The sequence below is a fragment of the Pongo pygmaeus genome, chromosome 4 (genome assembly GCF_028885625.2).
Source record: "Pongo pygmaeus isolate AG05252 chromosome 4, NHGRI_mPonPyg2-v2.0_pri, whole genome shotgun sequence".
Lineage (NCBI taxonomy): Eukaryota > Metazoa > Chordata > Mammalia > Primates > Hominidae > Pongo > Pongo pygmaeus.
Genome location: NC_072377.2, coordinates 1,215,057 through 1,284,407, shown reverse-complemented (window position 1 = coordinate 1,284,407; position 69,351 = coordinate 1,215,057). Strand labels below are relative to the sequence as shown.

Below are 69,351 nucleotides of genomic sequence, written 5' to 3'. Positions count from 1 at the left end.
GCACCTGCTCTTCCATTTGGGCTGGCGTGCTGAGCAAAGGTGGGTGCAGGAGCCTCATCAGCCTGACAGCAGAGTCAGCTTAACCTGAGTTTTCAGGAAGCACCGTGGCAGGGCCCCCAAAAGGGGCAGATGTCCACCGTGCACTGCGTCTGCTTCTGCAGTCGGCCCTCCAGTGCTGTTTTCTTTCACCTGCAAAGGGCATTGTGCATGAACCAGCTGCTGGCGACTGTTAGTCTTGCTCTGTTTAAACAGTAGCAAGTTGCAGATTGTTCCTTTGAAGACACCGCAAGTCACGTGTGTCAGTTACTCCTGAGAGGTTGCTGGGGCGCCTGCCTCTCCATTTTTTAAGACGAGCAGAGATTTAAAAAAAAAAAATGAGTTTGGGGAATGAGGCCTTGAAAGTCCTTCCAGCTTCAGGACAAGCACTTGCTCTGACAGTCTTGACTTCTGCCCTGTGGGTCCTGCAAACTGGCAGTGTTTCAAGAGAGGACTGAACCTCGTGCAGATCCATCTCATGGGAACCCTGAAGCTTCACTGACCAACAGAGGCTCCAGCTGGGCGACTTGAAACGCACTTAAAGTGTTTATCCATCATTTATCCCGATGAGTTTAGTTCTGTTTTCCTCTTGGATTTCATTGATATTTCTTCATAACATCAAGGCCCTGTCTCATGATCGATCATGAGGTGGGACTTAAAAATGCTCTAAGTACCTGTTGATTTTAGAATGTGTCAAAGCCCTCAAAGCTGAAACAGAGGACTGACATGGCGAGGGTCCAGGGTCCCCCACGGTGGAACTGTAGTGTCCTGATCGCAGCTGCTGGGCTCCGTACCTGGGCAGGACGGGCTGTACTGGAGCAGCCAGTGTCCAGAAGGAGCTTCTGTCTCTACCCCTTGGCACTGGCCACTCGTTTTATAGAAGAGATTTTCTTTAGACCAGAGTTTATTAGAAAGTCCAGGAAAATGAGAACACATCCCCCTGTGAAGTACCTGCCACACATAGCCCTATTGAAGCCAGTTTGGTGGCTGTCGGGTCTTTGGCATCGAGATCAGTCTGTTGGCCTAGGCCCCGGTCCAGGGGTCTGGAGGAAGGATGGGGTGCAGCCCGCGATAGGTGAGGCTACGGAACCCTGACAAAGCAGGGGCTGTGTTCGAGGAGTGATCCATGCGGAGGAGGGAAGCCAGGAGGAGGTCTTGGTGTATACCACACTGCTTACCCCTTTCCTGAAGCAGGCACAGGACCCAAGGGGGCATGGTGCCCTGTGGCCCACCGTGCTTTCAGAGCAGCAGCCTCTGCAGAGACGCTGGTCCCGGAAAAGCCACTGCCTGAGTGTCCCCCAGCCACAGCCACAGTCCCCACAGCTTCCATGCTTCAAGCAGCATATTTGTTCTCTGATGGTTCTGGAGGCCAGAGTCCAGACGAGACCTCCCTGGGTGGCCGCTGGGGTGTGGGCAGGCCGTGCCCTCCAGAGGCTCCAGGTGCTCCGTTCCTCGTGCTCACCACCTCGAGAGCTGTGCTCCTTGCATTCCTGGCCTCGTGGCCTTCTTCACCTCACCCTAACCTTTGCCTCCATGGTCATATCCCTGATTCTCACCCCGACCCTCCGTGGTTCCATCAGTCCCAGATGATTACCCAGCATCATCTCCCATCCAAGATCCAAGTGTGATGGTGGCCACCGAGTCCACTCCGGCGCGTGGGGTCACATCCGCGGTTCTGGGGCTGGACCGGGATGTCTGGGGGGACATGCCCACCTCCCCCTCATCCTGCCATTTCCCTTGTTGAACCTTCAGTTGTGATGTACCAGTGGCTTCTGTCCTGCTGGCTGGACTCAGCTGGCGCACTGAGAGGCAGACACTTTTTTTTTTTTTTTTTTGAGACGGAGTCTCGCTCTGTCACCCAGGCTGGTACTGCAACCTCTGCCGCCCGGGTTCAAGCGATTCTCCTGCCTCAGCCCCTTGAGTAGCTGGGGTTACAGACATCTGCCACCACGCCCGGCTCATTTTTGTATTTTTAGTAGAGATGGGGTTTCACTATGTTGCCAGGCTAGTATTGAACTCCTGACCTCAGGTGATCTGCCCGCCTTGGCCTCCCAATGTGCTGGGATTACAGGCATGAGTTACTGCACCCGGCCGGCAGGCACTTTTTAAAAACTTGTTGCTATGCAGTTTCCACACAGTGTCGTGGCAGATGCACCCTGTGCAGCTCAGCAAGCCCTGCACGCTTCCAGACTCCAGGACCAAGCACCTGAGTCAGGCTACAGACGGACCCCGGCCCCACGGGGCCCTCTCAGTGGAAACCAGGCGGGTGAACCCAGCCCATGGGTCACCGGGTCCAAGTCCCACACATGAACAGTCACGCTGGGAGCTCTGGTACCCAGGTTCTTGGGCTGGGCTCTGTCTGGCGTCCATCTGTGTTGTTGCAAGCGGTGCTCATTGTGACTTTCTTCCACGTGGCATTCCGTGGCATGAACCGGGGCCACTGTGGATCAAATCACGCACGTGGCTGTGCCTGCCTTTGGGCGCAGACCCAGGGGGACATGGTTGTCGTGGTGCATGTGTGCTGAGCTCCAGTACATGTCACCCATGTTCTAAGGGGGCTGTGCCACTCTGGCTGTGCATCGTGACACGTGAGCCCCATGGCATCACCCCTTCTCCAGCACACAACGCTACTGTCTTTAATTTTAGCCACTCTGGTGGGTGTGTAGTGGAGTCTTTTTGCGGTTTAAATGTGCATTTCCCTGCTGACTAGCAGCGTTGAAAACCTTTTTGTATCCTCACCGGCCATCTGGGTGGCTTCTCTTTGTGTTTTCTGTTTCCTGTTTCCTCCAATCACACCTTGCAGAGCCGACTGTGCAGGGCTGGCTCACTGAAGCTGCCGTGGCCACGGACGGTGAGGCTGAGACCATTTCCTCCTGTCTGTTGTATAAAATCATCCCCTAAGGCACTTGTGGATGCAACTGATGAAACCGCCTGTCTGTGGTTTCCTTTGTGGGATATTTTTTTCACTACTGTTTTAATTTTTGTAACTTCTGTGATAATAATACCATGCAGATTTTCTATTTCCCCTTGACATTTTATTATATTTTGTTTAAAGGATTTGTCCGTTTGACCTAAAATGACAACTGTCTTTTTTTTTTTTTTTTCGAGACAAGGTCTAACTCTGTTGTCCAGGCTGGAGTGCAGTGGTGCAATCTCGGCTCACTGCAGTCTCAACCTCCCTGGGCACAGGTGATCCTCCCACCTCAGCCTCCTGAGTAGCTGGGACTACAGGCACACCCGGCTAATTTTTGTATTTTTAGTAGAGGCGGTTTCACCATATTGGCCAGGGTGGTCTTGAACTCCTGACCTCAATTGATCTGTCTACCTCAGCTCCCCAAATTGCTGGGATTACAGGCCTGAGCCACCATGCCCAGCTAATTTTTGTATTTTTTTTGTAGCAATGGGGTCTTGCCATGTTGCTTAGGCTAATCTCGAACTCCTGGGCTCAAGCAATCCACCACCCACCTTGGCCTCCCAAAGTGCTAGGACTACAGGTGTGCACCACTGCGCCTGGCCCAAATATCAACTGCCTTGGCATGACGTTGGCATAGCACTGTCTTGATTTACGTGACACCTGTGGCAACGTCTGCTTCTCCACCCCTGTGTGAGCTTGTGGAGGCGGCCACAACAAAGCACTGCGGCTGGCAGCTTCAATAGCAGACATTGGCCAACTCAGTTCTGGAGGCCACGGTCCCAGATCAGGTGTGGGCAGGACTGGCTCCCTCTGAGGCTGCGAGGGATGCTCTGTGTCAGCCTCTCCTTGGCTTGCACACGGCCGTCTTCTCCCTGTGTCCTCACATCATCTTCCCTTGATGCCCGTCTGTCTCTGTGTCCAGATTTCTCCTTCTTATAAGGACACCAGTCACTGGCTTAGGGCCACCCTAATGACCCCATCTTAACTAATCACACGTGCAAAGATCCTATTTCCAAATAAGGGAACATTCTGAAGTCCTGGGGCTTAGGACTTTAACACGTAGATTTTGGGGAGGACACAGTACAATCCGTAACAACTTCTTATGAGACCAGAGGTGGGGCTTGGACCCCGGACCCAGTTGAGGACTAGCTGAAACAGGGCCAGGGCGGAAGCGGCTTTCCATAAGACACGCCCACCAGTGTTCACCATTGCCGCGGCAACCCCCAGGCATTACCACCTGCTTCCATGGCAATGACCCCACTACCCGACGGTCACTACCCCTTCCCTAGAAATTTCTGCATAAACCACCCCTTAGTCTACATGTAATTAAAAGTGGGTACAAACCTGACTACAGACATGCCCTGAGCTGCTGTTCTCAGCACACCACCTATGAGGAGCCCCGCCTGGCAGGAGCAGCCCCGGGGCTGTCACACCGCCTGTGGGGAGCCCTGCCCTGGGTGCACTGACTTCGGGAGCCCTGCCCTCGGCGTGCCGCCTGTGGGGAGCCCTGCCCTCGGCGTGCCGCCTGTGGGGAGCCCTGCCTTCGGCGTGCCGCCTGTGGGGAGCCCTGCCCTCATTGCCCCGCCTGTGGGGAGCCCTGCCCTGGGCGCACCGACTTCAGGAGCCCTGCCCTCGGCGCACCGCCTGTGGGGAGCCCTGCCCCACGGGAGCAGTCCTGGGGCTGTCACACTGCCTGGCCTGTAACCCTGCTGCTTCCATACAGCTGTTTCCTTCCACCCTACTGAGGCAGGAGAATAGGATCTGGAGGCAGGGAACCTAAGGCTGATTCACGCTGACTTCCTAGAACTAAATCAAAAGGAAAACCCCAACTTTCCATGTCCAAGTAACCAAAGAACCAGAAGCTATTCCCTTTGCAACACCTCCCCCTTTTTTCTGAGTGGCAGATGAAAAATTGAAAGTACCTCTGATGAGTCCCCTCCTGCAACCAATCAGACTGGTCGTGGGCCAAGTCTTCATTTGTATGGGAGTACAATGCTGTAACTTCACTTCACCCTCTGATTGTTCGCTTCCCACAACCAAGCCAACCAACTGTGGGTCACTGCTTCATTTACATAGGGCATACACCAAGTAACCAATGGGAAACCTCTAGAGGATATTTAAACCCCCAAAATTCTGTACCTGGGCTCTTGAGCCACTTGCTTGAGCCCACTCCCACTCTGTGGAGTGTACTTTTGTTTTAATAAATCTGTGCTTTTTTTTTCATTGCTTTGTGGATTTTGTCCAATTCTTAGTTCAAAACACCAAGAACCTGGACACCCTCCACCAGTAACACTACCACTGGCTCATCCTTGAGTGAAGCCAAGAACCCTCACCTGCTAAGCCCCACTTTGGGGCTTGCCTGTCCTGCATCACTTACATAGTTACTTGTATCTTTATTTTTCTTGAATGACCTGTTTTTGTCATTTTCATTATTATTAGTCTTTCTTAGAAGAGTAAATGTTAAATGTTTAGCTTTGTTGATTCTTGATATTTTCTTTTCTCCTTCACTAATTTCTGCTCAGATCCATTACTTGTTTCTTTGTACGTTCATTGGTCTATTTTCATATTTCATTTCGTACCTTTAGAGCTGGTTAATGAGCTCATTAATCTTCAGCCTTGTTCTAGGAACTTTCACTTCTGGACAAAATGAAACAACAGGAACGGGATTCATCCTCCCATTTGACATGATAACACCACCAACAATAGACTAGACAAAACATATGAAATCACAGCCCTAAAGATCCTGAAGCTCGGCCAAGGAAAGAAGGTGAACCTCAAAAGGCAGGAGCCAGATGCGGCAAGCCTACAATCGCTTACCTGGGAAGACTGTCCGGGCAATGGTGTCCACCTGAGGCTGGACCTGGTCGTCTCCCTGGGGCGAGGAGATGGAGCTGGAGACCAGGGAGGCCAAGGTGGCTGAGGTCCGAGAAAGCACTGGAGGAGTGAACTGTGTGGAAACTGGGCTTCGGGATATGTGGCTGATGGCTGGTCAGCACGTGTGTCAGAAAAAGGACTGGATTACAGGAAAAGGTCCAAATAAGAACCATCCAGTAGAACTGGAAGGAACGGTGTTCGCACAGGAATAGTGCCGGTTCTAATCAGCCAGAGTAGAAAATCTTCTAATTCACCAGGTTTTTTTGTTGTTGTTTGTTTTGTTTTTTTGTTTTTGTTTGTTTTTGAGACAAGGTCTTACTCTGTTGCTAAGGCTGGAGTACAGTGGCTCGATCTTGACTCACTGCAACGTCTTCCTCCTGGGTTCAAGCAATTCTCCTGCCTCAACCTCCTGAGTAGCTGGGAGTACAGGTGCATGCTATTATGCCTGGCTAATTTTTGTATTTTTAGTAGAGACAGGGTTTCACCATGTTGGCCAGGCTGGTCTCAAACTCCTGGCCTCAAGTGATCCACCCATCTCGGCCTCCTAAAGTGCTGGGATTACAGGCATGAGCCACCACACCCAGCCCTAATTCACCAGGTATTGACTGGAGTACTCAGTAGAGCCTGGCCTCAGAGACAGGGTCTCACTGTCACCAAGGCTGGAGTACAGGGGTGCAACCTTGGCTTACTGTAGCTATGACCTCCCCAGGCACAGGTGATCCTCTCACCTCAGCCTCCCAAGTAGCTGGGACCACAGGCACATGCCACCACATGTGGCTAATTTTTATATTTTTTGTAGAGACGGAGTTGCACCATGTTGCCCAGGCTGGTCTCAAACTCCTGGGCTCAAGTGATCCTGATCCACCTACCTCAGCCTCCCAAAGTGATGGGACTACAGGCGTGAGCCACCACGCCCAGCCCAAATGTCAATTATCTTGGCATGATGACTCTTCGGAGTACTCCAGTCAATACCTTGTGAGTTAGAAAAGCTCAATTCACAAGGTATTGATCAGCGTATTCAGAAGAGTCTGGCCTCAGTAGCGGAGAAAAAACCTTCCTCATGATCAACCCCTGCCCTGGTCCCACTTACTGGAGCCCAAGCACAGGATTCAGAAGGATCGAGTTTTTCCAAGGAATGTAACTGTTTCCCAGGAAAAAACTAAACAATATTTTTAGGAACACAAAAATATACATCACCAAACAAGATGAAACTCACACTGTGTATTCCTGCAATAGGGAGAAAACCACCCAGAGCTGACCCGGGAGCGACAGACATGACAGGATTAGTAGAAAACGACATTAAACCCGTTATTCACCTTTATTCCGTGTGTTCAAGTCGCTAGAGGAAAGATTAAGATGTTAAGCAGAGACATGGAAAATAGCAAAAGATCCTTGTCAAATGTCTACAGATAAAAAGTGTAATGTCTGAGAAGAAAAATACATTAGATTAGATCAATGGAAGATGAGGCATTGCAGAAGAAAAGATTAATGGATTTGAACACACAGCAACAAAAACTACGTGAAGTGAAACACAGGAAAAAAAAGATAAAGAAACGAAAAGAAAATGGCATCAGTGAGCTTCAGCAGAAGTTCCATCGGCCTTATATATGTGTAAGCAGAGGCCCTGTAGGAGCAGAGGCAGGGGAAAATACTTTAAGAAATAATGTCTAAAAGTTTTTCAAATATGAGGAAAAACATAAAACCACAGATCCAAGAAGCTCAACAAAACAAAGCACAAGAAACAGGAAGAAATTAAAAGTTATATCACAGTCAAATTGCTGAAAACCAGCAACAAAGAGAGTATCTTAAGAGTATCAGAGGAAAAGAGATTAATGACAGACCAAGAAACAATGAAAACAATACAGATTTCTTGTAGGAAACAACACAAGATAAAACACATTTTTTAAAACCAAAAGGAAAAAAATGCTACATTAAAATGTTTTTTACCCACTGAAAGTATATTTCAAAACATATTTTAGGCCAGTCTTGGTGGCTCACACCTGTAATCCCAGCACTTTGGGAGGCCAAGGTGGGTGGATCGCTTAAGGTCAGGAATTTGAGACCAGCCTGGCCAATACAGCGAAACCCCATCTCTACCAAAAACACACAAATTAGCTGGGTGTGGTCACACATGCCTGTAATCCCAGGTTCTCAGGAGGCTAAGGCAGGAGAATCGCTTGAACTGGGAGGCAGAGGTTGCGGTGAGCCAAGATTGCACCAGTGCACTCCAGCCTTGGGGACAGAGTGAAACTCCATCTCAAAAACAAACAAACAAACAAAATACATATATATATATATATGAAAAAAGAACTTTTGGCTGGGCACCTTTGCAAATCTCATGGTACATATAAGTCTCATGGTAACTTCAAATCAAAAAACATATAACAGATACACCAAAAATAAAAACCAATAAATTAAATCATACCACCAGAAGAAATCACCTTCACTAAAAGGAACACAGGAAGCAAAGAAAGAAGGAAGAGAAGACCAGGAAACAACCAGAAAACAAACAACAAAATAGCAAGAGTAATTCCTGACTTATCAATAATAACGCTGGGTGTAAATGGACTAAACGCTCCAATCAAAAGACATAGGGTGGCTGAATGGATGAAAAAAACAAGACTCAATAATCTGTTGCCTACAAGAATATACTTCACCTATAAAGGTACACATAGACTGAAAATAAAAGGAAGGAAAAATATTCTATGCAAATGGAAACCAAAAAAAAAAAAACAGGAATAGCTATACTTAGACAAAATAGATTTCAAGACAAAAAGTATAAAAAGAGACAAAGTAATTATATAATAATAAAGCAAAAAGATATAACAATTGTGAATTTATATGCACCCAACACTGAGACACCCAGATATATAAATCAAATATTATCAGAACTAAAGAGAGAGAGAGATCCCCATACAATAATAGCTGGAGACTTCAACACCCCACTATTGGACAGATCATCCTGACAGAAAATCAACCAAAAAATTGGACTTAATCTATAATATAGACCAAATGTGCCTAATTGATATTTACAAGACATTTCATCCAGTAGTTGCAGAATACGCATTTTTTCCTCAGCACATGGATCATTCTCAAGGATAGACCATATATTAGGCCACGGAACAAGCCATTAAAAATTCAAAAACATTGAGCTAGGTATGATGGCTTATGCTTGTAATCCCAGCACTTTGGGAGGCTGAGGTGGGAGGATCACTTGAGCGCAGGAGTTTGAGACCAGCCTGGGCAAAATAGTGAGACCCTGTCTCTACAAATTTTTTTTTTTAATTAGCCAGGCATAGTGGTGTGTGCCTGTAGTCCCAGCTACTTAGGAGGCTGAAGTGGGAGGATCACTTGAGTCCAAGAGTTCAAGGCTACAGTGAGTCATGATTGCAGCACCGCAGGCCAGCCTTGGTGACAGAATGAGATCCTGTCTCAAAAAAAAAAAAAAAAAAAAATTCAAAAAAATTGAAATAATATAAAGCATCTTCTCTGGCCACAATGGAATAAAACCAGAAATCAACAATGAGGAATTTTGAAAACTATACAAACACACGAAAATTAAACAATATACTCCTGAATGACCAGTGAGTCAATGAAGAAATTAAAAAGGAAATGGAAAAATTTATTTAAACAAATGATAATAGAAACATAACATCCCAAAACCCATGGTATACAGCAAAAGCAGTACTAAGAAGGGAGTTTATAGCTATAAGCAGCTATATCAAAAAAGTAGAAAAGCCGGGCGCAGTGGCTCATGCCTGTAATCCCAGCACTTTGGGAGGCCAAGGCAGGCAGATCACCTGAGGTCAGGAGTTCGAGACCAGCCTGACCAACACAGAGAAACCCTGTCGCTACTAAAAATACAGAATTAGCTGGGCATGGTGGCACATGCCTGTAATCCCAGCTACTCAGGAGGCTGAGGCAGGATAACCACTTGAACCCAGGAGGCGGAGGTTGCAGTGAGCCGAGATCATGCCATTGGACTCCAGCCTGGATAACAAGAGTGAAATCCTGTCTCAAGAAAAAAAAAAAAAAGTAGAAAAACTTAAAAATACAACCTAATGATGTATCTTAAAGAACTAGAAAAGCAAGAGCAAACTAAACCTAAAATTGGTAAAAGAAAAGAAATAATAAAGATCAGAGCAGAAATAAATGAAACTGAAACAAAGATAACAATACAAAAGACCAACAAAATTAAAAGTTGGTTTTTTGAAAAGATAAACAAAATTGACAAACCTTTGCCCAGACTAAGAAAAAAGGAAAGAAGACCTAAATAAAGTCAGAGATGAAAAAAGAGACATTACAACTGATACCACAGAAATTCAAAGGATCACTAGACGCCACTATGAGCAACTGTACACTAATTAATTGAAAAACCTAGAAGCAATAGGTAAATTCCTAGATGCATACAACCCACCAAGATTGAACCATGAAGAAATCCAAAGCCCAAACAGACCAATAACAATAATGGGATTAAAGCCATAATAAAAAGTCTCCCAGCAAAGAGAAGCCCAGGACCCAATGGCTTCCCTGCTGGATTTTACCAATCATTTAAAGAAGAATGAATTCCAATCCTACTCAAACTATTCTGAAAAATAGAGGAAAGAATACTTCCAAACTCATTCTGCATGGCCAGTATTACCCTGATTCCAAAACCAGACAAAAACACAACAAAAACAAACAAACAGAAAAACAGAAAGAAAACTACAGGCCAATATCCCTGATGAATACTGATACAAAAATCCTCAACAAAACACTAGGAAACCAAATTAAACAACACATTCGAAAGATCATTCATTGTGACCAAGTGGGATTTATTCCAGGGATGGAAGGATGGTTCAACATATGCAAATCAATCAATGTGATGCATCATCCCAACAAAATGAAGGACAAAAACTATATGATTATTTCACTTTATGCAGAAAAAGCATTTGATATAATTCAGCACCCTTCATGATAAAAACCCTCAAAAATCCAGGTATACAAGAAACACACAGGCCAGGCACAGTGGCTCACACCTGCGATCCCAGCACTCTGGGAGGCCAAAGTGGGATGATTGCTTGAGCCCAGGAGTTTGAGACTAGCCTGGGCAACAAAATGAGACCTGGTCTACAAAAAACTTTTTTTTAAAAATTAGCCAGGCGTGATGGCACATGCCTGTAGTCCCAGCTAGTCTGGAGGCTGAGGTGGGAGAATCACTTAAGCCTGGGAGGTCGAGGCTGCAGTGAGCCATGAACATGTCACTGTACTCCAGCCTGGACAACAGAACAAGACCCCATTGAATAAGAAGAAGGAGAAGAGAGAAGGGAGGGAGAAGGGAGGAGGAGGAGAAGGAGGAGGTGGAGGAGAAGTGGAAGGGGAAGGGGAAGGAAAAGAGGAAGAAGAAGAAACATATTTCAACATAATAAAAGCCCTATATGACAGACCCAGGTCGTATTATGAGGAAAAACTGAAAGCCTTTCCTCTAAGATCTGGAAAATGACAAGGATGCCCACTTTCACCACTGTGATTCAACATAGTACTAGAAGTCTTAGCTAGAGCAATCAGATAAGAGAAAGAAATAAAAGGCATGCAAACTGGAAAGGAAGAAGTCAAATTATCCTGTTTGCAGATGATATGATCTTATATCTGGAAAAGACTTAAGACACCACTAAAAAACTATTAGAGCTGAACTTTGGTACAGCAGGATACAAAATCAATGTACAAAAATCAGTAGTATTTCTATATTCCAACAGCAAACAATCTGAAAAAGAAACCAAAAAAGCAGCTACAAATAAAATTAAACAGCTAGGAATTAACCAAAGAAGTGAAAGATCTCTACAATGAAAACTATAAAACATTGATAAAAGAAATTGAAGAGGGCACAAAAAAAAAGGAAAAGATATTCCATGTTCATGGATTGGAAGAATAAATACTGTTAAAATGTCCATACTACCCAAAGCAATTTACAAATTCAATGCAATCCCTATTAAAATACTAATGATGTTCTTCACAGAAATAGAAGAAACAATTCTAAGATTTGCATAGAATCACAAAAGACCCAGAATAGCCAAAGCTATCCTGAGCAAAATGAACAAAACTGGAAGCATCACATTACCTGACTTCAAATTATACTACAAAGCTACAGTAACCAAAACCACATAGTACTGGCATAAAAACAGACGACACATGGACCAGAGGAACAGAATAGAGAATCCAGAAACAAATCCATGCATCTACAGTGAACTCATTTTTGACAAAGGTGCCAAGAACATACTTTAGGGAAAAGATAATCTTTTCAATAAATGGTGCTGGAGGAACTGGATATCCATATGCAAAATAACAATACTAGAACTCTATCTTTTACCATATACAAAAGCAAATCAAAATGGATTAAAGGCTTAAATCTAAGACCTCAAACTTTGCAACTACTAAAAGAAAACACTGGAGAAACTCTCCAGGACATTGGAGTGGGCAAAGACTTCTTGAGTAATTCCCTGCAGGCACAGGCAACCAAGCAAAAACAGACAAATGGGATCACATCAAGTTAAAAAGCTTCTGCCCAGCAAAGGAAACAATCAACAAAGAGAAAAGACAACCCACAGAATGGGAGAAAATATTTGCAAACTGTTCATCTAACAAGGAATTAATAACCAGTATATATAAGGAGCTCAAACTACTCTATAGGAAAAACACCTAATAAGCTGATTTTTAAAAATAAGCAAAAGATCTGGGTAGACATTTCTCAAAATAAGTCATACAAATGGCAAACAGGCATCTGAAAATGTGCTCAACATCACTGATCATCAGAGAAATGCAAATCAAAACTACTATGAGATATCATCTCACTCCAGTTAAAATGGCTTTTATTCAAAAGACAGGCAATAACAAATGCCAGTGAGGATATGGAGAAAAGAAAACCCTTGGACACTGTTGGTGGGAATGGAAATTGGTACCACTATGGAGAACAGTTTGAAAGTTCCTCAAAAAACTAAAAATAGAGCTACCGTACAGCAATCCTATTGCTAGGTATATACCCCAAAAAAGGAAATCAGTGTATCAACAAGCTGTCTCCACTCCCACATTTACTGCAGCACTGTTCATAGCAGCCAAGGTTTGGAAGCAACCTAAGTGTCCATCAACAGACGAATGGAAAAAGAAAATGTGGTGCACATACACAATGGAGTACTATGCAGCCATAAAAAAGAATGAGATCCTGTCATTTGCAACAGCATGAGTGGCACTGGTCAGTATGTTAAGTGAAATAAGCCAGGCCCAGAAAGACAAACTTTTCATGTTCTCCCTTATTTGTGGGAGCAAAAATTAAAACAATTGATGTAGAAATAGAGGAGAATGGTGGTTCTAGAGGGGTGGAGGACAGGGTGACTAGAGTCAACAATAATGTATTGTATGTTTTAAAATAACTAAAAGAGTATAATTGGATTGTTTGTAACACAAAGAAAGGATAAATGCTTGAAGGTGATAGATACCCCATTTACCCTGATGTGATTATTACACATTGTATGCCTGTATCAAAATATCTCATGTATGCTATAAATACAAACCCTACTATATTAAAAATTAAAATTTTAATGGAGAGGCATGGTGGCTCTTGCCTGTAATCCTAGCACTTTGGGAGGCCAAGGCGGGTGGATCACCTGAAGTCAGGAGTTTGAAACCAGCCTGGCCACCACGATGAAATCCTGTCTCTACTAAAGATACAAAAATTAGCCAGGCATGGTGGCACACGCCTGCAGTCCCAACCACTCAGGAGGCTGAGACAGGAGAATCGCTTAAACCTGGGAGCTGGAGGTTGCAGTGAGCTGAGATCGCGCCACTGCACTCCAGCCTGGGTGACAGAGCAAGACTCCATCTCAAAACAAAAACAAAAACAAAAAAAAGAAAATTAAAATTTTAATTTTTATGTACCCTATAAATATATACTCTATTAGAAATTAAAAATTAAAACAATTATAAAAGGTAATTAACCACTTAATCTAAAATAAGAATAATGTATTGTGGGGTTTCTAGCTTCTGAAGAAGTAAAAGTTATGGCCACAATGGCAGAAATGTGAGGAGGGAGCAGTGGAAGTTACTGTTGTTAGACGCTCATACTTTCTGTAAGTGACTTAATTTTAACCAAAGACAGGCTGGGAGAAGTTAAAGAGGCATTCTATAAACCCTAAAACAACTGCTAATAATGGTGAAAGGTAATCTTTATTAATTACCAATAATTACAGATATCTGTAAAATCGAACTGCAGAATTGGCATATCTGATTACACTGTGTTTTTGTGTTCGTCTTGTTTCTTCCACCTCTCATTGATGGTGCTTTTTTTCTTGTATGCTTGGAGATTTTTGATTGCGTGTTCATGTTTGGTTAAACTTAATCTGTATGAATCCTGAAACCAAAAATGTTGGTGATTTCCTCCAGAAGAATTAGAGTACCTGGCAGGAAGCAGGTGGCTCTGTGGACCTGAGCCACTTCAGATCTTCAAGGGTCCCCAGCCAAGACCCAGGTGCAAGGCAGAGGCCTGATGACCCGAGGGCAGGAAAGCTAGGGTGGGAAGGGGCGATGAGAAGGCTACCTCGTTGGTGAGCAGCACATGAAGTGCCCTTATCTATGCTTTTCAAATATTGCTCTGGATGCCACCTGGAAAAGGTGGCCGGCAGGAATGCAAGGAGTCAGAAGCCTCCTGCTCAAACCCAGGCCAGCAGCTATGGCGCTCACCCGGGCATGTGCCAGAGGGAGAGGAGTCAAGGCACCTCGAAGTATGGCTTAAATCTTTTTTTCATCTGAAGCAGTGATCGAGGTATGTTCTGAAGGAAGCTTGAGTTAGGTGCCTTCTTTAAAACAGAAAGTCACGGAAGCACCCTTCTCAAGGGAAAACCAGACGCCCGCTCTGCGGTCATTTACCTCTTTCCTCTCTCCCTCTCTTGCCCTCGCGGTTTCTGATCGGGACAGAGTGACCCCACGGAGCTTCTCCAAGCCCCTGCTGAGGACCCTCTTGCAAAGGGCTCCACAGACCCCCGCCCTGGAGAGAGGAGTCTGAGCCTGGCTTAATAACAAACCAGGATGTGGCTGGGGGCGGACAGCGACGGCGGGATTGAAAGACTTAATTCCATGAGTAAATTCAACCTTTCAACATCCGAATGGATAATTTTATCTTACTATTTTCTTAAATTTCATCAAATAACATTCAGGAGTGCAGAAATCCAAAGGCGTAAAACAGGAACTGAGCTATGTTTGCCAAGGTCCAAGGATTTAATAACCATGTTCAGAGGGATTTTTCGCCCTAAGTACTTTTTATTAGTTTTCATAAGGTGGCTTAGGGTGCAGAGGAAAGTACATGAGGAGAGGACCGGGCAGCAGGACTATGAGCACGGCAAAGCCACCAGGGACAGAGTCCCCAGCCTGGGAGGCTGGCAGCAGGACCACTGACCGTCCTCCCTAGGAGCTGCCTCATTGGGCAACGTGAAGGCGGCCACGCTGTGTGTGACTCAGGACCCCACATCAGCTTCCTGGGCCCACCCACACTAACCCAGGAAGTCACGGAGCCCTGAACCTGTGGAAACGAACATGACCCTTGCCTGCCCGCTTCCCTGGGTGGGTCAAGGGTAATGAAGTTGTGTGCATGAAATGACCATGCAAATTATATGACTCTACTGATGGGGACCGTTACTTCCATCATTATTCATCTTCACCCCTAAGGACTGAATGATTCCAGCAACTTCTTCAGGCGTGACAAGCCATGACAAAACTCAATTCTTTTACTAAAAACACCATTCTTTTACTAGGCCCACAGAGCCTGGCCCACACCCCTAATGTATTAGAGTCCAGGAGAGATGAGGCTGCTTTCAGCCACCAGGCTGGGGTGACAACAGCAGCTGGAATAATCTGTTCCTTTAGACTAGTAGACCCTGGGAGACAGGACCCTGAGGCTGCCCTGGCAGGCAGTCCCCCAGATTCTAGGGCCTGGCTGCTGCTTCCCGAGGGCACCATCTGCCCTGGAGACTCACCCTGGGGTGCCACACTGAGGCCAGCCCTGTCTCCACACCCTCTGCCTCCAGGCCTCAGCTTCTCCAGGCCTCAGCTTCTCCAGCAGCTTCCTACACCCTGGGTGGGCGTGTTCCAGCGATGCTGTCTCACCTGTCCCACTGTGTCTTATCTCAGCAACACAGCTCGCACGGTTCCTCCTCACATGGGGTGTCTGTCTGCTTCCCCAACACTCACATGCGTTCAAGGGAGGAGATTCTGCACCTCCCAGACTGGCTCCTCTGAGCCTGAACCCGGCTCGTGGCCCCCGATGCCGGTTCCTGGCGTCCGGCTGCACGCTGACCTCCATTTCTGGGCGCTCCCCTTCTCCTGTCATCTGCCGGGGCCTGCCAGTGTGTTCTTCTGTTCCCGTGCTCCTTTCCACGTCCAGCCGTCCAGCTGCGTGTGTCTCTGCCCGCTAGGGTCTCGGGGTTTTTATAGGCACAGGACGGGGGTGTGGCGGGCCAGGGTGCTCTTAGGAAATACATTTGGGTGTGAAGGTAGGAGGGCCTGTCCTCACCTAGGTCGGTGGGCACAGGCCAGGGATGGAGCCCTTGCCAGGGACCCGCCCTTCTCTGCCCAGCACTTTCCTGCCTCCCTCCCTCTGGAACACAGAGTGGCAGTTTCCACAAGCACTAAGCATCCTCTTCCCAAAAGACCCAGCAATCGCACCCCCGGACATTTATCCCACAGCCCTGGGAATTCACGTGACTATGCACATCATGTACAAACTCCCGTCCACGACCCACCCCCGCTGTTTTATTTTAACAGCTACAAAGCGGGGAAATCCCTGCTAAAATGTCCTTTAACAAACTGGTTAAGCAAACGGGTCCGCCCGCACCGTGGACAGTTCCTCAGCAGTGAAGAGGAACACGCCGTTTATAAAGCCTGCAGGCACCTCAAGGGAACGACACCGAGTCAAAACTGCCACCACCATGGGATACATACACAACGTGCTCAAAAAGAAAGAATTTCACCCCATGGCAGGGGAGTGGTTGGGGGGTTAGGGACGGTGGGTGCAGCAGCGTGGGGCTACTGCACGCACCTTTTACTAAAGCCGGTTTCCTGGTTCTGACAGTGATTGGCTTGGTTATGGGAGACTAACCATAGGGGAGTGGGGATGGGGGAACCCGGAGGCTGTGCCATCTTTGCCATGCCTGAGTGTCCTGGGCAGGATAATGCTCTAGAGATGCCCACGTCCTGATTCCCCCAGACCTGTGGACAGAACCCGCCCGGCCCCAGGGCCTTTGCAGGTGTGATCACCGTGAGGACCCTGAGGTCCAGGATCCTTTGGGATTACCTGCAGGCCCGAAAAGTAATCCAGGGGTTCTGGGAGGAGGCAGGCAGGAGGGTCAGAGGGGTGCAGCCTCGGGACGATGGAGGCAGAGTCAGTCTGAGGCTGAAAAGGGAGGAGGGGCCTCGAGCCCAGGCCTGCAAGCACCTCCGGAAGCTGGAAAAAGTGGGGAAGGGACCCTCCACGGAGCCTGCAGCAGGAAGGCAGCACTCACGCTGCCCTTCTAGCACGAAGTGTGTGGGGATTTGCAGAAGCAACAGGAAACCCATGCACTGTGAATCTAGGATTATTTCAAAACAAAAGTTTACAGAAACATCCAAGGACAGGGATGAAGTGCCTCCAGGCAAGGGCAGGGCAGGCACGAGTGACTTTATTTAGCTATTTTATTTTATTTACTTACTTTTTGAGACAGAGTTATGCTCTTGTTGCCCAGGCTGGAGTGCAGTGGCATGATCTCGGCTCACTGCAACCTCCGTCTCCTGGGTTCAAGCAATTCTCGCGCCTCAGCCTCCCAAGTAGCTGGGATTTCAGGCGTGCACCACCACACCCGGCTAATTTTGTATTTTTAGTAGAGACGGGCTTTCACCATGTTGGTCAGGCTGATCTCAAACTCCTGACCTCAGGTGATCCGCCCACCTCAGCCTCCCAAAGTGCTGGGATTACAGGCATGAGCCACTGCACCTGGCCTATTTAACCATTTTAAAACTTCCCTGGGCTCAAGTCACGCCCACTGGTAAGGAGTTCATGGAGTTCAATTTCCCCTTTACTCAGGAGTTACCCTCCTTTGATATTTTCTGTAATTCTTCGTAGACTGGGGATACACGGTCTCTTGACATATTCACAGTTTCTGTGACCACTTGTTATGCCATGGGACCCACTGCAGGGGCTGCGATGCCCCCACCCTGCCAGCAGCTGGGAGGCTGCAGGCCTCAGGTCCCAGTGGGGTTGCCATCTGCCAGTAGAAACCTGATGTAGAATCAGGGCACGAGTGTGGACACCGTCCTGAATCTCAATGTCTCAGTGTGTGCTGAAACACGTAGAAATTAAAGTCCATCTCTCTTACTCTACTGGGATTGAGCCCCTTCCCTATTCCCCCAGGGGCAGAGGAGTTCCGCTCACTCCTGTGGAGGAAGGAATGATACTTTGTTATTTTTCACTGCTGGTACAGAATCCACTGTTTCATTTGTTTGTTTGTTTTGTTTTGAGAGGGGAGTTTCACTCTTGTTCAGGCTGAAGGGAGTGCAATGGTGCGATCTTGGCTTACCACAGCCTCTGCCTCCCAGGTTCAAGTGATTCTCCTGCTTCGGCCTCCTATTTGGCTGGGATTACAGGCACGTGCCACCATGCCCAGCTAATTTTTTGTATTTTTAGTAGAGACGGGGGTGGGGGGGGGGTTCACCATGTTGGCCAGGCTGGTCTCGAACTCCTGACCTCAGATGATCCACCTGCTCCGCCTCCTAAGTGCTGGGATTACAGGTGTGGGCCACCATGCCCAGCTCAGAATTTACTCTATTTAGAAACACCTGGGTCTGAGGTAGGACGCTCACCCCACTCAAGTGTTGTGGTGTTTTAAGCCAATGATAGAATTTTGTTGTTGTTGTTAGAACATTCTTGATATTTTACACTGTGATGACTAAGACATCATCAGCTTTTCAAAGACAGACTAACTGCACCCATAATACTGGGGTGTCTTCTGGGTATCAGCGATCTTCATTGAATGCTGGGAGGCCTTTCCTCACCATGCACATGCTGTTAATTACTCCAGCGTAATCTTCTGCCTCCATTTCTTCTCTTCCCTCTTTTAAAATTGTGTTTTCTATGTTGGCTTCTCTGCAGAGAACCAGAGTAAGCTACAACTTAACTTTTGTTGGAACAAATTTTCCAAACCGCCCCTTTGCCCTGGTGGCAGAGACAATTCACAAACACAGCCCTTTAAAAAGGCTTAGGGCTCACTAAGGGGATTTCTAGAAGAGCGACCTGTAATCCTAAGTATTTACAAGACGAGGCTAACCTCCAGCGAGTGTGACGGCCCAGGGAGGGTGCGAGGCCTGTTCAAATGCTACCTCCATAAATAAAGCAATTTCCTCTGCCAGTTTCTGAAAGCAGGAAAGGTTACATTTAAGGTTGCATTTGTTAGCATTTCAGTGTTTGCCGACCTCAGCTACAGCATCCCTGCAAGGCCTCGGGAGACCCAGAAGTTTCTCGCCCCTTAGATCCAAACTTGAGCAATCCGGAGTCTGGATTCCTGGGAAGTCCTCAGCTGTCCTGCGGTTGTGCCGGGGCCCCAGGTCTGGAGGAGCCCAGTGGCCGTGTGGCTTCTACTGCTGGGCGGGAAGTCAGGCCTCCTAGCTGTGCAGTCTGAGGCTTGGAGCCAGGTGCCTGGACCCCGAGGCTGCCCTCCTCCCTGTGCGGGCGCGATGTGACCAGAGGTTGGCCTCATCTGCCAGACAGAGCGCCGGGGCCCAGGGTCAAGGCTGTTGTGGCGGGTGTGAGGCGCCCGGTGCGCGGCCAGCAGGAGCGCCTGGCTCCATTTCCCACCCTTTCTCGACGGGACCGCCCCGGTGGGTGATTAACAGATTTGGGGTGGTTTGCTCATGGTGGGGACCCCTCGCCGCCTGAGAACCTGCAAAGAGAAATGACGGGCCTGTGTCAAGGAGCCCAAGTCGCGGGGAAGTGTTGCAGGGAGGCGCTCCGGGAGGCCCCGCGTGCCCGTCCAGGGAGCAATGCGTCCTCGGGTTCGTCCCCAGCCGCGTCCACGCGTCTCCGTCCTCCCCTTCACGCCCGGCATTCGCGGTGCCCGGAGCCCGACGCCCCGCGTCCGGACCTGGGGGCAGCCCTGGGTCTCCAGATCAGGTCAGCGGCGAAAGGGTCGCCGCACGCACCTGTTCCCAGGGCCCCCACATCACGGCCCCTCCCTTGGGCTACCCCACAGCCTAGGCCGATTCGACCCCTCTCCGCTGGGGCCCTCGCTGGGGTCTCTGCACCCTGGGAGCGGGAGCGGCGCGCGGGCGGGGAAGCGCGGCCCAGACCCCCGGGTCCGCCCGGAGCAGCTGCGCTGTCGGGGCCAGGCCGGGCTCCCAGTGGATTCGCGGGCGCAGACGCCCAGGACCGCGCTTCCCACGTGGCGGAGGGACTGGGGACCCGGGCACCCGTCCTGCCCCTTCACCTTCCAGCTCCGCCTCCTCCGCGCGGACCCCGCCCCCGTCCCGACCCCTCCCGGGTCCCCGGCCCAGCCCCCTCCGGGCCCTCCCAGCCCCTCCCCTTCCTTTCCGCGGCCCCGCCCTCTCCTCGCGGCGCGGGTTGCAGGCAGCGCTGAGTCCTGCTGCGCACGTGGGAGGCCCTGGCCCCGGCCACCCCCGCGATGCCGCGCGCTCCCCGCTGCCGAGCCGTGCGCTCCCTGCTGCGCAGCCACTACCGCGAGGTGCTGCCGCTGGCCACGTTCGTGCGGCGCCTGGGGCCCCAGGGCTGGCGGCTGGTGCAGCGCGGGGACCCGGCGGCTTTCCGCGCGCTGGTGGCCCAGTGCCTGGTGTGCGTGCCCTGGGACGCACGGCCGCCCCCCGCCGCCCCCTCCTTCCGCCAGGTGGGCCTCCCCGGGGTCCGCGTCCGGCTGGGGTTGAGGGCGGCCGGGGGGAACCAGCGACATGCAGAGAGCAGCGCAGGCGACTCAGGGCGCTTCCCCCGCAGGTGTCCTGCCTGAAGGAGCTGGTGGCCCGGGTGCTGCAGAGGCTATGCGAGCGCGGCGCGAGGAACGTGCTGGCCTTCGGCTTCGCGCTGCTGGACGGGGCCCGCGGCGGCCCCCCAGAGGCCTTCACCACCAGCGTGCGCAGCTACCTGCCCAACACGGTGACCGACGCACTGCGGGGGAGCGGGGCGTGGGGGCTGCTGCTGCGCCGCGTGGGCGACGACGTGCTGGTTCACCTGCTGGCACGCTGCGCGCTCTTTGTGCTGGTGGCTCCCAGCTGCGCCTACCAGGTGTGCGGACCGCCGTTGTACCAGCTCGGCGCTGCCACTCAGGCCCGGCCCCCGCCACACGCTAGTGGAACCCGAAGGCGTCTGGGATGCGAACGGGCCTGGAACCATAGCGTAAGGGAGGCCGGGGTCCCCCTGGGCCTGCCAGCCCCGGGTGCGAGGAGGCGCGGGGGCAGTGCCAGCCGAAGTCTGCCGTTGCCCAAGAGGCCCAGGCGTGGGGCTGCCCCTGAGCCGGAGCGGACGCCCGTTGGGCAGGGGTCCTGGGCCCACCCGGACAGGACTCGTGGACCGAGTGACCGTGGTTTCTGTGTGGTGTCACCTGCCAGACCCGCCAAAGAAGCCACCTCTTTGGAGGGTGCGCTCTCTGGCACGCGCCACTCCCACCCATCCGTGGGCCGCCAGCACCACGCGGGCCCCCCATCCACATCGCGGCCACCACGTCCCTGGGACACGACTTGTCCCCCGATGTACGCCGAGACCAAGCACTTCCTCTACTCCTCAGGCGACAAGGAGCAGCTGCGGCCTTCCTTCCTACTCAGCTCTCTGAGGCCCAGCCTGACTGGCGCTCGGAGGCTGGTGGAGACCATTTTTCTGGGTTCCAGGCCCTGGATGCCAGGGACTCCCCGCAGGTTGCGCCGCCTGCCCCAGCGCTACTGGCAAATGCGGCCCCTGTTTCTGGAGCTGCTTGGGAACCATGTGCAGTGCCCCTACGGGGTGCTCCTCAAGACGCACTGCCCGCTGCGGGCTGCAGTCATCCCAGCAGCCGGTGTCTGTGCCCGGGAGAAGCCCCAGGGCTCTGTGGCGGCCCCCGAGGAGGAGGACACAGACCCCCGTCGCCTGGTGCAGCTGCTCCGCCAGCACAGCAGCCCCTGGCAGGTGTACGGCTTCGTGCGGGCCTGCCTGCGCCGGCTGGTGCCCCCAGGCCTCTGGGGCTCCAGGCACAACGAACGCCGCTTCCTCAGGAACACCAAGAAGTTCATCTCTCTGGGGAAGCATGCCAAGCTCTCGCTGCAGGAGCTGACGTGGAAGATGAGCGTGCGGGACTGCGCTTGGCTGCGCAGGAGCCCAGGTGAGGAGGTGGTGGCCGTCGAGGGCCCAGGCCCCAGAGCTGAATGCAGTAGGGGCTCAGAAAAGGGGGCAGGCAGAGCCCTGGTCCTCCGGTCTCCATCGTCACGTGGGCACACGTGGCTTCTCGCTCAGGACGTCGAGTGGACACGGTGATCTCTGCCTCTGCTCTCCCTCCTGTCCAGTTTGCATAAACTTACGAGGTTCACCGTCACGTTTTGATGGACACGCAGTTTCCAGGCGCTGAGGCCAGAGCAGTGAACAGAGGAGGCTGGGCGCGGCAGTGGAGCCGGGTTGCCGGCAATGGGGAGAAGTGTCTGGAAGCACAGACGCTCTGGCGAGGGTGCCTGCAGGTTACCTATAATCCTCTTCGCAATTTCAAGGGTGGGAATAAGAGGTGGGGACGAGAACCTCGTCTTCCTGGGGGTGGGAGGTAAGGGTTTTGCAGGTGCACGTGGTCAGCCAATATGCAGGTTTGTGTTTAAGATTTAATTCTGTGTTGAGGGCCAGGTGCGGTGGGTCAGGCCTGTAATCCCAGCACTTTGGGAAGCTGAGGCAGGTGGATCACCTGAGGTCAGGAGTTTGAGACCAGCCTGACCAACATGGTGAAACCCTATCTGTACTAAAAATACAAAAATTAGCTGGGCGTGGTGGCGTGTGCCTGTAATCCCAGCTACTTGGGAGGCTGAGGCAGGAGAATCACTTGAACCCGGGAGGCGGAGGTTGCAGTGAGCTGAGATTGTGCCATTGCACTCCAGCCCCGGGGACAAGAGTGAAACTCTGTCTTAAAAAAAAAAAAAAGTGTGCGTTGACTGTGCCAGGACAGGGTAGAGGGAGGGAGATAAGACTGTTCTCCAGCACAGATCCTGGTCCCATCTTTAGGTATGAAGAGGGCCGCATGGGAGCAGAGGACAACAGATGGTTCCACCTGCTTAGGAAGGGACAGTGTTTGTGGGTGTTCAGGGAATGGTGCTGCTGGGCCCTACCGTGTCCCCACCATGTTTTTCTGGATTTGATGTTGAGGCACCTCCGCTCCAGCCCCCTTTTGGCTCCCAGTGCTCCCAGGCCCTACAGTGGCAGCTAGAAGTCCCGATTTCACCCCCTCCCCACAAACTCCCAAGACATGTAAGACTTCCGGCCATGCAGACAAGGAGGGTGACCTTCCTGGGGCCCTTTTTTTTCTTTTTTTTTTTTTTTTTATGGTGGCAAAAGTCATATAACATGAGATTGGCACTCCTAACACGGTTTTCTGTGTACAGTGCAGAATTGCTAACTCGGTGGTGTTTACAGCAGGTTGCTTGAAATGCTGCGTCTTGCATGACTGGAAGTCCCTTCCCATCGAACAGCAGCTGCCTCACACCTGCTGCCGCTCAGGTGGACCACGCCGTCAGATAAGCGTCATGCAACCCATTTTTGCTTTTTGCGCTCCGGCTTCCTTCGTCGAGGAGAGTTTGAGTTCTCTGATCAGGACTCTGCCTGTCATTATTGCTGTTCTCTGATTTCAGATGAGGTCACAATCTGCCCCTGGCTTGTGCAGGGAATGAGGCGTGGTCCCGGGGTGTCCCTGTCACGTGCAGGGTGAGTGAGGCACGGCCCCCGGGTGTCCCTGTGACGTGTAGGGTGAGTGAGGCGCGGTCCCCGGGTGTCCCTGTGACGTGTAGGGTGAGTGAGGCGTGGTCCCCGGGTGTCCCTGTCATGCGTAGGGTGAGTGAGGCACAGTCCCCGGGTGTCCCTGTCACATGCAGGGTGAGTGAGGCGTGGTCCCCGGCTGTCCCTGTGACGTGTAGGGTGAGTGAGGCACAGTCCCCGGGTGTCCCTGTCATGTGTAGAGTGAGTGAGGCACGGTCCCCGGGTGTCCCTGTCATGTGTAGAGTGAGTGAGGCACGGTCCCCGGGTGTCCCTGTCATGTGTAGAGTGAGTGAGGCACAGTCCCCGGGTGTCCCTGTCATGCATAGGGTGAGAGAGGTACAGTCCCCGGGTGTCCCTGTCATGCGTAGGGTGAGTGAGGCAAAGTCCCCGGGTGTCCCTGTCATGTGTAGGGTGAGTGAGGCACGGTCCCGGGTGTCACTGTCACATGTAGGGTGATTGAGGTGCGGTCCCCGGGTGTCCCTGTGACGTGTAGGGTGAGTGAGGCGCGGTCCCCAGGTGTCCCTGTCATGCATAGGGTGAGTGAGGTGCGGTCCCCGGGTGTCCCTGTCATGTGTAGGGTGATTGAGGTGCGGTCCCCAGGTGTCCCTGTGACATGTAGCGTGAGTGAGGCACAGTCCCCGGGTGTCCCTGTCATGTGTAGGGTGAGTGAGGCGCGGTCCCCGGGTGTCCCTGTGACGTGTAGGATGAGTGAGACGCGGTCCCCAGGTGTCTCTGTCATGCGTAGGGTGAGTGAGGCACGGCCCCCAGGTGTCCCTGTCATGCGTAGGGTGATTGAGGCGCGATCCCCGGGTATCCCTGTCATACGTAGGGTGATTGAGGCACGGTCCCCGGGTGTCTCTGTGACGTGTAGCATGCGTGAGGCACGGCCCCCGGGTGTCCCTGTCACGTGCAGGGTGAGTGAGGCACGGTCCCGGGTGTCCCTGTCACGTGCAGGGTGAGTGAGGCACGGTCCCGGGTGTCCCTGTAACGTGTAGGGTGAGTGAGGCACGGTCCCCGGGTGTCCCTGTCACGCCTAGGGTGATTGAGGCACGGTCCCCGGGTGTCCCCGTCATGTGTAGGGTGATTGAGGCACGGCCCCCGGGTGTCTCTGTCATGTGTAGGGTGAGTGAGGCACGGCCCCCGGGTGTCCCTGTCATGTGCAGAGTGAGTGAGGCACGGCCCCCGGGTGTCTCTGTCATGTGTAGGGTGAGTGAGGCACGGCCCCCGGGTGTCCCTGTCATGTGCAGAGTGAGTGAGGCATGGTCCCCGGGTGTCCCTGTCATGCGTAGGGTGATTGAGGCACGGTCCCCGAGTGTCCCTGTCATGCGTAGGGTGATTGAGGCGCGGTCCCCGGGTGTCCCTGTGACGTGTAGCGTGAGTGAGGCACGGCCCCCAAGTGTCCCTGTCACGTGCAGGGTGAGTGAGGCTCGGTCCCCGGGTGTCCCTGTCACATGCAGGGTGAGTGAGGCACGGTCTCCGGGTGTCCCTGTCATGTGCAGAGTGAGTGAGGCACGGTCCCCGGGTGTCCCTGTCATGCGTAGGGTGAGTGAGGCACGGCCCCCAGGTGTCCCCGTCATGTGCAGAGTGAGTGAGGCACAGTCCCCGGGTGTCCCTGTCATGCGTAGGGTGATTGAGGCACGGTCCCTGGGTGTCCCTGTCATGCATAGGGTGATTGAGGCGCAGTCCCCAGGTGTCTCTGTGACGTGTAGCGTGAGTGAGGCACGGCCCCCGGGTGTCCCTGTCACGTGTAGGGTGAGTGAGGCACGGTCCCCGGGTGTCCCTGTCACGTGCAGGGTGATTGAGGCACGGTCCCCGGGTGTCCCTGTCACGTGCAGGGTGAGTGAGGCACGGTCCCCGGGTGTCCCTGTCACGCCTAGGGTGATTGAGGCACGGTCCCCAGGTGTCCCTGTCACGTGCAGAGTGAGTGAGGCACGGTCCCCGGGTGTCCCTGTCACGTGTAGGGTGAGTGAGGCACGGTCCCTGGGTGTCCCTGTCACGTGCAGGGTGAGTGAGGCACGGTCCCCGGGTGTCCCTGTCACGTGCAGGGTGAGTGAGGCACGGTCCCTGGCTGTCCCTGTCACGTGCAGGGTGAGTGAGGCACGGTCCCCGGGTGTCCCTGTCACGCCTAGGGTGATTGAGGCACGGTCCCCGGGTGTCCCTGTCACGTGCAGAGTGAGTGAGGCACGGTCCCCGGGTGTCCCTGTCATGCGTAGGGTGAGTGAGGCAAGGCCCCCGGGTGTCCCTGTCATGTGCAGAGTGAGTGAGGCACGGTCCCCGGGTGTCCCTGTCATGTGCAGAGTGAGTGAGGCACGGTCCCCGGGTGTCCCTGTCATGTGCAGAGTGAGTGAGGCACGGCCCCCGGGTGTCCCTGTCATGCATAGGGTGAGCGAGGCACGGTCCCCGGGTGTCCCTGTCACGTGTAGGGTGATTGAGGCGCGGCCCCCGGGTGTCCCTGTCACGCGCAGGGTGAGTGAGGCGCGGCCCCCGGGTGTCCCTGTCACGCGCAGGGTGAGTGAGGCGCGGCCCCCGGGTGTCCCTGTCACGCGCAGGGTGAGTGAGGCGCGGCCCCCGGGTGTCCCTGTCACGCGCAGGGTGAGTGAGGCGCGGTCCCCGGGTGTCCCTGTCACGCGCAGGGTGAGTGAGGCTCGGTCCCCGGGTGTCCCTGTCACGTGCAGGGTGAGTGAGGCTCGGTCCCCGGGTGTCTCTGTCACGTGCAGGGTGAGTGAGGCACGGTCCCCGGGTGTCCCTGTCATGCGTAGGGTGAGTGAGGCACAGTCCCCGGGTGTCCCTGTCACATGCAGGGTGAGTGAGGCACTGTCCCCAGGTGTCCTTGGCTTTTGCTCACTTGAGCTTGCTCCTGGATATTTGCTCTTTCTATAGCCACAGATGTGCTGGTTGCCCATTGCCTGGGTAGATGGTGCAGGCACAGTGCTGGTCCCCAAGCCTATCTTTTCTGATGCTTGGCTCTTCTTGGTCACCTCTCCATTCCATTTTGCTACGGGGACACGGGACTGCAGGCTCTTGCCTCCCGCCTGCCAGGCACTGCAGCCACAGCTTCAGGTCCACTTGCCTCTGTTGGGCCTGGCTTACCCACCACGTACCCGCCACACCCATGCTGCCAATACTCCTCTCCCAGCTTGTCCCATGCTGAGGCTGGACTCTGGGCTGCCTGTGTCTGCTGCCATGTGTTGCTGGAGACGTCCCAGAAAGGGTTCTCTGTGGCCTGAAGGAAAGCAAGGCACACCAGCCCCTCACTTGTCCTGTTTTCTCCCAAGCTGCTCCTCTGCTTGGCCCCCTTGGGTGGGTGGCAACGCTTGTCACCTTATTCTGGGCACCTGCCGCTCATTGCTTAGGCTGGGCTCTGCCTCCAGTTGCCCCCTCACATGGATTGACATCCAGCCACAGGTTGGAGTGTCTCCGTCTGTCTCCTGCTGTGAGACCCACGCGGACGGCCGGTGTCTCCGCCGGCTTCGTCAGACCTCTCTCTTGGGTCTTAGTTTTGAATTTCACTGATTTACCTCTGATGTTTCTATCTTTCCATTGTATGCTTTCTTTTGGTTTATTCTTTCATTCCTTTTCTAGCCTCTTAGTTTAGTTATGCCTTTCACTGTAAGTGCTGCCTTAGCTGCACCCTGTGTTTTGATGTGAAGTAATTTCAACATCAGCCACTTTTAAGTGTTCTTAAAGTACTTAAAAGTGTTAATACTTCTTTTAAGTATTCTTATTCTGTGATTTTTTTTTCGTGCACCCTGTGTTTTGATGTGAAATCATTTTGATATCAGTCACTTTTAAGTATTCTTTAGCTTATTCTGTGATTTCTTTGAGCAGTGAGTTATTTGAACATTGTTTATGTTCAAGATTTGTAGAGTATCAAGATACGTAGAGTATTTTAAGTTATCGTTTTGTTATTGATTTCTAACTCAGTTGTGTAGTGGTCTGTATAATACCAATTATTTGAAGTTTGTGGAGCCTTGCTTTGTGATCTAGTGTGTGGATGGTTTCCAGAACCGTCCATTGTAAATCTGACATCCTGTCAATAGTGGGCATATGCATGTTCACTATATCCAGCTTATTAAGGTCCTGTGCAAAGCTTCTGTCTCCTTCTAGATGCATGAAATTCCAAGAAGGAGGCCACAGTCCCTCACCTGGGGGATGGGTCTGTTCATTTCTTCTCGTTTGGTAGCATTTATGGGAGGCATTATTAGGTGCAGGCACATGGTAGTATTTTTATCTTCCTGATGAGTAAATCTTTTGTAGACTTCTATGTCTCTAGTAATCTAGTAATTCTTTTTTTAAATTGCTCTTAGTACTGCCACACTGGGCTTCTTTTGATTAGTATTTTCCTGCTGTGTCTGTTTTCTGCCTTTAATTTATATTTTTATATATATATATACAATTTTTTTTTTTTTTTTTTTGAGAGAGTCTTGCTCTGTCGCCCAGGGTGAGTGCAGTGGTGTGATCACAGGTCAGTGTAACCTTTACCTTCTGACCTGAGCCATCCTCTCACCTCAGCCTCCTGAGTAGCTGGAACTACAGACACGCACCACTACACCTGGCTAATTTTTAAATTTTTTCTGGAGACAGGGTCTTCCTGTGTTGCCCAGGCTGGTCTCAAATTCTTGGACTCAAGGGATCCACCTACCTCGGCTTCCCAAAGTGCTGAATTACAGGCATGAGCCACCGCGCCTGGCCTAATTTTCAACACTTTTATATTCTTATAGTGTAGGTATGTCCTATTAACAGCATGTAGGTGAATTTCCAATCCAGTCTGACAGTCGTTGTTTAACTGGATAACCTGATTTGTTTTCGTTTTTTTGTCACTAGAGACCCGTCTGGTGCACTCTGATTCTCCACTTGCCTGTTGCGTGTCCTCGTTCCCTTGCTTCTCACCACCTCTTTGGTTGCCGTGTGCGTGTCCTGCTGAGTGTGTGTTGATCCTGTTGTTGCCTCCTGGTCACTGGGCATTTGCTTTCATTTCCCTTTGCTTAGTGCTACCCCCTGATCTTTTTGTTGTCGTTTGCTTTTGTTTATTGAGACAGAGTCTCACTCTGTCACCCAGGCTGGAGTGCAATGGCGCAATCTCAGCTCACTGCAACCTCTGCCTCCTGGGTTCAAGCAGTTCTCATTCCTCAACCTCATGAGTAGCTGGGATTACAGGCGCCTGCCACCACACCTGGCTAATTTTTGTATTTTTAGTAGAGATGGGGTTTCACCATGTTGGCCAGGCTGGTCTCAAACTCCTGACCTCAAGTGATCTGCCCGCCTTGGCCTCCCACAGTGCTGGGATTACAGGTGCGAGCCACCACGCCCGGTGTACCCTGATCTTTTAAAATGAAGTCTGAAACATTGCTGCCCTTGTCCTGAGCAATAAGACACTTAGTGTATTTTAACTCTGGTCACCACCCCCAGCCTGTGTGCTGTTTTCCCTGCTGACTTAGTTCTATCTCAGGCATCTTGACACCCCCACAAGCTAAGCATTATTAATATTGTTTTCCGTGTTCAGTGTTTCTTTAGCTTTGCCCCCGCCCTGCTTTTCCTCCTTTGTTCCCCGTCTGCCTTCTGTCCCAGGCCCGCCGTCTGGGGTCCCCTTCCTTGTCCTTTGCATGGTTCTTCTGTGTTGTTATTGCTGGTAAACCCCAGCTTTACCTGTGCTGGCATCCATGGCATCTAGCGACGTCCGGGGACCTCTGCTTATGATGCACAGATGAAGACGTGGAGACTCACGAGGAGGGCGGTCATCTTGGCCCGTGAGTGTCTGGAGCACCACGTGGCCAGCGTTCCTTAGCCAGTGAGTGACAGCAACGTCCGCTCGGCCTGGGTTCTGCCTGGAAAACCCCAGGCATGTTGGGATCTGGTGGCTCCGTGGTGTTGAGTTTGAAATCGTGCAAACCCGCGGTGTGGCGCCAGCTCTGACGGTGCTGCCTGGTGGGGGAGTGTCTGCTTCCTCCCTTCTGCTTGGGAACCAGGACAAAGGATGAGGCTCCGAGCCGTTGTCGCCCAACAGGAACATGACATGAGCCATGTGGATAATTTTAAAATTTCTAGGCTGGGCGCGGTGGCTCACGCCTGTAATCCCAGCACTTTGGGAGGCCGAGGCGGGTGGATCACGAGGTCAGGAGGTCGAGACCATCCTGGCCAACATGGTGAAACCCCATCTGTACTAAAAACACAAAAATTAGCTGGGCATGGTGGCAGGTACCTGTAATCCCAGCTACCTGGGAGGCTGAGGCAGGAGAATCGCTTGAACCAGGGAGTTGGAAGTTGCAGTGAGCCGAGATTGCACCACTGCACTCCAGCCTGGCAACAGGGCGAGACTCTGTCTCAAAAAAAAAAAAAAAAAAAAAAAAAAAAAAAAAAAAAAAAATTCTAGTAGCCACATTAAAAAAGTGAAAAAGAAAAGGTGAAATTAATGTAATAATAGATTTTACTGAAGCCCAGCCTGTCCACACCTCATCATTTTAGGGTGTCACTGGTGGGAGCGTCACTCACAGGACATTTGACGTTTTTTGAGCTTTGTCTGCGGGATCCCGTGTGTAGGTCCCATGCGTGGCCATCTCAGCCTGGACCTGCTGGGCTTCCCGTGGCCAAGGCTGTCGTACCGGATGGTGCAGGTCTGGGGTGAGGTCGCCAGGCACTCGGTGAGTTGAATGTGCGGTGTCTGGATGGTGCAGGTCCGGGGTGAGGTCGCCAGGCCCTTGGTGAGCTGGATGTGTGGTGTCCGGATGGTGCAGGTCTGGGGTGAGGTCGCCAGGCCCTTGGTGAGCTGGATGTGCGGTGTCCGGATGGTGCAGGTCCGGGGTGAGGTCACCAGGCCCTCGGTGATCTGGATGTGGGGTGTCCTTCTCATTTCAGGGGTTGGCTGTGTTCCGGCCGCAGAGCACCGTCTGCGTGAGGAGATCCTGGCCAAGTTCCTGCACTGGCTGATGAGCGTGTACGTCGTCGAGCTGCTCAGGTCTTTCTTTTATGTCACGGAGACCACGTTTCAGAAGAACAGGCTCTTTTTCTACCGGAAGAGTGTCTGGAGCAAGTTGCAAAGCATTGGAATCAGGTAGTGTATCCGCACACCCATCCTCTGCTTCTCACAGTCCTGGAACACCAGCCCTGGCCTCAGCGTGCACCTGTCTCCACTTGCTGGTGCTTCCCTGGCTGTGCAGCTCTGGGCTGGGAGCCAGGGGCCCCATCACAGGCCTGGTCCAAGTGGATTCTGTGCAAGGCTCTGACTGCCCGGAGCTCACGTTCTCTTACTTGTAAAATCAGGAGTTTGTGCCAAGTGGTCTCTAGGGTTTGTAAAGCAGAAGGGATTTATATTGGATGGAAACACTACCACTAGCCTCCTTGCCTCTCCCCGGGATGTGGGTCTGATTCTCTCTCTTTTTTGTTTTTTTTTTTTTGAGATGGAGTCTCACTCTGTTGCCCAGGCTGGAGTGCGGTGGTGTAATCTTGGCTCGCTGCCACCCCCACCTCCCGGGTTTAAGCGATTCTCCAGCCTCAGCCTCCTAAATAGCTGGGATTACCGGCACCTGCCACCATGCCTGGCTAATTTTTGTACTTTTAGGAAAAACAAGGTTTCACCATGTTGGCCAGGCTGGTCTGGAACTCCTGACCTCAGGTGATCCACCCACCTTGGCCTCCCAAAGTGCTGGGTTTACAGGCTAAGCCACTGTGCCCAGCCCCCGGTTCTCTTTTAATTCGTGCTCTTCTGTATGAATCTTTAATCTATTGGATTTAGGTCATGACAGGATAAACTCCCGCCCAGTTGGCGACTCACTGCAGGGAGCACCTGTGCAGGGAGCACTTGGGGATAGGCGAGTTCCACCATGAGCTAACTTCCAGGTGGCTGCATTTGAATGGCTGTGAGATTTTGTCTGCAATGTTCAGCTGATGAGAGTGTGAAAGATTGTGGCAGATTCAAGCTGGATTTGCATTAGTTAGGGACTGGAGCGCTCATCTGGGAGACGCCAGCCTGGCTGAGCCCAGGCCATGGTATTAGCTTCTCCGTGTCCCGCCGAGGCTGACTGTGGAGGCCTTTAGTCACAAGGTCAGGGCTTCCCCAGCTCCTCTGCACACTCGAGTCCCTGGGGGGCCTGGTCACACCCCATGCCCCAAATCAGGATGTCTGCAGAGGGAGCTGGCAGCAGACCTCGTCAGAGGTAACAGCCTCTGGGCTGGGGACCCCGATGTGGTGCTGGGGCCATTTCCTCCTGCATCTGGGGGAGGGTTAGGGCTTTCCCTGCGGGAGCATGTTAATACACAATGCACCCTACTTAGACTTTACACATATTTAATGGTGTGCGACCTAACATGGTCATTTGACCAGTATTTTGGAGAGAATTTAATTGGGGTGACCAGAAGGAGCAGACGGACATGGTGGCCCCCAAGATGCTCCTTGTCACTACTGGGACTGTTGTTCTGCCTGGGGGGCCTCGGAGGCCCCTCCTGCCTGGACAGGGTACTGTGCCTTTTCTACACTCGGCTGGGCCTGCGGCCTGGGGTCAGGGCACCAGCCCCGGAGCACCCGCGGCCCTAGTGTCCACGAAGTGCCAGGCCGTCAGCCACAGATGCCCAGGTCCAGGTGTGGCCACTCCAGCCCCCTGCACCCCCATGGGTGGTTTTGGGGGAAAAGGCCAAAGGGCAGAGGTGTCAGGAAACTGGTGGGCTCACGGGAGCTGATTCTGCTCCTTGGCTGAGCTGCCCTGAGCAGCCTCTCCCACCCTCTCCATCTGAAGGGATGTGGCTCTTTCTGCCTGGGGGTCCTGCCTGGGGCCAGCCTTGGGCTACCCCAGTGGCTGTACCAGAGGCACAGGCATCCTGTGTGGAGGGGGCATGGGTTCATGTGGCCCCAGATGCAGCCTTGCACCCCATCTTGGGTGGCGGCCACCAGACAGGCAATCTTGGGGGGTTAATCTTGGGACCAGGCTCCCTGGTGCTGACGGTGGGACAGTCACCCTGGGGGTTGATCACCGAACTGGGCGTCCCCAGGGTTGACTATAGGACCAGGTGTCCAGGTGCCCTGCAAGTAGAGGGGCTCTCGGAGGCGTCTGGCTGGCGTGGGTGGACGTGGCCCCGGGCGTGGCCTTCAGTGTGTGCTGCCGTGGGTGCCCTGAGCCCTCACTGAGTCGATGGGGCCTTGTGGCTTCCCGTGAGCTTCCCCCAAGTCTGTTGCCTGGCTGAGCAAGGCTCCTGAGGGGCTCTCTATTGCAGACAGCACTTGAAGAGGGTGCAGCTGCGGGAGCTGTCAGAAACAGAGGTCAGGCAGCATCGGGAAGCCAGGCCCGCCCTGCTGACGTCCAGACTCCGCTTCATCCCCAAGCCTGACGGGCTCCGGCCAATTGTGAACATGGACTACGTCGTGGGAGCCAGAACATTCCGCAGAGAAAAGAGGGTGGCTATGCTTTGGTTTAGTTTCCTTTTTAAACAGAAGTGCGTTTGAGCCCTGCGTTTGGTACCAGCTTAGATGAAGGGCCCGGAGGAGGGGCCACGGGACACGGCCAGGGCCACAGCACAGCTTCAACCCATTTGTGGTCACGGTGAGGTGGCCGAGGTGCCGGTGCCTCCAGAAAAGCAGCGTGGGGGTGTGGGGGGAGGTCCAGGGGGCAGGGACAGGCTCTGAGGACCACAAGAAGCAGCTGGGCCGGGGCCTGGACGCCGCAGAACCTGAGGTCCCGGATCCGTGTCCTGCTGTGGTGCTCAGGCACCGTGTGCTTCCGTGTACGGGGCCCGGGGACCAGGCCTCGGCTCAGGCACCGTGTGCTTCCGTGTACGGGGCCCGGGGACCAGGCCTCGGCTCAGGCATGTGTACTTCCGTGTACGGGGCCCGGGGACCAGGCCTCGGCTCAGGCACCGTGTGCTTCCGTGTACGGGGCCCAGGGACCAGGCCTCGGCTCAGGCACCGTGTGCTTCCGTGTACGGGGCCCGGGGACCAGGCCTCGGCTCAGGCACCGTGTGCTTCCGTGTATGGGGCCCGGGGACCAGGCCTCGGCTCAGGCATTGTGTACTTCCGTGTACGGGGCCCGGGGACCAGGCCTCGGCTCAGGCACCGTGTGCTTCCGTGTACGGGGCCCGGGGACCAGGCCTCGGCTCAGGCACCGTGTGCTTCCGTGTACGGGGCCCGGGGACCAGGCCTCGGCTCAGGCACCGTGTGCTTCCGTGTACGGGGCCCGGGGACCAGGCCTCGGCTCAGGCACCGTGTGCTTCCGTGTACGGGGCCCGGGGACCAGGCCTCGGCTCAGGCACCGTGTGCTTCCGTGTATGGGGCCCGGGGACCAGGCCTCGGCTCAGGCATTGTGTACTTCCGTGTATGGGGCCCGGGGACCAGGCCTCGGCTCAGGCACCGTGTGCTTCCGTGTACGGGGCCCGGGGACCAGGCCTCGGCTCAGGCACCGTGTGCTTCCGTGTACGGGGCCCGGGGACCAGGCCTCGGCTCAGGCACCGTGTGCTTCCGTGTATGGGGCCCGGGGACCAGGCCTCGGCTCAGGCATTGTGTACTTCTGTGTATGGGGCCCGGGGACCAGGCCTCGGCTCAGGCATTGTGTACTTCTGTGTATGGGGCCCAGGGACCAGGCCACGGCTGCCAGGAGCCCACTGGGCTCTGAGGATCCTGGGACCTTGCCTCACGGCTCCTGCGCCCCACCCCTGTGGCTGCGGTGGCTGCAGTGACCCCGTCATCTGAGGGGGGTGTGGGGTGAGGTGGACAGAGGTATGGCATGAGGATCCCGTGTGCAACACACGTGCAGCCAGGAGCACGTTTCAAACAGGGCCTAGGGAAGCTGGGAGGGGTTCTAGGTCCCGGGTCTGGGTGGCTGGCACACTGGGGTGGGGCTGCTTCTCCCCTGGGTCGCTATGGTGGGGCGGGGCACTTGGCCGGGTCCACTTTCCTGACTGTCTCTCGTGCTGTCCCTGCCAGGCCGAGCGTCTCACCTCGAGGGTGAAGGCACTGTTCAGCGTGCTCAACTACGAGCGGGCGCGGCGCCCCAGCCTCCTGGGCGCCTCTGTGCTGGGCCTGGACGATATCCACAGGGCCTGGCGCACCTTTGTGCTGCGTGTGCGGGCCCAGGACCCGCCACCTGAGCTGTACTTTGTCAAGGTGGGTGCCGGGGACCCCCGTGAGCAGCCCTGCTGGACCTTGGGAGTGGCTGCCTGACTGGCACCTCATGTTGGGTGGAGGAGGTACTCCTGGGTGGGCCGCAGGGAGTGCAGGTCACCTTGTCACTGTTGGGGACACACCCGGCACCTGGGGTGGAGGCCTTCAGCCTTTCCTGCAGCACGTGGGCCCGACTCTGCACCCTGACTGCCCAGGCTCCTATTCCCAGGGAGGATCCCACTGGATTCCAGTTCCCGTCAGAGAAGGAACCGCACTGGCTCAGCCACCAGGCCCCGGTGCCTCGCACCCCAGTCCTGAGCCAGGGGCTGCTCAGAGAGGGGACACAGCCCGCCCTGCCCTTGGGGTCTGGAGGGGTGGGGGTCAGAGAAAGAGCAGGGGACGCCGCCAGGCCAGGCCCTGGGTGATGTCTGAGTTGCTGGGTGGTCACTGTCAGCCTCCTCGCCTCCACTCACGCAGGTTGATGTGACAGGCGCGTACGACACCATCCCCCAGGACAGGCTCACGGAGGTCATCGCCAGCATCATCAAACCCCAGAACACATACTGCGTGCGTCGGTATGCTGTGGTCCAGAAGGCCGCCCATGGGCACGTCCGCAAGGCCTTCAAGAGCCATGTAAGGCTCACGTGTGATACAGTTGTGTCCAGGATGTGTGTCTCTGAGATATGAATGCGTCTAGGATGCAGTCGTGTCTGTGATGTGTTTCTGTGATGGAGGTACTTCCGTGATTTACACATCTGTGATATGCGTGTGTGGCACGTGTGTGTCCGTGGTGTGTCTCTGGTGTGTTTGCCTGTGGCGTGCATATTTGTGGTGTATGTGTGTGTGTGGCATGTGTGTGTCCGTGGTGTGTCTCTGGTGTGTGTGCCTGTGGTGTGCATGTGTGTGTCTGTGACACATACATGTCCGTGCTGCATGTCTGTGATGTGCATATTTGTGGTGTGTGTGTGTGCATGTATCCGTGACATATGCGTGTCCATGGCATGGGTGTGTGTGGTCCCTTGGCCTTACTCCTTCCTCTTCCGGGCATGGTCCACACCGTTGTCCTCACGCTCTCGGGTGCTGGTTTGGTGAGCTCCGCATTCAGGGTCCTCCCTTCCAGCACGGATGCCCCTGTCCTGTCAGAGGGCTGGGCCTTGGAGACTGCAAGCTGGGTTTGAGAGGAGAGTGGGGACACTGGTGGTACCTTCCTGGGCCCTGGCACACCCAGGATCCCAGCCTGGCCTATGCCGGCTCCATGAGATACAGGAAGGCTGATTCAGGCCTCACTCCCCAGGACACACTCCTCCCAGAGCGGCGGGGCACCTTGGGGCTCGGCAGGGGTGAAAGGGGCCCTGGGCTTGGGTTCCCACCAATCGTCATGAGCACGCTGGAGGGGTAAGCCCCCAAAGTCGTGCCAGGCTAGGGTGCAGAGGTGAAGAAGTATCCCTGGAGCTTCGGTCTGGGGAGAGGCACATGTGGAAACCCGCAAGGACCTCTTTCTCTGACTTCTTGAGGCTATCGCAGCTATTTGCAAATCTCATGTATGACTCAGCAGAATTTTACCCCCCGTGGAAACCTGATGGCCGCCCCCCTCGCCCGGGTGTAGAAAGTCACCAGAGCCCAGGAGGCCCCCCTCCCCACCGCCACCCTCGCCCGGGTGTAGAAAGTCACCAGAGCCCAGGAGACCCCCCTCCCCACCGCCACCCTCGCCCGGGTGTAGAAAGTCACCAGAGCCCAGGAGGCCCCCCTCCCCACCGCCACCCTCGCCCGGGTGTAGAAAGTCACCAGAGCCCAGGAGGCCCCCCTCCCCACCGCCACCCTCGCCCGGGTGTAGAAAGTCACCAGAGCCCAGGAGGCCCCCCTCCCCACCGCCACCCTCGCCCGGGTGTAGAAAGTCACCAGAGCCCAGGAGACCCCCCTCCCCACCGCCCCCCTCGCCCGGGTGTAGAAAGTCACCAGAGCCCAGGAGACCCCCCCTCCCCACCGCCCCCCTCGCCCGGGTGTAGAAAGTCACCAGAGCCCAGGAGACCCCCCGCAATCCCCACTGCAGCGGAAGCCGCCGCCCCCACTGTGAACCTGGTTCCGACCTCGACCTGTCTCCCTCTCCCGGTCTCCACAGGCAGGAGGTGGGTTATGGGGTCCGACCCTCAGCTGTGCTGAACGCCTCAGCCACAAGTTCTGTCCATGTATGGCATCCATTGTGGAACACGCCACATGGATGTATCCTTCCTGCTGCTGTGGAGGCTCCTGGATGCGGACTACACGGCTGCGCCTGCTGTGAGCCTGCTGGGTTCTGGGAGTGTCCCAGAGGTCAGAGGCCCTCGCCTCTGGCTGAATTCCAGGGGTGGGGTTGCTGGGTCACAGATGTGCTTTAGGGATGTTGTGGGAGTTTCCAGGGGGGTGACGGTGACACCCCGGCTGGCTGCTTGCGAGGGCAATGCCTCCGGTGGCCGCTGGCCTGATGGTGTCGAAGCTGCCTTGTGGGATTGTGCAGGGGGCTCTCTTGATGCCCACGTGCCCACACTGTTCCCGTGCTGGCCGCCCCGGGGCTCTTGTGGGAGGTGCCCGTCCGTCCTGCCCTGCTGTGTACAGGGCACCTGCCTCCCATCGTCGGCTTGCAGGAGCTCCTTGTGTGTTCTGGTGCAAGTCTAGCATCAGATGCATGCACTGAATCTCTGCACCGTGTGTGTCTTGCTTTTGTGCTCTGAAGTCAAGCCTTTTGAGGATTGGAAGATTGTACTTCTAATGCAGTCCACTAACGCAGTCCACTTTATCAGCTGTTTGCAGCTAAAGCTGTTTGTGTTCTCTTCAGGAACTCTGTTTACCTTGAGGTCGTGGTGACATTGCTTCTGCGTCTCCTTTTAGAACAGCCTTTACTGTGTCAGCCTTCAAACCTAGGTGGGGATCTGTGCGATTGGTTTTTATCCGTGGTGTAGGTGGAGATCTGTGGAATTGGTTTTTATGTGTGGGATAGGTGGGGATCTGTGGAGCTGGTTTTCGTGTGTGGGGTAGGTGGGGATCTGTGGAGCTGGTTTTCGTGTGTGGGGTAGGTGGGGATCCGTGGAGCTGGTTTTCGTGTGTGGGGTAGGTGGGGATCTGTGGAGCTGGTTTTCGTGTGTGGGGTAGGTGGGGATCTGTGGAGCTGGTTTTCGTGTGTGGGGTAGGTGGGGATCTGTGGGATTGGTTTTTATGTGTGGGGTAGGTGGGGATCTGTGGAGTTGGTTTTCGTGTGTGGGGTAGGTGGAGATCTGTGGGATTGGTTTTTATGTGTGGGGTAGGTGGAGATCTGTGGAGCTGGTTTTCGTGTGTGGGGTAGGTGGAGATCTGTGGAGCTGGTTTTCGTGTGTGGGGTAGGTGGGGATCTGTGGAGCTGGTTTTCGTGTGTGGGGTAGGTGGGGATCTGTGGAGTTGGTTTTCGTGTGTGGGGTAGGTGGGGATCTGTGGAGTTGGTTTTCGTGTGTGGGGTAGGTGGGGATCTGTGGAGCTGGTTTTCGTGTGTGGGGTAGGTGGGGATCTGTGGGATTGGTTTTTATGTGTGGGGTAGGTGGGGATCTGTGGAGTTGGTTTTCGTGTGTGGGGTAGGTGGAGATCTGTGGGATTGGTTTTTATGTGTGGGGTAGGTGGAGATCTGTGGAGCTGGTTTTCGTGTGTGGGGTAGGTGGAGATCTGTGGGATTGGTTTTTATGCGTGGGGTAGGTGGGGATCTGTGGGATTGGTTTTTATGTGTGGGGTAGGTGGGGATCTGTGGAGTTGGTTTTCGTGTGTGGGGTAGGTGGGGATCTGTGGAGCTGGTTTTCGTGTGTGGGGTAGGTGGGGATCTGTGGAGTTGGTTTTTATGTGTGGGGTAGGTGGGGATCTGTGGAGTTGGTTTTCGTGTGTGGGGTAGGTGGGGATCTGTGGGATTGGTTTTTATGTGTGGGGTAGGTGGGGATCTGTGGAGTTGGTTTTCGTGTGTGGGGTAGGTGGGGATCTGTGGAGTTGGTTTTCGTGTGTGGGGTAGGTGGGGATCTGTGGAGTTGGTTTTCGTGTGTGGGGTAGGTGGGGATCTGTGGAGCTGGTTTTCGTGTGTGGGGTAGGTGGGGATCTGTGGAGTTGGTTTTCGTGTGTGGGGTAGGTGGAGATCTGTGGGAGCTGGTTTTCATGTGTGGGGTAGGTGGGGATCTGTGGAGTTGGTTTTCGTGTGTGGGGTAGGTGGAGATCTGTGGGAGCTGGTTTTCATGTGTGGGGTAGGTGGGGATCTGTGGAGTTGGTTTTCGTGTGTGGAGTAGGTGGGGATCTGTGGAGTTGGTTTTCATATGTGGGGTAGGTGGGGATCTGTGGGATTGGTTTTTATGCGTGGGGTAGGTGGGGATCTGTGGGATTGGTTTTTATGCGTGGGGTAACACAGAGTTCAAGGTGAGCTTTCTTCCTGGAGTGGGTCTGCAGTTGCTCCGACAGCTTTATTGAGGAGAGCACACCTTCCTTTGAACTATGGGTGTGTTTATAGTAAGTCAGGGGTGTGGGGGCCTCCCCCGGGCTCCCCATTCTGTTGCTTCCACTCCTGGGTCATGCGGTGCCTGCTGTGGTGTGTGGCCGGTGGGCACGGCTTCCAGGCCTCCCTGTGTTCATTGGCCTGGATGTGGCCCTGGCTGGGCTCCGTCCTTGGAATTCCCCTGTGAGTTGGAGACTTTCTTTCTTTCTTTCTTTCTTTTTTTTTTTTTTTGTAATGGAGTCTCGCTTTGTTGCCCAGGCTGGAGTGGATTGGCGTGATTTCAGCTCACTGCAACCTCTGCTTCCTGAGTTCAAGCAATTCTCTTGCCTCAGCCTTCCAAGTAGCTGGGATTATAGGCGCCCACCACCATGCTGACTGATTTTTGTAATTTTAGCAGAGACGAGGTTTCTCCATGTTGGCCAGGCTGGTCTCGAACTCCTGACCTCAGGTGATCCGCCCACCTCGGCCTCCCAAAGTGCTGGGATGACAGGTGTGAGCCGCCGCGCCTGGCCGAGACTCGCTTCCTGCAGCTTCTGTGAGATCTGCAGCGATAGCTGCCTCCAGCCTTGGTGCTGACAACCTCCGTTTTCCTTCTCCAGGCCTCGCTAGGGGTCTTTCCGTTTGTTTCATGACTCTCTTCACAGAAGAGTTTCACGTGTGCTGATTTCCCGGCTGTTTCCTGCGTAATTGGTGTCTGCTGTTTATCGATGGCCTCCTTCCATTTCCTTTAGGCTTTGTTTATTGTTCTTTTTCCGGCTCCTTGAAGGAAAAGCTTTGATTATGGACGTTTGAACTTTCTTTTCTAAACAAGCATCTGAAGTTGCAATTTTCCCTCTAAAGCAGGGGTCCCCAGGCCCCTGGCCATGGAGTGGCACCGGTCTGGGGCCTGTTAGGAACCAGGCGCACAGCGGGAGGCTAGGTGGGGTGTGGTGAGCCAGCGTTCCCGCCTGAGCCCCACCCCCTCTCAGATCAGTAGTGGCACACGGTGCTCAGAGGCGCACACACCCTACTGAGAACTGTGCGTGAGAGGGGTCTAGATTCTGTGCTCCTTATGGGAATCTAATGCCTGATGATCTGAGGTGGAACTGTTTCCTCCTGAAACCATCCCCTTCCCCACTGCTGTCCTGTGGAAAAATCGTCTTCCACGAAACGTGGAAGCCCACATACCACAATGGCTGGGGACCCTGCGCTAAAGACCTGCTTCAGCAGCATCTCATCGGTTTTGATGTATTGGCTTTTCTGTATTGAGTCCAGAATAATTACGGATTTCTGTGATGCTTTCCGCCGACCTCAGACCCATGGGCTATTTGTGGGTGTGTTGCCTGCTCCTGGGTTGGGAAGAGTGCAGGCCCCATGTACCTTCCTGTTACTGCCTTCCAGGTTGTTTCTCAGGATTGAATGGTACTCGATGTGGTTTTAGCCCACGGCCCTGCCGCCAGCTCCTGGGGGCTGGGGAACATGCTAAAGCACAAAGTCGCCATGCGCCTCGTTTGATGTCTCACAAGCTCAAGGTCTCCTGTGTCTGTGTTAGCGTGTGTCACATGCCTGGTCACATCCTATCTTGGGGACGCAGGGGCTTAGCGGGTCCTGTGGTAAATGGCAAGCGTCCTGGGAGAGTCTGCAGAACAGGAGGTGGGGGTGCCGGTCTGTCTCCCGCATCTCCAGACCCTTCTCCTGCCTGTGCTGTGGCTGTACCTGCATCCCTGGAATTCCTCCAGCATTGGGCTGGAGAGGCCCGGGAGCTCGAGTGCCACTTGTGTCACGAGACTGTGGATGGTGGTCGGTCACGGGGGTCTGATGTATGGTGACTGTGGATGGCGGTCGGTCACGGGGGTCTGATGTGTGGTGACTGTGGATGGCGGTCGGTCACGGGGGTCTGATGTGTGGTGACTGTGGATGGCGGTCGGTCAGGGGGGTCTGATATGTGTTGACTGTGGATGGCGGTCGGTCACGGGGGTCTGATGTGTGGTGACTGGATAGCGGTCGGTCGTGGGGTATGATGTGTGGTGACTGTGGATGGTGGTCGGTCACGGGGGTCTGATGTATGGTGACTGTGGATGGCGGTCGGTCACGGGGGTCTGATGTGTGGTGACTGTGGATGGCGGTTGGTCGTGGGGTATGATGTGTGGTGACTGTGGATGGCGGTCGGTCACGGGGGTCTGATGTGTGTTGACTGTGGATGGCGGTCGGTCATGGGGGTCTGATGTGTGGTGACTGGATAGCGGTCGGTCGTGGGGTATGATGTGTGGTGACTGTGGATGGCGGTCGGTCGTGGGGTCTGATGTGTGGTGACTGTGGATGGCGGTCGGTCGTGGGGTATGATGTGTGGTGACTGTGGATGGCGGTCGGTCACGAGGGTCTGATGTGTGGTGACTGGATGGCGGTCGGTCATGGGGGTATGATGTGTGGTGACTGGATGGCGGTCGGTCATGGGGTCTGATGTGTGGTGACTGCGGATGGCGGTCAGTCATGGGGTCTGATGTGTGGTGACTGCGGATGGCGGTCGGTCATGGGGTGTCTGATGTGTGGTGACTGTGGATGGCTGTCGGTCGTGGGGTATGATGTGTGGTGACTGTGGATGGCGGTCGGTCGTGGGGTCTGATGCGTAGTGACTGTGGATGGCGGTAGGTCACGGGGGTGTCTGATGTGTGGTGACTGTGGATGGCGGTCGGTCATGGGGTCTGATGTGTAGTGACTGTGGATGGCGGTCGGTCACGGGGGTCTGTTGTGTGGTGACTGTGGATGGCGGTCGGTCGTGGGGGTCTGATGTGTGGTGACTGTGGATGGCGGTCAGTCACGGGGGTCTGATGTGTGGTGACTGGATAGCGGTCAGTCGTGGGGTATGATGTGTGGTGACTGTGGATGGCGGTCGGTCATGGGGTCTGATGTGTGGTGACTGTGGATGGCAGTCGGTCACGGGGATCTGATGTGTGGTGACTGCGGATGGCGGTCGGCCGTGGGGCATGATGTGTGGTGACTGTGGATGGCGGTCGGTCATGGGGTCTGATGTGTGGTGACTGTGGATGGCGGTCAGTCACGGGGGTCTGATGTGTGGTGACTGTGGATGGCGGTCGGTCACAGGGGTCTGATGTGTGGTGACTGCGGATGGCGGTCGGTCGTGGGGTATGATGTGTAGTGACTGTGGATGGCGGTCGGTCACGGGGGTCTGTTGTGTGGTGACTGTGGATGGCGGTCGGTCGTGGGGGGGTCTGATGTGTGGTGACTGTGGATGGCGGTCGGTCGTGGGGTATGATGTGTGGTGACTGTGGATGGCGGTCGGTCGTGGGGTATGATGTGTGGTGACTGCAGATGGCGGTCGGTCGTGGGGTATGATGTGTGGTGACTGTGGATGGCGGTCGGTCATGGGGTATGATGTGTGGTGACTGTGGATGGCGGTCGGTCGTGGGGGGGTATGATGTGTGGTGACTGTGGATGGCGGTCAGTCGTGGGGTATGATGTGTGGTGACTGTGGATGGCAGTCGGTCGTGGGGGTCTGATGTGTGGTGACTGTGGATGGCGGTCGGTCGTGGGGGGGTCTGATGTGTGGTGACTGTGGATGGCGGTCGGTCGTGGGGTATGATGTGTGGTGACTGTGGATGGCGGTCGGTCGTGGGGGTCTGATGTGTGGTGACTGTGGATGGCGGTCGGTCGTTGGGGGGTCTGATGTGTGGTGACTGTGGATGGCGGTCGGTCGTGGGGTATGATTTGTGGTGACTGTGGATGGCGGTCGGTCGTGGGGTCTGATGTGTGGTGACTGTGGATGGCGGTCGGTCGTGGGGTATGATGTGTGGTGACTGTGGATGGCGGTCGGTCGTGGGGTATGATTTGTGGTGACTGTGGATGGCGGTCGGTCATGGGGTCTGATGTGTGATGACTGTGGATGGCAGTCGGTTGTGGGGTCTGATGTGTGGTGACTGTGGATGGCGGTCGGTCATGGGGTCTGATGTGTGATGACTGTGGAGGGTGGTTGGTCATGGGGGGGTCTGATGTGTGGTGACTGTGGATGGCGGTTGGTCACGGGGGTCTGATGTGTGGTGACTGTGGATGGCGGTCGGTCATGGGGTCTGATGTGTGGTGACTGCGGATGGCGGTCGGTCATGGGGGTCTGATGTGTGATGACTGTGGATGGTGGTTGGTCATGGGGGGGTCTGATGTGTGGTGACTGTGGATGGCGGTCGGTCGTGGGGTATGATGTGTGGTGACTGTGGATGGCGGTCGGTCGTGGGGGTCTGATGTGTGGTGACTGTGGATGGCGGTCGGTCGTTGGGGGGTCTGATGTGTGGTGACTGTGGATGGCGGTCGGTCGTGGGGTATGATTTGTGGTGACTGTGGATGGCGGTCGGTCGTGGGGTCTGATGTGTGGTGACTGTGGATGGCGGTCGGTCGTGGGGTATGATGTGTGGTGACTGTGGATGGCGGTCGGTCATGGGGTATGATTTGTGGTGACTGTGGATGGCGGTCGGTCATGGGGTCTGATGTGTGATGACTGTGGATGGCAGTCGGTTGTGGGGTCTGATGTGTGGTGACTGTGGATGGCGGTCGGTCATGGGGTCTGATGTGTGATGACTGTGGAGGGTGGTTGGTCATGGGGGGGTCTGATGTGTGGTGACTGTGGATGGCGGTTGGTCACGGGGGTCTGATGTGTGGTGACTGTGGATGGCGGTCGGTCGTGGGGGTCTGATGTGTGGTGACTGTGGATGGCGGTCGGTCACGGGGGTCTGATGTGTGGTGACTGTGGATGGCGGTCGGTCACGGGGGTCTGATGTGTGGTGACTGTGGATGGCGGTCGGTCACGGGGGTCTGATGTGTGGTGACTGTGGATGGCGGTCGGTCGTGGGGGGGTCTGATGTGTGGTGACTGTGGATGGCGGTCGGTCGTGGGGTATGATGTGTGGTGACTGTGGATGGCGGTCAGTCGTGGGGTATGATTTGTGGTGACTGTGGATGGCGGTCGGTCATGGGGTCTGATGTGTGATGACTGTGGATGGCAGTCGGTTGTGGGGTCTGATGTGTGGTGACTGTGGATGGCGGTCGGTCATGGGGTCTGATGTGTGATGACTGTGGAGGGTGGTTGGTCATGGGGGGGTCTGATGTGTGGTGACTGTGGATGGCGGTTGGTCACGGGGGTCTGATGTGTGGTGACTGTGGATGGCGGTCGGTCATGGGGTCTGATGTGTGGTGACTGCGGATGGCGGTCGGTCATGAGGGTCTGATGTGTGATGACTGTGGATGGTGGTTGGTCATGGGGGGGTCTGATGTGTGGTGACTGTGGATGGCGGTCGGTCGTGGGGTATGATGTGTGGTGACTGTGGATGGCGGTCGGTCGTGGGGGTCTGATGTGTGGTGACTGTGGATGGCGGTCGGTCGTTGGGGGGTCTGATGTGTGGTGACTGTGGATGGCGGTCGGTCATGGGGTATGATTTGTGGTGACTGTGGATGGCGGTCGGTCGTGGGGTCTGATGTGTGGTGACTGTGGATGGCGGTCGGTCGTGGGGTATGATGTGTGGTGACTGTGGATGGCGGTCGGTCGTGGGGTATGATTTGTGGTGACTGTGGATGGCGGTCGGTCATGGGGTCTGATGTGTGATGACTGTGGATGGCAGTCGGTTGTGGGGTCTGATGTGTGGTGACTGTGGATGGCGGTCGGTCATGGGGTCTGATGTATGATGACTGTGGAGGGTGGTTGGTCATGGGGGGGTCTGATGTGTGGTGACTGTGGATGGCGGTTGGTCACGGGGGTCTGATGTGTGGTGACTGTGGATGGCGGTCGGTCATGGGGTCTGATGTGTGGTGACTGCGGATGGCGGTCGGTCATGGGGGTCTGATGTGTGATGACTGTGGATGGTGGTTGGTCATGGGGGGGTCTGATGTGTGGTGACTGTGGATGGCGGTCGGTCGTGGGGTATGATGTGTGGTGACTGTGGATGGCGGTCGGTCGTGGGGGTCTGATGTGTGGTGACTGTGGATGGTGGTTGATCATGGGGGGGTCTGATGTGTGGTGACTGTGGATGGTGGTCGGTCGCGGGGTCTGATGTGTGGTGAGTGTGGATGGCGGTCGGTCGTGGGGTCTGATGTGTGGTGACTGTGGATGGCGGTCGGTCACGGGGGTCTGATGTGTGGTGACTGTGGATGGCGGTCGGTCGTGGGGTATGATGTGTGGTGACTGTGGATAGCGGTCGGTCACGGGGGTCTGATGTGTGGTGACTGTGGATAGCGGTCGGTCACGGGGGTCTGATGTGTGGTGACTGTGGATGGCGGTCGGTCGTGGGGGTCTGATGTGTGGTGACTGTGGATGGCGGTCGGTCACGGGGGTCTGATGTGTGGTGACTGTGGATGGCGGTCGGTCACGGGGGTCTGATGTGTGGTGACTGTGGATGGCGGTCGGTCACGGGGGTCTGATGTGTGGTGACTGTGGATGGCGGTCGGTCGTGGGGGGGTCTGATGTGTGGTGACTGTGGATGGCGGTCGGTCGTGGGGTATGATGTGTGGTGACTGTGGATGGCGGTCGGTCGTGGGGTATGATTTGTGGTGACTGTGGATGGCGGTCGGTCATGGGGTCTGATGTGTGATGACTGTGGATGGCAGTCGGTTGTGGGGTCTGATGTGTGGTGACTGTGGATGGCGGTCGGTCATGGGGTCTGATGTGTGATGACTGTGGAGGGTGGTTGGTCATGGGGGGGTCTGATGTGTGGTGACTGTGGATGGCGGTCGGTCATGGGGTCTGATGTGTGGTGACTGCGGATGGCGGTCGGTCATGGGGGTCTGATGTGTGATGACTGTGGATGGTGGTTGGTCATGGGGGGGTCTGATGTGTGGTGACTGTGGATGGCGGTCGGTCGTGGGGTATGATGTGTGGTGACTGTGGATGGCGGTCGGTCGTGGGGGTCTGATGTGTGGTGACTGTGGATGGTGGTCGGTCGCGGGGTCTGATGTGTGGTGAGTGTGGATGGCGGTCGGTCGTGGGGTCTGATGTGTGGTGACTGTGGATGGCGGTCGGTCGTGGGGTCTGATGTGTGGTGACTGTGGATGGCGGTCGGTCGTGGGGTATGATGTGTGGTGACTGTGGATAGCGGTCGGTCACGGGGGTCTGATGTGTGGTGACTGTGGATGGCGGTCGGTCACGGGGGTCTGATGTGTGGTGACTGTGGATGGCGGTCGGTCGTGGGGGGGTCTGATGTGTGGTGACTGTGGATGGCGGTCGGTCGTGGGGTATGATGTGTGGTGACTGTGGATGGCGGTCGGTCGTGGGGTATGATTTGTGGTGACTGTGGATGGCGGTCGGTCATGGGGTCTGATGTGTGATGACTGTGGATGGCAGTCGGTTGTGGGGTCTTATGTGTGGTGACTGTGGATGGCGGTCGGTCATGGGCTCTGATGTGTGATGACTGTGGAGGGTGGTTGGTCATGGGGGGGTCTGATGTGTGGTGACTGTGGATGGCGGTTGGTCACGGGGGTCTGATGTGTGGTGACTGTGGATGGCGGTCGGTCATGGGGTCTGATGTGTGGTGACTGCGGATGGCGGTCGGTCATGGGGGTCTGATGTGTGATGACTGTGGATGGTGGTTGGTCATGGGGGGGTCTGATGTGTGGTGACTGTGGATGGCGGTCGGTCGTGGGGTATGATGTGTGGTGACTGTGGATGGCGGTCGGTCGTGGGGGTCTGATGTGTGGTGACTGTGGATGGTGGTTGATCATGGGGGGGTCTGATGTGTGGTGACTGTGGATGGTGGTCGGTCGCGGGGTCTGATGTGTGGTGAGTGTGGATGGCGGTCGGTCGTGGGGTCTGATGTGTGGTGACTGTGGATGGCGGTCGGTCACGGGGGTCTGATGTGTGGTGACTGTGGATGGCGGTCGGTCGTGGGGTATGATGTGTGGTGACTGTGGATAGCGGTCGGTCACGGGGGTCTGATGTGTGGTGACTGTGGATGGCGGTCGGTCATGGGGGTCTGATGTGTGGTGACTGTGGATGGCGGTCGGTCACGGGGGTCTGATGTGTGGTGACTGTGGATGGCGGTCGGTCACGGGGGTCTGATGTGTGGTGACTGTGGATGGCGGTCGGTCACGGGGGTCTGATGTGTGGTGACTGTGGATGGCGGTCGGTCACGGGGGTCTGATGTGTGGTGACTGTGGATGGCGGTCGGTCGTGGGGGGGGTCTGATGTGTGGTGGCTGCAGGTGGAGTCCCAGGTGTGTCTGTAGCTACTTTGCGTCCCTGGCCCCCCGGCCCCCGTTTCCCAAACAGAAGCTCCCCAGGCACTCTCTGGGCTTCATCCCGCCATCGGGCTTGGCCGCAGGTCCACACGTCCTGGTTGAAAGAAACAAGTGCCCAGCTCTGGCCGGGGCGGACCACATGTGTGGCTCATGCCCTCTCCTCTGCCGGCAGGTCTCTACCTTGACAGACCTCCAGCCGTACATGCGACAGTTCGTGGCTCACCTGCAGGAGACCAGCCCGCTGAGGGATGCCGTCGTCATCGAGCAGGTCTGGGCACTGCCCCGTGGGGTTGGGCACGGACTCCTGGCAGTGGGTCCTCCCCTGGGGCATCACTGGGCTCATCACCGGACAGACTGTTGGCCCCGGGTGGCGGTGGGGGGAATGAGCTGTGGTGGAGGCATGATGAGCTGTGTGCCTTGGTGGAATCTGAGCTGGGCCATGCCAGGCTGTGACAGCTGCTGCATTCAGGCACCTGCTCACGTTTGACCGCACGGCCTCTCTCCAGCTCCACAGTGCCTTTGTTCATGATTTGCTAAACGTCTTCTCTGTCAATTTTGATCTTGAGGCCAAAGGAAAGGTGTCCCCCTCCTTTAGGAGGACAGGCCATGTTTGAGCCATGTCCTGCTGAGCTGGCCCCTCAGTGCTGGGTCTGAGGCCAAAGGAAACGTGTTCCCCCTTCTTAGGAGGACAGGCCGTGTTTGAGCCACGCCGTGCTGAGCGGGCCCTTCAGTGCTAGGTCTGTTCACGTGGCCCTGTGGCTCTTTGCAGATGCCTGTTAGCACTTGCTCCACTCTAGGGGACAGTCGTGTCCACCGAGTGAGGCTCAGAGACCTCTGGGCGAATTTCCTTGGCTCCCAGGGTGGGGTGGGGGTGGCATGGGCTCCTGGGACCCAGACCCTGTGCCCGGCAGCTGGGCAGCAACTCCTGGATCACATGTGCCATCCGGGCTACGGTGGGCTGTGCAGGTGTGAGCCCAGCTGGACACACAGGTGGCCCAGAGGAGACGTTCTGTGTCACAAGAACATCTGTGCCTAAGCCCATGTGTGTCTGCAGAGACTCGGCCCGGCCAGCCCACGATGGCCCTGCGTTCCAGCCCAGCCCCGCACTTCATCACAAACACTGACCCCAAAAGGGACGGAGGGTCTTGGCCACGTGGTCCTGCGCCCACCGGCTCACTCCCATGTGTCTCCTGTCTGCTTTCCCAGAGCTCCTCCCTGAATGAGGCCAGCAGTGGCCTCTTCGACGTCTTCCTGCGCTTCGTGTGCCACCACGCTGTGCGCATCAGGGGCAAGTGAGTCAGGTGGCCAGGGGCCATTGCCCTGTGGGTGGGTGGGCGGCTGGCAGGGCTTCTGCTCACCTCTTTCCTGCCCCTTCCCCACTGCCCTCCTCCCCGGGGCCACCAGAGTCTCCTTTTCTGGCCCCCGCCCCTCCGGCTCCTGGGCTGCAGGCTCCCGAGGCCCCGGGAACATGGCTCAGCTTGCGGCAGCCGGGGCAGAGCAGATGCCACGCGAGGCCTGGAAATGGCAAGCGGGGTGTGGACTTGCTCCCGTGTGGAGGACGAGGGGCGGGGGGTGTGTCTGGGTCAGGTGTACGGCTGAGCATTTGAGCCTGCAGCTTGTCAGCTCCAAGTTACTGCTGACGCTGGACACCCGGCTCTCACACGCTTGTATCTCTCTCCTAATACAAGAGGATTTTATCTGATTCTCATTCCCGTCCCTGTCGTGTGACCCCTGCGAGGGCACGGGCTCTTCTCTCTGTGGCTACATTTCCCATCTGGAAAGGGGGGGTTGACCGTGTAATTTGCTCCTTTCGGGAGGCCTGTGCTGGCCATGGGCCAGACGGCCTGGGAGAGCTGCCGTCACACAGCCACTGGGTGAGCTGCACTCACGGCGGTAGAGCCACCGTGCCCGGTGCCACATCACGTCCTCTGGATTTTAAGTAAAACTACACACCTCCCGGCAGGCATCTGCCCGCGACCCTGGGTGTGCCCGGGGAGAGTGATAGCAGGGAGGAAATTCGTGCACACTCAAGGTCATCAGCAAGGTCATCCGCAGTCAGGTGGAACGTGGAGGCCTCTCTCTAGGATCGTCTCCAGCAGATACAGGACTGTGCACAGCTTCGGAAACTTTTATGTAAAAATATAACTATTAATTATTGCATTATAAGTAATCATTAATGTTATAAGCAATTATAATATTTATTAAAGTATGATTAGAAATGTTAAGTAGTACACACATCCTGGAAAAACACAAATTGCACATGGCAGCAGAGTGAATTTTGACCGAGGGACACGTGTGCACATGTGTGTACGCGGCCCCCTGGCCCACAGAAGCCGCTGACAAAGTCACCTCCCCAGAGAAGATACCATAGGCCCCCTTCCTGGCCGTGAATTTTATTAAGATGGATCAAGTCATGTGCCATCCGCGTGTGGCATGGCTTTGGGGAATGTGAGGTGATGACTGCATCCTCATGCCCTGACAGACCGGAGGTGACTGTGTCTGTCCTGTCCCTAGGACACGGACAGGCCCGAAGCTCTAGTCCCCATCGTGGTCCAATTTGGCCTCTGAATAAAAGCATCTTCAAAACCTGTTGCCCCAAAAACTAAGTACAGAGAGAGTTTCCCATCCCATGTGCTCACAGGGGCGTATCTGCTTGCGTTGACTCGTTGGGCTGGCCGGACTCCTAGCGTTGGTGCGTGTGCTTCTGTGCAAAAAGCACAGTCCTCTTGCCCATCAGGTGATATCTGCACCAGCAAGGAAAGCCTCTTTTTTTTTCTTTCTTTTTTTTTTTTTTTTTTTTGAGACGGAATCTCACTGTTGTCTGCCTGGGCTTGAGTGCAGTGGCGCGATCTCAACTCACTGCAACCTCCGCCTCCCGGGTTCCAGCATTTCTCCTGACAGCCTCCCGAGCAGCTGAGATTACAGGCACCCACCACCACACCCGGCTAATTTTTGTATTTTTAGTAGAGAGGGGGTTTTGCCATGTTGGCCAGGCTGGTCTCGAACTCCTGACCTCAGGTGATCCACCCACCTCGGCCTCCCAAAGTGCTGGGATTACAGGCGTGAGCCATCACGCCCGGCCAGAAAGCCTCTTTTTAAGGTGACCACCTACAGCGCTTCCCGAAAATAACAGGTCTTGTTTTTGCAGTGTCTCTTAGCAACAGGAGTGGCGTCCTATGGGTTCTGGGGATGACTGAGGGTCGCGTGGCAGCCATGCCTTCTGCATGCACCTTCAGGTTCTAAGGGGCTATTCTGCTCTCACTGTTTGTCTGAAAACACACCCTTGGCGTCCTTGTTTGTTTGGAGAGTTTCTGCGTCTCGTTTGTCGTGGTGAAACTAGAGGCAAGGTTGTATCTGTTGGCACATAGCTGCTACATGTAGGGCCATGAGTCTTTCACCGTGGATAAATTCCTTGAAAAAAAAAAAAAGGAGTCCAGTTAAGCATTCCCTCTGGGTCAAGTGTCTGGTTCTGTGAATAAACTCTAAGATTTAAGAAACCTTAATGAAAGAAAGCCTTGGTGATTCAGAGCAAGGATGTGGTCACACCTGTGGCTGGATCTGTTTAAGCCGCCCCAGTTCACGGTGAGAGTGGGGAGCAGGGATTGTTTGCTCAGAGGTCTCGTCTGGTATGTTTCTGAGGTGTTTGCTGGCTGAATGGTAGACATGTCGTTGGTGTGTATGAGGGTCTGTGTCTGTGTGTGGCTCTGTTTGAGTGTACACATGTCCAGCACATGCCCTGCCCATCTCTCACCTGTGTCTTCCCGCCCCAGGTCCTACGTCCAGTGCCAGGGGATCCCGCAGGGCTCCATCCTGTCCACACTGCTCTGCAGCCTGTGCTACGGCGACATGGAGAACAAGCTGTTTGCGGGGATTCGGCGGGACGGGTGAGGCCTCCTCTTCCCCAGGGGGGCTTGGGTGGGGGTTGATTTGCTTTTGACGTGTTCAGTGTTAATATTCCTGGTGCTCTGGATACCATGACTGCTCTGTCTTGAGGAACCAGACAAGGTTGCAGCCCCTCCTTGGTATGAGGCCGCACGGGAGGGGTTGCACAGCCTGAGGACTGCAGGCTCCATGCAGGCGCTGTCCAGCGGCCATGTCCAGAGGCCTCAGGGCTCAGCAGGCAGGAGGGCCGCTGCCCTGCATGATGAGCATGTGAATTCAACACCGAGGAAGCACACCAGCTTCCATCACATCCACCCAGGTTCCTTTAGGGTCCTTGGGGAGACGGGGCTGGTGCAGCCTGAGGCCCCGCATCTCCCAGCAGGCCCTCGACAGGTGGCCTGGACTGGGCGCCTCTTCAGCCCATTGCCCATCCCACTTGCATGGGGTCTACACCCAAGGACGCACACACCTAAATATTGTGCCAACCTAATGTGGTTCAACTCAGCTGGCTTTTGTTGACAGCAGTTACTTTTTTTTTTTTTTTTTCATACTTTTAAGTTCTAGGGTACATGTGCACAATGTGCAGGTTAGTTACATATGTATACATGTGCCATGTTGGTGTGCTGCACCCACTAACTCGTCATTTACATTAGGTATATCTCCTAATGCTATCCCTCCCCCCTCCCTCCACCCCACGACAGGCCCCGGTGTGTGATGTTCCCCTCCCCGTGTCCAAGTGTTCTCATTGTTCAATTCCCACCTATGAGTAAGAACATGTGGTGTTTGGTTTTCTTTCCTTGCAATAGTTTGCTCAGAGTGATGGTTTCCAGCTTCATCCATGTCCCTACAAAGGACATGAACTCATCATTTTTTATGGCTGCATAGTATTCCATGGTGTATATGTGCCACATTTTCTTAATCCAGTCTATCATCGTTGGACATTTGGGTTGGTTCCAAGTCTTTGCTATTGTGAATAGTGCCGCAATAAACATATGTGTGCATGTGTCTTTATAGCAGCATGATTTATAATCCTTTGAGTATATATCCAGTAATGGGATGGCTAGGTCAAATGGTATTTCTAGTTCTAGATCCTTGAGGAATTACCACACTATCTTCCACAATGGTTGAACTAGTTCACAGTCCCACCAACAGTGTAAAAGTGTTCTGGTGCTGGAGAGGATGTGGACAGCAGTTACTTTTTTTATGAAAATAGTATCATTGAACAAGCAGACAGTTAGCGAAGGATGCGTCAGGAAGCCTGCAGGCCACACGGCCATTTCTCTCGAAGTCTCCGGGTTTTTCCTGTGCATCTTTTGAAACTCTAGCTCCAATTATAGCATGTACAGTGGATCAAGGTTCTTCTTCGTTAAGGTTCAAGTTCTAGATTGAAATAAGTTTATGTAACAGAAACAAAAATTTCTTGTACACAAGCTTGCTCTGGGACTTGGAGGGAAGTGTCCTCAAGCTGGCGGCACACTGGTCAGCCCTCTGGGACAGGATAACTCAGGCCCATGGTCACGGGGCGCTGGGCTTGGGCCTGAGGGTCACACAGTGCACCGTGCCCAGCTTCCTATGGATAGGATCTGGGTCTCGCATCATGCTGAGGACCACAGCTGCCATGCTGGTAAAGGGCACCATGCGGCTCAGAGGGGGCGAGGTTCCCAGCCCCAGCATTCTTACCGTCTTCAGTTATTTTTCCCTAAGAGTCTGAGAATTGGGGCCGCGCCTGATGGCCTTCGTTCACCTTCAGCTGGCGCAGAATTGCACAAGCCGGTGCTAAACACTGAGTACTTATAATGAATGAGGAATTGCTGTAGAGTTAACTGTAGAGAGCACATCTGTTGGAAAGAAATTTAAGTTTTTGATTTAACCACTTTGAAGAATGTTACTTTATTTATGCCTGTGTAAATTGTTTGACATTCAGTCCCTCATAGACAGATACTATGTAAAAAGTGTAAAGTTAATCTTGCATGTGTATTTTCCCTTATTTTAGGCTGCTCCTGCGTTTGGTGGATGATTTCTTGTTGGTGACACCTCACCTCACCCACGCGAAAGCCTTCCTCAGGTGAGGCCTGTGCCGTGTGTCTGTGGGGACCTCCACGGCCTGTGGGCTTTGCAGAGTTGAGCCCCCCGTGTCCTGCCCCTGGCACCGCAGCATTGTCTCTGCTGAGTCGTCTCTCTCTGCCGGTGCTGGATCCGCAAGAGCAGAGGCGCTTGGCCGTGCACCCAGGCCTGGGGGCGCAGGGGCACCTTCGGGAGAGAGTGGGTACCGTGCGGGCCCTGGTCCTGCAGAGATGCACCCAGGTTACACACATGGTGAGTGCAGGCGGTGACCCGGCTCCTGCTACTCTTTGGAAAGTCAAGTGTGGCGGCTCCTGGAGCCCCAGTGAGACCCCCAGGAGCTGTGCACAGGGCCTGCGGGGCCGAGGCAGCAGCCTCCTCCCCAGGGTGCACCTGAGCCTGCGGAGAGCAGGAGCTGCCGAGTGAGCTGGCCCACAGCGTTCACTGCAGTCATGTTCCCGCGTGGGGTTGTTTGGGATCGGTGGGAGAATTTGGATTTGCCGAGTGGTGCTGTCTTGAACCACGGAGATGGCCAGGAGTGGGTCTCAGAGTTGATTTTTGTGGCTCAAACTAAAATCAGGCACAGGGAACCTGGCCTCAGCACAGGGGATTGTCCAATGTGGTCCCCCTCAAGGGCGCCCCACAGAGCCGGTGGGCTTGTTTTAAAGTGCGATTTGACGAGGGACAAGAAAGCTGTAAACGGACCCCTCAGAAAATGTGGCCGCCAGGGGTGGTTTCGGGTGCTTTACTGGGCTGTGTTTGTGAAAACCCATTTGGACCCGCCCTCCAAGCCCACCCTCCAGGTCCACCCTCCAGGGCCGCCCTGGGCTGGGGGCACGCCCGGCGTTCCTCGTGCCGCAGCCCGGAGCACAGCAGGCTGCGCACATTTAAATCACAGCAGGCTGCACACATTTAAATCCACTAAGATTCACTCAGGATGAACCCAGGTCCCAGGCAACTGAGGGCTTAGGAGTCCTGAGGCTGCTGAGGGGACGGAGCAGACGGGGAACGCTGCTTCTGTGTGGCAAATTCCTGAGGGTGCTGGCCAGGAAGGTGGCTCAGAGTATATGTTGGGGTCCCACTGGGGGCAGAACTCTGTCTCAGGAGATGAGTTGGCAGCCATGTAACAGGAAGGGGCGGCCGCAGGGAGCTGGGAAGACACCAGGGGAACTGAGCAGCCGGCCGAGGTCCCAGGGCCAGGCAACAGGAAGGGCAGGGGGACGCCTGGGGCCACAGCAGGGGCTGCAGGAAGGGAAGGGGATGCCCAGGCCGGAGCAGAGGCTGCCGGGCACAGGGGAGCTCCCTGAGCTGGGTGGGCGAGGCTCATGACTCGGTGAGGGAACCTCCTTGACGTGAAGCTGAGGCTCATGACTCGGTGAGGGAACCTCCTTGACGTGAAGCTGAGGCTCATGACTCGGTGAGGGAACCTCCTTGAAGTGAAGCTGAGGTTCATGACTCGGTGAGGGAACCTCCTTGACGTGAAGCTGAGGCTCATGACTCGGTGAGGGAACCTCCTTGACGTGAAGCTGACGATTGGTGTTGCCCAGCTCACAGCCCAGCTGGGTCCCACGCTTGAGCGCGAACTCAGAACCCTCCCCTTTGTCTAAAGCACAGCAGATACCTTCAGGGCATCTAGGAGAAAACAGGCAAAGTCATTGAGAAATGTCTTAAAAGAAGGTGGGATGGTGGCAATTTCTTGTCCAGATTTTAGTCTGCCCCGGACCACAGATGAGTCTTTATAACGGGATTGTGGGGTTGCCATGGGGACACATGAGATGGACCATCACAGAGGCCATTGGGGCTGCACCTCCCATCTGAGTCCTGGCTGTCCCAGATCCAGGCCAGGTTCTTGCACGATCACCTACCTGTCCTGCCCGGGAGACAGGGCAAGCACCCTGAAGTCTGGAGCAGGGCTGTGTCCAGGCTCCTCAGAGCTCCTGCCATGCCCAGCACCCTGCTCCAAATCACCACTTCTCTGGGGTTTTCCAAAGCATTTAACAAGGGTGTCAGGGCAGGCACCTCCTGGGTGACAGCCCCGCATCCTGGGGCTGACATTGCCCCTCTGCCTTAGGACCCTGGTCCGAGGTATCCCTGAGTATGGCTGCGTGGTGAACTTGCGGAAGACAGTGGTGAACTTCCCTGTAGAAGACGAGGCCCTGGGTGGCACGGCTTTTGTTCAGCTGCCAGCCCACGGCCTATTCCCCTGGTGTGGCCTGCTGCTGGACACCCGGACCCTGGAGGTGCAGAGCGACTACTCCAGGTGAGCGCACCTGGCCGGAAGTGGAGCCTGTGCCCGGCCGCGGCAGATGCTGCTGCAGGGCCTCCCGTCCACTCCTGCTTCCGTGTGGGGCAGGCAACTGCCAATCCCAAAGGGTCAGAGGCCACAGGGTGCCCCTTGTCCCATCCAGGGCTGAGCAGAAATGCGTCTTTCTGTGGGAGTGAGGGTGCTCACAAGGGGAGCAGTTTTCTGTGCTATTTTGGTAAGAGGAAATTGTGCACCAGACCCGGGTGCACTGAGGTGTCTTCAGAAAGCAGTCTGGATCCGAACCCAAGATGCCCGGGCCCTGCTGGGCGTGAGTCTCTCCAAACCTGAAACGCCGGGGCCCTGCTGGGCGTGAGTCCCTCTGAACCCGAGACCCTGGGGCCCTGCTGGGTGTGAGTCTCTCTGAACCCAGAGACTTCAGGGCCCTTTTGGGTGTGAGTCTCTCCACTGTGAGGCCCACACTCCAAGGTTCGTCCACAGTCTACAGGATGCCATGAGTTCATGATCACGTGTGACCCATCAGGGGACAGGGCCGTGGTGTGGGGGGGGTCTCTACAAAATTCTGGGGTCTTGTTTCCCCTGAGCCCGAGAGCTCAAGGCCCCATCTCAGGCTCAGACACAAATGGATTGAAGATGGACGTAGATGCAGAAATCTGTGCTGTTTCTTTTATGAGTAAAAAGTATCAACATTCCAGGCAGGGTGAGGTGGCTCACACCTGTAATCCCAGCACTTTGGGAGGCCGAGGTGTGTGGATCACTTGAGACCAACCTAGCCAACATAGTGAAACTCCATTTCTACTTAAAAAATACAAAAATTAGCCTGGCCTGGTGGTGCACGCCTGTAGTCCCAGCTATGTGGGAGGCTGAGGCAGGAGAATCATTTGAACCCAGGAGGCAGAGGTTGCAGTGAGCCAAGATCACACCACTGCACTCCAGCCTGGGCAACAAAGCGAGACTTCATCTTAAAAAAAAAAACAAAAAGTATCAGCATTACAAAACCATAGTGGACAGGTGTTTTTTTATTCTGTCCTTCAATAATATTCACTGGTGCCGTGCTAGAGGCCGGAACTGGGGGTGCCTTCCTCTAAAAGGCACAGCTTCATGGGAAGAGAAATAAGTGGTGGGTGGTTGTTAAACCAGTGGTTTAAACTTGGGGTCCTGTCATTCTGAATTGAAGAGTCCAGATCTGGATTTTGCCTCTTTCCAGAATGCTCCCTGGGGTTTGCTTCATGGGGGAGTGGCAGGTGTGGACACCCTTGTGATGGGGGAGCAGCAGGTGTGGATGCCCTCGTGATGGGGGAATGGTAGGTGCAGACGCCCTTGTGCATGGTGCCCAGCATGTCTTTGTTGCAGCTCCCTCCCCACAAGGATGCCGGTCCCCTGTGCTCCCCACAGTCCCTGCTTCCCTCTCACAGCCTCACCTGGTCCTGGCCTCTGCTGACTTTGTCTGGGTGATTTCCAGATTTCCTGGGCTCCCAGCACCTCCTCGCCTCTCCCAGGCACCTCTGCAGCGCTGGCCATACCAGTCAGCTGTGAACCGTCCACTGCTTATTTTGCTCCCCATGAAATGTATTTTTTAGGACAGGTACCCCTGGTTCCAGCCTCTGGCACAGCATCAGTGAATGTTATTGAAGGACAAAGGATAGACAAACAAATCAGGAAAATGGGTTCTCTCTAAACACATTGCAAAGCCACAGAGGCTAGTGCAGGATGGGTGGGCATCAGGTCATCAGATGTGGGTTCAATGCCAGAATATTCTGTGCTCCCAAAGGCCACTTGGTCAGAGTGCCTGCTTGCAGAGGTGGCTCTAAAAGCTCAGCAGTGGAGGCAGTGGTTCGCCATACTCAGGGTGAACTCACATCCTCTGTGTCTGAAGCATACAGCAAAGGCTTGAAGGGCATCTGGGAGAAGAAAACAGGCAAAATGATTAAGAAAGGTGAAAAAGGAAAAGTGGTAAGATGGGAATTTTCTTGTCCAAATTTTAGTCTCCCAAACCACAGCTCAGATGGCAGAAGGTGGTGAGAACTGCTGGACAGAACAATAGAACAAAACGGAAGCCCTATCTCTCAGAAACATGTGTTAATGTGGCGTGTGGCACAGCTGACGGAAAAGAGAGTGTGTGTTTAATTTTTTTTTTTCTGAGAAAACTGACTGGAAGCAAATAAGTTGTGTCTTTACAACATATACCAAAGCAGATTCTAGGTAGAAGAGGAGATACATGCAAACAACACCAGCAACAGAAACAAAACAAAAGACTCAAAGGGAAGGGAGGTGAACATTCCCTGGCTTGGTGTTGGGAAAGGACACACAGGGAGGCAGATGAAACCAGTGAGGCAACAGGCATTGCTTTCACTGCAGAGAAACTCAGCTTGCCTGAGCCACAGTGAAAATGGCCATTCCCTGGAGCGTTTGTGCGCATGATTTATTTAAGGTGCCCTGTGAGGTCCTGCACATTCATCCTCTCACTTTGTTCTCCTAACCACCTGAGAGGTAGAGGAGGAAAGGCTCCAGGGGAGCAGCTGCCCTTGGTCACCCAGCTGGCAAGGGGCATGCATGATTGCAGCCTGGCCTCCTGCTCCGGGGCCCTTGCTCTGCCCGAGGACCCCACACAAGTCCGACCCACAGGCTCAGGGCGAGCCGGAGCCCAAGGTCGTGTTGGGGATGGCTGTGAAAGAAGAAATGGACGTCTGATGCACACTTGGGAAGGTCCTACCAGCAGCATCAAAGAAATGCACGTGAAACTGATAGCGAGACCCGTCCCTCAAAGAAATGCATGTGAAACTGACAGCGAGACCCGTCCCCATCCCTCATGCTGGCTTCTTTTCTGGGCTTGCCAAGAGCCAGCATCAGGGTGAGGCAAGCTGGAAAGACTTTTCTGGAAAGCAGCTTGTTTGCATGGAAGTCCTCACAATGTCTTGTGTCTTCCCAGTAATTCCACTTCTGAAGTGACCAGACATTATCACAGGTCTTATTTACCATTTCCAGTGTTCCAGGCAGGGGGGCTTGCCACAGCAAGTCACGAACCTGCCCAAATACAGGACTAAGCAGATATTATGCATCACAAAACTTACTCTGCCATTAAACATTTTTCAAAGAATTTTTTAAGAATGTTTAATGGCACAAAACGTTTATTTCAATGTAGCGGTGTTCAAAGCTGGATGTAAAAGAACACACCCCAGGAGCCTGCCATGGATGTCATGTGTGTTCATCTTTGGACATGGATGTACACGGGCAGTGAGTGGTGGTGAGGCCCTGGAGGACATCGGTGGGATGCCTCCGTCTTGCCCCTCTGGAGACACCGTGTGTGCCACGTGCACTCACTGGAGCCCTGTTTAGCTGGCACCACCTGGCTCTTCCATCCCTGAAATTCAAACACAGTGAGATTCCCCACACCCGACTCAGTGTTCTCCCACAAAAAACCTGAGTCACACCTGTGTCCACTCGAGGGACGCCCGGGAGCCAGGGCTCCACGGTTTATTATGTGTTTTTGGCCCAGTTATGTGCAGATCTCATCAGGGCAGATGATGAGTGCACACACACGGCCATGCGAGGTTTGGATACACTCAACATCAGTAGCCAGGTCCTGGTGGAGTTTGGTTGTGCAGGGTCCAGATGATGGGTAGCATTTTGAGTCCATGGGGTGAGCACCCAGCCCCCTCGGGCTGCAGCACATGCCCCACGCAGGACAAGGAAGCGGGAGGAAGGCAGGAGGCTCTTTGGAGCAAGCTTTGCAGGAGGGGGCTGGATGTGGGGCAGGCACCTGTGTCTGATGTCCCCCCTGTGTCTCAGCTACGCCCGGACCTCCATCAGAGCCAGTCTTACCTTCAACCGCGGCTTCAAGCCTGGGAGGAACATGCGTCGCAAACTCTTTGGGGTCTTGCGGCTGAAGTGTCACAGCCTGTTTCTGGATTTGCAGGTGAGCAGGCTGATGGTCAGCACAGAGTTCAGAGTTCAGGAGGCATGTGCGCAAGTTGTGTGTGTGTGTGTGTGTGTGTGTGTGCGCGTGCCTGCAAGGCTGACGGTGACTGGCTGCACATAAGAGTGCACATGTGCACATATATGCGTGAGCACATACATGTGTGCATGGCAGTGTGTGCACAGGTGTGCAAGGGCATACGTGTGAATGTGCACATGCGAATGCATACCTGACATACACGTGTGTTCGTGTGCAGTCGTGTGGGAATTCACGTGAGGTGCATGCACGTGGGTGTGCAGTGTGAGTAGCGTGCATGCACATAACGTATTGAGGGCTCCTTGTGTTCACCCCGCTAGGTCCTCAGCACCAGTGCCCCTCCTTGCAGGGTGAGACGGGGTCCCAGGCCTTGGTGGGCTGAGGCTCTGAAGCTGCAGCCCTAAGGGCATTGTCCCATCTGGGCATCCACGTCCACTTCCTCTCCTGTGGGTGTCCGTGTCCACTCCCCCTCTCCTGTGGGCATCCACACCCCCTCTCCTGTGGGCATCTGCATCCACTCCCTCTCCTGTGGGCATCCGCATCCACTTCCTCTCCTGTGGGCATCTGCATCCACTCCCTCTCTCCTGTGGGCGTCCATGTCCACTCCCCCTCTCCTGTGGGCATCCGCATCCACTCCCTCTCCTGTGGGCATCTGCATCCACTCCCTCTCTCCTGTGGGCGTCCGTGTCTGCTCCCTCTCTCCTGTGGGCATCCGCATCCACTCCCTCTCCTGTGGGCATTTGCATCCACTCCACTCCCTCTCTCCTGTGGGCGTCCATGTCCACTCCCCCTCTCCTGTGGGCATCCGCATCCACTCCCTCTCCTGTGGGCATCTGCATCCACTCCCTCTCCTGTGGGCATCTGCATCCACTCCCTCTCTCCTGTGGGCGTCCGTGTCCGCTCCCCCTCTCCTGTGGGCATCCGCATCCACTTCCTCTCCTGTGGACATCTGCATTCACTCCCTCTCTCCTGTGGGCGTCCATGTCCACTCCCCCTCTCCTGTGGGCATCCGCATCCACTCCCTCTCCTGTGGGCATTTGCATCCACTCCACTCCCTCTCTCCTGTGGGCATCTGCGTCCACTCCCTCTCCTGGTTCCTTCCTGTCTTGGCTGAGCCTCGGGGGCAGGCAGACAACACCGAGTCCTGACTCCCCCAGGGTGATTCGCAGCTGCCGGGTGAGGGCCAAGCCGGATTTCACTGGGAAGAGGGATAGTTTCTTGTCAAAATGTTCCTCTTTCTTGTTCCATCTGAATGGATGATAAAGCAAAAAGTAAAAACGTAAAATCCCGAGAGGTTTCTGCCATTTCCCCCTCTTTCTTGGCGCCTAGGTGAACAGCCTCCAGACGGTGTGCACCAACATCTACAAGATCCTCCTGCTGCAGGCATACAGGTGAGCCGCCACCAAGCAGGTGCAGGCCCAGCCTGCGGGGACCCTCCACACTCTGCTCGCCTCTGACCCAGGGCTTCACCTTGGAACTCCTGGGTTTTAGGGGCAAGGAACGTCTTACGTTTTCAGTGGTGCTGCTGCCTCTGCACAGTTCTATGTTCACGTGGCTCTGTGCAAAGCGCCTGTTCTCCATCTCTGGGTAGTGGTAGAAGCCGGTGTGGCCCCAGGTGTCCCCGCTGTGCCTGTGCACTGGCCGTGGCATGTCATGGAGGCCATCCGAGGGCAGGAGGGCATGGGGTAAAGATGTTTATGCGGAGTCTTAGCAGAGGAGGCTGGGAAGGTGTCTGAACAGTAGGTGGGAGATCAGATGCCAGGAGGATTTGGGGTCTCAGAGAGCAAAGAGGGCTGAGGTGGGTGCAGATGAGCGTCGCTGGCTCCGCCCCCGGGAAGGTGCAGCAGAGCTGTGGCTCCCCACACAGCCCGGCAGGCATCTGTGCTCCTGGAACATTCCCTGTCCTGGCTGGTCAGGGGACCCCCTGCCAAGAATCGACAACTTTATCACAGAGGGAAGGGCCAATGTGTGGAGGCCACAGGGCCAGCTTCTGCCTGGAGTCAGGGCAGGTGGTGGCACAAGCCTCTGGGCTGTACCACAGGGCAATCGGGCACCATAGGCCCAGGCCTCCACCTCAACAGGCCTCCACCTCAACAGGCCTCCTGAGCCAGTGGGAGCTGAGTGCCAGGAGGCCGAAGCTCTCGCCCCATGAGGGCTGAGAATGAGTGTGAGCATTTGTGTTACCCAGGGCCGAGGCTGCGCGAATTACTGTGCACACTTGATGTGAAATGAGGTCGTCGTCTATGGTGGAAACCCAGCAAGGGCTCACAGGAGAGTTTTCCATTACAAGGTCGCACTACGAAAATGGTTTTTAACCCGAGTGCTTGCGCCTTCATGCTCTGGCAGGGAGGGCAGAGCCGCAGCTGCGTGTTACCGCCTTTGCGCCAGCTCCAGAGGCTTGGGACCAGGCTGTCTCAGTTCCAGGGTGCGTCCGGCTCAGACCGCCCTCCTCTCTGCCTTCTCTCTCTGCCTCAAATCTTCCCTCGTTTGCATCTCCCTGACGCATGCCTGGGCCCCCTCTTGCAAGCTGCTTGACTCCTTTCTGGAAACCCTTGGAGTGTGCTGGATACAGGTGCCACTGAGGTGTCTGACACTGTGGTTGACCCCAGGGTCCAGCTGGTGTGCTTGGGGCCTCCTTGGGCCATGATGAGGTCAGAGGAGTTTTCCCAGGTGAAAACTCCTGGGAAACTCCCAGGGCCATGTGACCTGCCACCTGTTCCTCCCATATTCAGCTCAGCCTTGTCCTCATTTCCCCACCAGGGTCACTGGCTCCGAGGAGCTCCCGTAGAGGGCCTGGGCTCAGGGCAGGGCTGCTGAGTTTCCCCACCCATGTGGGGACCCTTGGGTAGTCGCTTGATTGGGCCACGGGCTGTTTCCAAACACAGAGCCAGTCACTTGGAAGGCCCAGGAATCCCCTTCCCTCGAGGCAGGAGTGGGAGAACAGAGAGCTGGGCCCTGATTTCATGGCAGCCAGGCTGCAGTGCGCGAGGCTGTGGTGGTCCACATGGCGCTGGGGGCGGGGTCTGATTCACGGGGGCCAGCCTTCCTGGCCTGTGCTGGCCGCGCCTCCACACGGGCTGGGGGCAGACGCCCCGACCTCTAGCAGGTGGCTGTTTCTCCCTTTGGAAGAGAGCCCCTCACCCATGCTAGGTATTTCCCTCCTGGGTCAGGAGTGTGGCCCTGTGGCAACCCCAGGACCTTAGGCTTATTGGTTTGTTTAAAAAACATGCTGGGCCTGGCTTCTCTCGTTGCTAAATGGGGAAAAGACGTCCCACCTCAGCAGAGTTATTGAGAGGCTGAAACTGAAGTGCTGGCTTGACTGGTATGATCTCAGGTCATTCCAGAAGGGGCTCAGGCAGTCAGTGAGACCAGGTACATGGGGGACTCAGGCAGTGGGTGAGGCCAGGTACATGGGGGGCTCAGGCAGCGGGTGAGACCAGGTACATGGGGGGCTCAGGCAGTCGGTGAGACCAGGTACATGGGGGGCTCAGGCAGTCAGTGAGACCAGGTACATGGGGGGCTCAGGCAGTCAGTGAGACCAGGTACATGGGGGGCTCAGGCAGTCAGTGAGACCAGGTACACGGGAGGCTCAGGCAGTCAGTGAGAACCAGGTACACAGGGGACTCAGGCAGTGGGTGAGGCCAGGTACATGGGGGGCTCAGGCAGCGGGTGAGACCAGGTACATGGGGGGCTCAGGCAGCGGGTGAGACCAGGTACATGGGGGGCTCAGGCAGTCAGTGAGACCAGGTACACGGGAGGCTCAGGCAGTCAGTGAGAACCAGGTACACGGGGGACTCAGGCAGTGGGTGAGGCCAGGTACATGGGGGGCTCAGGCAGCGGGTGAGACCAGGTACATGGGGGGCTCAGGCAGTCAGTGAGACCAGGTACACGGGAGGCTCAGGCAGTCAGTGAGAACCAGGTACATGGGGGGCTTAGGCAGTGGGTGAGGCCAGGTACATGGGGGCTCAGGCAGTGGGTGAGACGAGGTACACGGGGGGCTCAGGCAGTGGGTGAGACCAGGTACACAGGTGCCCTGATCACACACACATATGAGCACATGTGCAGTTTCACGGTGGCCAGGTCTATGCACACCTGCCCCAAAGTCCCAGGAAGTTGAGAGGCCAAAGAAGGAGGCTGACAGGGCTGGCGCGGTGGCTCACACCTGTAGTCCCAGCACTTTGGGAGGCCGAGGCGAGAGGATCCCTTGAGCCCAGGAGTTTAAGACCAGCCTGAGCAACATAGTAGAACCCCATCTCTATGAAAAATAAAAACAAAAATTAGCCGAGCATGGTGGTGTTAGCCGAGCGTGGTGGTGTTAGCCGAGCGTGGTGGTGTGCACCTGTAGTTCCGGTACTTGGGAAGCTGAAGTGGGAGGATTGCTTGAGCCCAGGAAGTGGAGGTTGCAGTGAGCTGAGATTGCACCACTGTACTGCAGCCTGAGTGACAGACTGAGAGCCCATCTCAACAACAAAAAAGACTGACAAATGCAGTTTCTTGGAAAGAAACATTTAATAGGGACTTAACCTACGCACAGAAGCCAAGTCGGTGTCTCGGTGTCAGTGAGATGAGATGATGGGTCCTCACACCATCACCCCAGACCCAGGGTTTATGCACCACAGGGGCGGGTGGCTCAGAAGGGATGTGCAGGACGTTGATGTACAATGACATCAAGGTTGTTTGACGAAGGGCAGGATTTATGGTAAGTACTTGCTGTGGTACACAAGGAACAATGGATAAACTGGAAACCTTAGAGGCCTTCCCGGAACAGGCTAATCAGAAGCCAGCATGATGGGTTGGCATCCAGGATGGAGCTGCTTCAGCCTCCACGTGTGTGTTCATACAGATGGTGCACAGAAACGCACAGTGTACCTGTGCACGCACACAGACACGCAGGTACTTGCACACACGAGCACACACACACAGACATGCATGCGTGCATCCGTGTGTGTGCACCTGTGCCCACGAGGAAACCCATGCGTGTGCGTTCATGCATGCACACACGCAGTGGCAGGCCCTTGCCCACACCCACGAGCACTGTCTAATTAGGAGGCCTTTCCTCTGACGCTGTCCGCCATCCTCTCAGGTTCCACGCATGTGTGCTGCAGCTCCCATTTCATCAGCAAGTTTGGAAGAACCCCACATTTTTCCTGCGCGTCATCTCTGACACGGCCTGCCTCTGCTACTCCATCCTGAAAGCCAAGAACGCAGGTATGCGTGGGTGCCTGGCCTCAGTGGCAGCAGTGCCTGCCTGCTGGTGTTAGTGCATCAGGAGACTGACTGAATCTGGGCTTAGGAAATTCTCACCCCTTTTTGCATCAGGAAGTGGTTTAACCCAACCACTGGCAGGCCCATCTGCCCGCCCTCTCGTGGGGTGAGCAGAGCACCTGATGGAAGGGACAGGAGCTGCCTGGGAGCTGCCGTCCTTCCCACCTTGCTCTGCCTGGGGAAGCGCCGGGGGGCCTGGTCTCTCCTGTTTGCCCCATGGTGGGATTTGGGGGGTCTGGCCTCTCCTGTTTGCCCTGTGGTGGGATTGGGCTGTCTCCTGTCCATGGCGCTTAGGGTCCCTGTGCAAACCCACGCCAAGGGCTTAGGAGGAGGCCGGGCCCAGGCGACCCCACCCCTCTCAGGAGCAGAGGCCGTGCGTCACCATCGCCGAGCCCCGGGCCGTCCTCTGCTTCCCGGTCACCGTCCTCTGGCTGTGGACACTGTCCAGTGTCAGGGAGGTTTCTGATCCGTCTGAAATTCAAGCCATGTCGAACCTGCGGTCCTGAGCTTAACAGCTTCTACTTTCTATTCTTTCTGTGTTGTGGAAATTTCACTTGGAGAAGCCGAAGAAAACATTTCAGTCATGACTCCTGCGGTGCTTGGGTTGGGGCAGCCGGAGATGGAGCTGCCCCGCAGACCGTCGGGTGTGGGCAGCTTTCCGGTGTCTCCCGGGAGGGGAGCTGGGCTGGGCCTGTGACTCCTCAGCCTCTGTTTTCCCCCAGGGATGTCGCTGGGGGCCAAGGGCGCCGCCGGGCCTCTGCCCTCCGAGGCCGTGCAGTGGCTGTGCCACCAAGCCTTCCTGCTCAAGCTGACTAGACACCGCGTCACCTACGTGCCACTCCTGGGGTCACTCAGGACAGGCAAGTGTGGGCAGAGGCCAGTGAGGGCCCCACCTGCCCAGGTGTCATCCTCGAACGCCCTGTGTGGGGTGAGCAGCCTCAGATGCTGCTAAAGTGCAGACGCCTCCGGGCCTGACCGTGGGGGCCTGGAGCCACGCTGGCAGCCCTATGTGATAAATGCTGGTGTCCCCAGGCCACGGAGCCTGGCAGGGTCCACGACTTCCTGAAGCCCTGCTTCCCATCTCAGGGGTGATGCCTCCCCACCCTTGGGAGCCTTCTGACCCCTGACCTGTGTCCTCTCACAGCCTCTGCCCTGGCTGCTGCCCTGAGCTCCTGGGTTCCTGAGCTCCTGGGGTCCTGAGCAAGTTCTCTCCCTGCCCCGCCGCTCCAGCATCACCGGGCCGCCTGTCTGCTCACCCCGGTGGAGGGGTGTCTGTCCCTTCACTGAGGTTCCCACCAGCCAGGGCCACGAGGTGCAGGCCCTGCCTGCCCGGCCGCCCACACGTCCCAGGAGGGCTGGAGGAGGCCACCTCTGGCCTTTTCTGGAACAGAGTCTGATTTTGGCCCCGCAGCCCAGACGCAGCTGAGTCGGAAGCTCCCAGGGACGACGCTGGCTGCCCTGGAGGCTGCAGCCAACCCGGCACTGCCCTCAGACTTCAAGACCATCCTGGACTGATGGCCACCCGCCCACAGCCGGGCCGAGAGTGGACACCAGCAGCCCTGTCACCCTGGGCTCTATGTCCCAGGGAGGGAGGGGCGGCCCACACCCAGGCCCGCACCGCTGGGAGTCTGAGGCCTGAGCCTCAGACATGTCTGGCCGAGGCCTGCATGTCCTGCTGAAGGCTGAGTGTCCTGCATGTCCTGCTGAAGGCTGAGTGTCCAGCTGAGGCCTGAGCGAGTGTCCAGCCAAGGTCTGAGTGTCTGGCTAAGGCCTGAGTGAGCGTCCGGCTGAGGTCTGAGTGTCCAGCACACCTGCTGTCCTCACTTCCCCACAGGCTGTCGCTCGGCTTCACCACAGGGCCAGCTTTTCCTCGCCAGGTGCCCGGCTTCCACTCCCTATACGGGAATAGTCCCTCCCCAGACTTGCCATTGTCCACCCCTCGCCCTGCCCTCCTCTTCCCTCCACCCCCACCATCCAGCTGGAGACCCTGAGAAGGACCCTGGGAGCTCTGGGAATTTGGAGTGACCAAAGGTGTGCCCTGTACACAGGCGAGGACCCTGCACCTGGACAGGGGGTCCCTGTGGGTCACACTGGGGGACTGTGGGAGTAAAACACTGAATATATGAGTTTTTCAGTTTTGAAAAATGTCTCCTGTTTGAATCCTAATGTGCACTGTATAGACACCACTGTATGCATTTACAGAAGCGTATGAGGGAACGGGGTGGTGGTCAGTGCGGGCCCATGGCCTGGCTGGGCCTGGGAGGTTTCTGATGCTGTGAGGCAGGAGGGGAAGGAGGGTGGGGGATAGATAGTGGGAGCCCCCACCCTGGAAGAGGGAACAGTAAGTCCAGGCCCGAAGGGCAGCAGGGATGCTGGGGGCCCAGCTTGGGCGGCGGGGATGATGGAGGGCCCGGCCGGGGTGGCAGGGGTGATGGGGGCCCAGCTGGGGTGGCAGGGATGATGGGGGGTGCTGGTCTGGGTGGCGGGGAAGCTGGGGAAGCCTGGCTGGGCCCCCTTCTCCCCTGCCTCCCACCTGCAGCCGTGGATCCAGATGTGCTTCCCTGGTGCACATCCTCCGGGCCATCAGCATTCATGGAGGTGGGGTCAGGGGCATGACACCATTCTGTATGAAATCTAGGATTCCTCCTGACTGCCCCAACTCAGGTTGAAAGTCACATTCTCCCTCTGGCCATTCTCTTCAGAGTAGACCAGGATTCTGATCTCTGAAGGGTGGGTAGGGTGGGGCAGTAGAGGGTGTGGACACAGGAGTCTTCAAGGTGGGGCTGGTGATGATCTTTCATCCTCTTATCTCCCAGTCTCATCTCTCATCCTCTTATCATCTCCCAGTCTCATCTCTCATCCCCTTATCTCCCAGTCTCATCTCTCATCCTCTTATCATCTCCCAGTCTCATCTCTCATCCTCTTGTCTCCCAGTCTCATCCAGACTTATCTCCTAGGGCGGGCGCCAGGCAAGCAGTGGAGTTGGACACACGTCCTTCCTCAGGCAGAAGGAACTGGAAGGATTGCAGAGAACAGGAGGGGCGGCTCAGAGGGACGCAATCTTGGGGTGAAGAAACAGCCCCTCCTCAGAAGTTGGCCTGGGCCACACGACACCGAGGGCCCGGCGTGAGCGGCTCTGGAGCCTTCCAGCAGGTCCCTGGTGGGGCCTTATGGTATGGCCGGGTCCTACTGAGTGCACCTTGGACAGGGCTTCTGGTTTGAGTGCAGCCCGGATGTGCCTGGTGTCAGGGTGGGGGCTTATGGCTGCTGGATATGGCCTCATTTATTGCTGCTGCTTCAGAGAATGAGTGACCAAGCCTAATGTGTTTATGGTGGGCCCAAGTCCACAGACTGTGTCGTAAATGCACGCTGGTGCCTGGAGCCCCCGTATAGGAGCTGTGAGGAAGGAGGGGCTCTTGGCAGCTGGCCTGGGGGCGCCTTTGCCCTGCAAACCGGAAGGGAGTGGCCCCGGGTGCCATGGGCGGACGACCTCAGTGAGAGGTTGGACAGAACAGGGTGGGGACTCCCGGGAGCAGAGGCCGCTGCTCAGGCACACCTGGGTTTGAATCACAGACCAACAGGTCAGGCCATTGTTCAGTTATCCATCTTCTACAAAGCTCCAGAATCCCATTTCTCGAGGTGTTTTTTGTTGAAATTTTACTCAGGAGTACTTATATCTTTTGCTAAAGTATTAGATCCTTAAAAAAGGTATTTGCTTTGATATGGCTTAACTCACTAAGCACCTACTTTTTGATTTGTCTCTTTATTTATTAATTATTATTATTATTATTATTATTAGAGATGGAGTCTACTCTGTCACCCAGGTTGTTAGTGCAGTGGCACAATCATGGCTCACTGTAGCCAAAAACCCCCAGGCTCGAGTGATCCTCCAGCCTCAGCTTCCCAGAGTGCTGGGATTACAGGTGTGAGCCACTGCCCTTGTCTGGCACTTTTAAAAACCACTATTTAAGGTCAGGCCCAGTGGCTTCCACACCTGTCATCCCAGTAGTTTGGGAAGCTGAGGCAGAAGGATTGTTTGAGGCCAGGAGTTTGAGACCAGCATGGGTAACATAGGGAGACCCCATCTCTACAAAATATGCAAAAAGTTAGCCAGGCGTGGGGTCCAGCATCTATAGTCCCAGCTGCTCGGGAGGCTGAGTGGGAGGATTGCTTGAGCCCAGGAGGTTGTGGCTGCAGTGAGCTGTGCGCTCCAGCCTGGGCGACAGAGTAAGACTCTGTCTCAAAAAAAAAAAAAAAAAAAGAAGGAGAAGGAGAAGAGAAGAAGAAGGAAGAAGAAAGAAAGAAGGAAGAAGGAAGGAGAAGGAGAAGAGAAGGAAGAAGGAAGGAGAAGAAGAAGGAGAAGAGAAGAAGAA

At 55.1% G+C, this 69,351-nt stretch overlaps 1 protein-coding gene across 4 annotated transcripts; it reads left to right on the top strand.

Moving 5' to 3' along the window:
* The first annotated feature begins 20,438 nt into the window (after window positions 1-20,438).
* Window positions 20,439-67,118, top strand: TERT (telomerase reverse transcriptase). Of its 4 annotated transcripts, XM_054489490.2 has the most exons (16): window positions 20,439-20,712; window positions 20,817-22,170; window positions 30,648-30,843; window positions 32,997-33,177; window positions 34,699-34,878; window positions 35,353-35,508; window positions 47,728-47,823; window positions 48,762-48,847; window positions 51,326-51,439; window positions 53,431-53,502; window positions 55,570-55,758; window positions 59,551-59,677; window positions 61,043-61,104; window positions 64,797-64,921; window positions 65,701-65,838; window positions 66,390-67,118. In XM_054489490.2, exons 1-16 carry the CDS (start codon window positions 20,494-20,496, stop codon window positions 66,491-66,493), a joined length of 3,399 nt encoding a protein of 1,132 aa, XP_054345465.1. In that variant the 5' UTR covers window positions 20,439-20,493; the 3' UTR covers window positions 66,494-67,118. The 4 variants fall into 4 exon arrangements, with proteins under 4 accessions (XP_054345465.1, XP_054345466.1, XP_063520700.1 ...); XM_054489491.2 differs by lacking the exons at window positions 59,551-59,677; window positions 61,043-61,104 and having other exon boundaries at window positions 66,390-67,089; XM_063664630.1 differs by lacking the exons at window positions 55,570-55,758; window positions 59,551-59,677; window positions 61,043-61,104 and having other exon boundaries at window positions 66,390-67,089.
* Window positions 67,119-69,351: the final 2,233 nt, after the last annotated feature.

What these genes read in the sequence shown, in the direction of transcription:
- TERT (XM_054489490.2), top strand. Translation starts at nt 20,494, where the DNA reads ATGCCGCGCGCTCCCCGCTGCCGAGCCGTGCGCTCCCTGCTGCGCAGC. An exon ending in TTGCAAAGCATTGGAATCAG is followed by an intron (nt 30,844 to 32,996) that starts GTAGTGTATCCG and finishes TCTCTATTGCAG; the next exon opens with ACAGCACTTGAAGAGGGTGC. An exon ending in CACGCGAAAGCCTTCCTCAG is followed by an intron (nt 53,503 to 55,569) that starts GTGAGGCCTGTG and finishes CCTCTGCCTTAG; the next exon opens with GACCCTGGTCCGAGGTATCC.